Source organism: Glandiceps talaboti, chromosome 2 (assembly GCF_964340395.1).
Source record: "Glandiceps talaboti chromosome 2, keGlaTala1.1, whole genome shotgun sequence".
NCBI classification, from domain to species: Eukaryota; Metazoa; Hemichordata; class Enteropneusta; family Spengelidae; genus Glandiceps; species Glandiceps talaboti.
The window spans coordinates 12650567-12722655 of NC_135550.1; the positions used below are offsets into that span (position 1 = coordinate 12650567).

At 36.8% G+C, this 72089-nt stretch overlaps 3 protein-coding genes across 3 annotated transcripts; all 3 read right to left on the reverse strand.

The window, feature by feature from the left end:
• Nucleotides 1-22353: 22353 nt before the first annotated feature.
• Nucleotides 22354-24596, reverse strand: LOC144444379 (fatty acid binding protein 1-B.1-like). Its single transcript, XM_078133794.1, has 2 exons — nt 24402-24596; nt 22354-22563 (listed from the first exon to the last, which is right to left on the reverse strand). Exons 1-2 carry the CDS (start codon nt 24594-24596, stop codon nt 22354-22356), a joined length of 405 nt encoding a protein of 134 aa, XP_077989920.1.
• Nucleotides 24597-25663: 1067 nt separating this feature from the next.
• On the reverse strand, nt 25664-27641 carry LOC144444388 (fatty acid-binding protein, liver-like). The gene is made up of 2 exons (XM_078133805.1): nt 27444-27641; nt 25664-25873 (listed from the first exon to the last, which is right to left on the reverse strand). Exons 1-2 carry the CDS (start codon nt 27639-27641, stop codon nt 25664-25666), a joined length of 408 nt encoding a protein of 135 aa, XP_077989931.1.
• A 5422-nt stretch (nt 27642-33063) lies between these two features.
• On the reverse strand, nt 33064-36328 carry LOC144444397 (fatty acid-binding protein-like). Its single transcript, XM_078133814.1, has 3 exons — nt 36274-36328; nt 34647-34867; nt 33064-33270 (listed from the first exon to the last, which is right to left on the reverse strand). Exons 1-3 carry the CDS (start codon nt 36326-36328, stop codon nt 33064-33066), a joined length of 483 nt encoding a protein of 160 aa, XP_077989940.1.
• Between the last annotated feature and the right edge of the window lie 35761 nt (nt 36329-72089).

The window sequence follows — 72089 nt, forward strand, 5'->3', positions numbered from 1 at the left end:
AATACTGTACAGAAAAGAATATTTGAAAAACCCTTCCTGCTGTCGAACCTCAAGTCTCAAAGCCTCATGTGGCAAATGTTCTTCGCAAAAGTTTGCTGGTGGCAAAAGTATGCTACTGAAATGTGATTCATATAATTGTCAGTATTTCTATTTTCGTTTGCATGAAATATTGCAAAGGCACTGCACGGAAAAGAAATACACTTTTATAAATACATTGACTTTATGAACACACACACACGGTTGTCGTCCTGTTCATAACATTCAAATATATAATCGGTGTTTACTATTATGTCTTGCCTTTGAATACATTGAAAAGGAATTTTTATTCGTCGGATTACATCTATTTGCAATTGTTCTGACTGTCTCACAAAATCCTTATGCATTTCTTTCTACATACATACATACATACATACATACATACATACATACATACATACATACATACATACATACATACATAACAAAGTTTTCACCTGGCATTTCTCTGTCTCGCCAATTTTTCCTTTGAAAAAGAATAATTATTCGAAACGTCGGATTTAACAGCTATATATACGGACTGGTTTATTAGTTCCTTATGCATTTCTTTCTACATACATACATACTTGACAATTCGCTCTTTGTCTTTGATTGAAATGAAACGATTCCCCCTATACTCAGTTTTAACCCGTTCTTGCAAATTAGCAAGCCTTCAAACTCCATTATATAACGATATTTTCATCAAATTGTGGCTCTGGAGAGCCATTTCATAATTTTACAAGTTGAGCCTTGGTAATTGCCCTTTTTGGACAATGTGAGAGCAAAAACAATTTGCATACCAGATTCGGGAATATCTTCAGATTCTTCAACATCAGATTCTCCTGGTCTTTTAGTATGGTTACCTTTGTTTTCAGAGTTTGTTGCTACACCTGTGACGAATTAGATTGCAAGGATATTAAAACACTTGTCGACGTAATTTAGTACAACACACTTTTTAAAATAAATTCTCCAAACGGTTTGAGTATATCCAAACCTGATTGCTGATATATATTTATAATATTCTGGCTACTTTGTTAACACTGCCTGCTTTGTTGGCTGGTCCTGTCGATTTGCAAGGCAGATGTTTAAAGGCTAATTGTGCATGTTTTTTTTTTATCGAATATAGAATACTGTTTAAAATGTAGCAATTGCCCTTTTCGTTTGGACAGTGTTAGAGCAAAAACAATTTGCGTACCAGATTCGGTAATAGCCTCAGATTCTTCAACCTCAGATTTTCCTGGTCTTTAAGTATGCTTACCTTTGTTTTCAGAGTTTGTTGCTACTGCTGTGCTCTCCATTTGAGTCGTCACACCTGTGACGAATTAAAGCGTAAGGATATTAAAACACTTGTCGACATAATTTAGTACAACACACTTTTTAAAAGAGCTTTTAAAACGGTTTGTATATCCAAACCTGATTGCTGCTGATATAGCTTTATAATACTGTCAAGCTTGTTAACTGCTATGATGACTTATCGTGTCGATTTGCATGGCAGATGTTTGAAGGCGAATTTTGCATGTTTGTGTCGAAAGGAAAATCTAGTGTAAAGTAGTTGAAAGTCGTCAATTGCTTCTGTTTTTGAAGGTCTGAGACGCAAACACAATTTGCGTATCAGATTCGGGAATGTCGACAGATCCAACCCCACCCCAACCCCCGATCCGAAAGACCATGCTATAAAAATAAACGAAATAGTACATCACTATCAGGATACACTTACATAGTGCTGATGATTACCACTGCCACATTTGTTTCGGGGAAATGAAATCAAGATGATTTGATAAAATCAGGAAGTGATAATTTTTTATTGTAATTGTGAGTATCGTCAGTAGGCATCCTTACTTGATGAACCGTCAAATTTAATTTGCTCACATTGATAACCAAATCTATCAAAATGAGTGTCGAACCAATACTATCTCTAATATATCCTTATAATATATAAAACCATTGAAATTGTCTGCATATTTATTTGTTCGTGAATAATGCTCATATCAAACGTTTCGTATGTTGTATTGCTTATTTAACTCTTGACATTGTTGGCTGGTATAATACCACTTTTACATAATTATGCTCGTTTTATTCTTGGGGCATATTCTCACTTTCGAACAATCGTTAATTTGTACCACATAATTATCTTCACCTTCTCTACAAATAAAAGCTCCAACTTTTCATTTCATCTCGCATAACTTTGAATAGATTGCAATTGTCGTACAGGTGTAACTATTTATATTTTAACATGCAGTTTCGCTGCTGAATAAAAGCTATTTCATATCATGGTGGTCGTTCGTTCAATCCTGCGGTCAACCCAGACTTTGTTTGTCACGTGACAACAACAACAACAACAACAACAGTAAATCATTTCTGCCCAGTAAAGCAATTGTAAGTTAATTTATTTAGTTTTATGAAAGCATGTACTGCTTACCCAATGACAGTAAACGTGTTCGGTTCCTGAATACCCGATTTAAACAATAATGTATTTAGAAAGTAAGGATATTTATGAATATAACATGGAAGAGAAAGTAAATTATGAATAATATATTACCTTGAAAAGCAGAAAGGTTTCCAATTGTTAGTGATACAATGGTGACTTGACTGTTTGAACCATTATCCTGGATTATTACAAAGCCTTCGTTACCGATTGACAGATCAACAATTGGCAGTGAATTTAGATGTACATCATCGATGAGATTTACCCAGGATCTGTCGAGCATTTCCTTCACCATCAGATGACCCTCATCAAGACCTATGATGACACCATTCACTGTTGCCTCTACCTTTGAGCCATTGCCACTGTTAAGTAGAGGTTCGCTCCATGGCATATGTAAATCATGACGAATAACCAAATTTCTATCTGTGTCTAGTCCAATAAGTTTACCATATTCTGTAACACTGATATCAATCACACAGCAGCTATTGGGCAAAGTGTCAGACCAACCATTACCATCGAATGCGGTTTTCCTAGATAGACTATAGCCAGTCAAAACACCGAGTAAAGAACCATCAGGTAGAACTTCAATATCAATGATACAACAAGTGTCTTCGAGGGGTCCTATGTATTCATAAACACCTTTACCAACTGGTCGGCCTGTGTATAAATGGTTGTCATTTCCCACTGCAAGTACATTAAGTGAATTCATTGGACCAAACAGATATTTACTTGCTAAAACATAGTCAGGATTATTTCCACCACTTCCTGAAATAGTAAATCGGTGAAGTATGTTCACATATTATGTCAGAGTTTTCAGTGCATAGAAGAAAAGAGAGAGATATTTAAACATTACAATCAGCTTGCTATACTAGTATTATCAATGCAACGACGTCATTTACAATATATATTGAACAGATTTGGTTAGTTTATTGAACTATGAAAGTCAATACATGCCAACGGAATTTTCTTCTATTTTGACAAAGGTTTATCAGTGGTGGGTGTTTCAAATTTCTCTGACAATGCCTACTAGGGAGTATTAGTCAGAGGGAGTTTTCCTACCAATGTAAGGTGTTTTAACGTGAGTTATTCTCATCCCTGTCGTTCCAAGTGCATCGCCACTCATTGCAAACCCCACATCAAATGCCTTAAAATTGTCTGGTGGGAATGTCATATCTTGCAATTTGTCTTGGAACTGTACTCCATTACACTGCCAGAAATTTAAAGATCCGTTTTCGTTTTCAGAACATAATTCCATACGTGATACCATCAGAGCGATTAGAATGGTACCTTCAAAATTCATTGCGATTGTGACAATGCCACCACTGTTTGGTATCGGACCTTGCCATGGTGAAAAAAGGTTAGTTCTCACAAAAAGTTCATTTTCGTTACCGACACCAAATACTTCACCATCCTTCGTGGCTTCTATTGCATTCATGCAGCACGAATTGTCAAGTGGAGCCGACCACCTAAAAACACCTGCAGAGCTTATTCTTAGTTTATGGTCAACATCAAGTCCCAACAGATTACCATCGTTCATCACTGTCAGATCTATGATGAGATTTGTATCACCAATTGGACCTTCTAGAAACGGGAAACTCGGTTCATATGCAGTGTAAACGTTGTTATCATCACATACCACAAGCAATAGCGTTTCTAGATAATCAAAAGGAAATTTTAAATATGTCTACATAGTAATTAGTAGTCAATTAGAACCCATTATGATCGCAGAACTTACTCAATATAGAAATATGGTTAATTGTTTCAAACGTATAACAAATGCAAAAATCACAATAGAGAATATGTGAATGTAATAATAATTGAAAATGTAATAAAACCAGATGTAAACTGAATGCCTTCCGCCAGGTCGGAAATGTTCGTAAACTTTTGTTTTTCATACACATTGACGGAATGGATCAGAATGTCAATAAGCAATTGGCAAATATAAGCTAAATTATGAAAGCTACATCAACTAGTTTTATAGGCAAGATGTGCTTGTTATCGTTAATGTATGTACTACCAAACTACCAACCAATTTATGTGATTAGTTGTATATCACTGATCGATCTGCAGCTGATAGGTTTTTCTACCATCAGTGCCGTTCTCAAACCTGCCTATTGTCAGATTGTTTCATCAAAATATATCAGTGAAAATAAAGCTCAAAAACATTGTCTTCAAATAAAAATGAACTACTTGGGTCGAACTACATGCTGAATGAGTTTTTTAGTGTCACGCTGGTGTACGGCATTTACAATTGTCAATATTATATACTGTGGTTTATATTTGGCTCTGATGATGCATACAAGAATAAATTGAGAGACAACTAAGCTTTTGTATATCCACCATGCACTAAGAGAATGAACACAATTTACGACAATGAGAGGGGGGCTTAGATGTTTTGCTCTTTAGTTGTGATTTTTTTGGAACCAATTTAAACTTCTGGAGAAGTCGTTTACTAAGTGCACATATACAAAACATTTTGCAACTTTGCCACAGCAAAATACATATTATAGCCAGATGATATGTACTGCATAGTAAAATTGTTTTCAAATTAATATTTTTATTTTAATTTGCAATATAAGTGAAGCATTGATTGTGAAACAGCCAAGCATTTACAGGATATGTTACGTAACTAGTGTGGTAGCAGGGTAATACATGTATATGTATATGCATAGTTATGTTTGAACTAATAAGTAATATTAAAGAATTCATGTATGAAACAGGGACAATAAGAAATATTTACATATACCACATTTCAGACAAGGCTATATGCCATTGTAGAAATGGATTTTCTTCTTCCATCACAATCCAAAACACAATGCACCCCCCCCCCCCCACCAACAATTTTCAAATCAGTATGACCTTCCCCCTCCAACTGACAATTTCAAAAACCGGGTGACCCCTCTCCACCAATCCTCCCCCAGACCAAAGAAACTGATCAGTCCCTAAGTAGTAGTATATATGTCAATGAAATGTTCAGAATTTTTAAATACAGTGTTGTTTACACCATGTCTTATTCTACATATATTTAAAAACATGAAATCTACCTGTTGCTTGAATGGAACACAGCGCGAGTCTTTGAGAATAAAGACAGTGTTGATCTCATCAGTTACGATGTCTGGAATCATTTCTTATGAATTTGAATTAAAAGAACTATGGGGTGTGGGATTCTGTTATGCTTTTCTTTTCCCAGAGACATCTTCCAGAAACATCTATGCTACTCTTGCATACAGTATTAAAAGTATATTACAACGCTAAAAAAATTTAATTGCCTTCGAAACAATTTATGCAGTAGAGTCAAAATGATTGTGAAGAAAAATAAAAATAATCATAAAATGATACACAGAAATTTATATACAAAACACAAAATCATAGAAAACCAGATTCAAACTGAATGCCTTCCCTAAAGGCAAAGTCTTGTACCAAATTATATTCAATTTGAAGGGTGCATTTTGTGAAAATGATGGTAGACAGACAGACAGACAGACAGACAGACAGACAGACAGTCAGACAGACAGACACATACATATACGTACGTACGTACGTACATACATACATACATACATACATACATACATACATACATAGACAGACAGACAGACAGACAGACATACATACATACATACATACAGAAAGACAGACAGACAGACAGACAGACTATTCACCCCTCAATATAACCAAAATTTTACAGATGGTCTGAGTGGTATCAAAGCCTTACCATGATGATGTTCCACGTCATTGTTGATAGGGTTGATAGGGTTAGGTGCAGGGTAACCTAATGCCAGTGTGAGCATCCAATATAACATAATTCCCGGCTTATTGCTCTTCAAGAATGTCATCTGTTAATGGAAATGTGATACTTAATTAATTTAATAATAAACGTATTACATTCATTAGGCACTGATAATCATTCCTTTGAAGAGGAAGGCAAATTCTATTATAACTTAAGTCCTCCTTCGGCTATCTGCTATCACAATCGATATCTCTGACATGCAACAGCCGGTTTCAGTCAAACCTGGTCCAAAGGTGACATTGTAGAAGCACATGTATGTCACATATCCAAATTAGATAAAATCGCGGTCACAGTCTTTAGTCAGAAATCAATATTGACTGCATAACCAATCATTTGATACATACAACCCATATTATCAGGTGCAAGATTTCTTCTAAGTTATTTATCAAAAACCAAGCCATTTCTTGCATATCACAGCTTGTTGTAGTTATGCTTTATCCATTTCATTTAAATTGTGTCCATAAGAGAAATACACGTGGTACGTTTGGTGCTAATATAACCTTTCACTGAATAGTAGTCATAGTTCTACTCGAGCAACACTGTCTATTGTATAAATAACAACATTAATATACCCATGTGATCACTAGTCTGTAAGATTACAGACATTCGTACTATATGTCCTATAAAGTTTGTTGATGTAGCTTACAACTTTAACGAATAATTTGCATAATTAATGATTATCTGTAATCTGGGTATATCTTAAGAATAATCAAATTTCATACACTTTGGTGCATATATCAACCATAATAATGCGCACATGATGTGTGAAGTTTAGTGCTTTTACTTTTAATAAGTAATTTGAACAATTAATGATCTTCAGTAATTAAGCTATATCTGCAGAATACATACTTCAAATTCAATAACATTTGGCACATACATCAACCACGACAAAGTGTATCTTTCAAAGCCTGTTGGTATAGTTGTTAATTTGATTAATTAATGATTTTCAGTAATTAGGCTATATCTAAGTATGTACACTTCATTTAACTTGGTACATCAACCATAGCATAGCACATCCGTTTGATGGAGTTTTTTTTTAAATATAGTTTTTACCTGTAATGTGTAATTTATGCAAATAATCATTTTGATATTAGGCAATATCTTTAGAATATATACAAGCTTTACATTTCAGAAAATGATGTGCATGCATTGATGGTAAAGAAGCGCACCTGTCGTTGAAAGCTTGGAGGCGTAACTCCAAATCGTAATGCTTTATATGCATAATTAATTACTTTACGCTAATTAAGCAATATGTGAACTATACAAGGTTCAAATTTCATAATATTCTAAATTAAGTGTTAAATCATGTATAATATAATATAATATAATATAATATAATATAATATAATATAATATAATATAATATAATACTTTTATAGTCTATAGTACCTATCGTTCGAAATTTTGCATTCCAACATTGTGTGTAGGCCCACATATCTATACATTCAGATTAAATCTGGTCTTTAGAGATACGATTGACATGAAAGAACTAATTTCATAATGCAAGACACACTGTTAGGATATTCCCTTCGAAAAAACACATAAGAGAAATTGTCAGTAAGAGTGCCACTCAAACCCAATACTTACTTTCTCATTACATTTATCCTGTTCAGTCCCTTCCGTGTTGAGAATGAAATGAAGTATACAGATCTACGCAACAAGATATGTACACTAAGTGACCACACCCAATTGCTGTAAGCCGGTGTTATAATTACGTAGTACCATCTGTTAATTTCGTTATTTATATCTGTTTAAAAATTACGAGGAATTAAAGGAATAGTTATAGTAGGTTGTATATGTAGGGGATCCTCCAGAAACCTCTCCTCCCCATTAGTGATGAGCATTATCCATCTCTTAAGCTTCTCAGGTATACATGTACAGTAGATGCTGCAAAGTACTTGTTTGCGAGACATAAACAATCCATTCTCCGAGTGATCACGAAATACCTTGCATATCAATATGATATGCAGCTAGTATTGTACTTTAGAAATAAATGACGGCCATATCCTGCTTTTGGTTTTATATAAGGAGTCAGATATTTTTTATTGGCTAATACTAAAATCCATCGACCTACTTCAGGCCGGAGACATATACCAGTCCGTAAATACCTTCTGCAATTGATATATCTGACGAAAGAGTCACATTCCTCAGTATTTCCGTTATAAATTGTGTGCACAAAAAGTTAACGCCTATTGCCTTTGGGGCTGTTGACGTGTATACAACCAGCCTGCTCACATATTTATGTGTGTATTTTCTATTCTTTTTGAAATTTAAAGTGCCATTACAATTAGTTTGACGGGGATTTTGTGACAACGTTGAGGTGTCATTAACATATACAAAATTGTAAAGACGCAATTTTAGGGAAACCCGACACTCCGTAACCCATAAATGGTACACAGTGACCGTATCCAACGAATATATCAAATTAGATCGTCATATAAAGAACGAGAAATATGAATAAATGAATATTTATAAGAGATTATCGTTGCTATGCTATTCCCTTCTTCTTTGCCAATCAAATAACGACTATAATACACGTGGCAAATGTTGTAAAGGGAAACAACCTTCTCCCAGCTTTTAATAATTTCGTGAATTTATCATTTCCATTTTAAATTTTAGCAGGTAAAATTCTTCCCATCAATATTGTTGTCATGAATGTATCATTTCCATTTTAGCGGGTAAATGTCTCAATCCCATCAATATTGTTGTCATGAATCTATCATTTCCATTTTAGCGGGTAAATGTCTTCCCATCAATATTGTTGTCATGAATCTCTCATTTCCATTTTAGCGGGTAAAAGTCTTCCCATCAATATTGTTGTCATGAATCTATCATTTTCCATTTCGGGTAAAAATCATCCTATCAATAGTGACATTTACACCAATAATTTGAACATCATATATATAATAATGGGTGCGTATTTTTTCTGAATTTACTTCCCATAATTGATTCTTCATAAAACTTTCAGGAATTATATAGTTTTTCAATCACTTGCAGTATTATTTTCAGACCAGGTAACTGACTTTGCTGCGTGGGTGATGCGATTTCTAAATTTAAAAAAACAAAACACGCTGTACAGTCTATTATTACACGGGTCCTTGAAAATTACCAGAATGTATAAGGTACTAACTAGATGGATTTGTCATTGGATAGTGTACTTAAGGATTTGATAAACCCTCCGTCACATCCAAGATGGCACCTCCGCTGGGATGAAGAGAGGCTTACCACAACAAAAACATTTGCAATGTTTGGATATCTTACTTGGAATCAGACTACGTGAATACGTTAAGTTTCCGTGTTGCCAAATTTAGCTGATGATGTTAAGTCAAAAGCTTGTTCAAAAAACCTGAATCTTCGTGATTAATGTCAATATGCAATTATTTATCCATGACGTTTAGAATTTTGATTGGTTAATATATATAGCTACAACGACCCAGTGTGACCCCACTATTGGCTATGTACCAGTATGCACTATGTCACCGACCACGGTCTTGTTTTTTTGTATGATTTCTTGGTATTTTGTATGATTCAATATTGAAGTCCACCGTGAAGTCTGGTTTGTTTGGCCATAAATTCCAAGTATTTTTACTATGATATCACAAACATAGACCAGTTACAGAAAGTATAGTAACCAAAATACTGTAACACCGACATTTCGCGGATTTTAGGGACCTTGGTACTTAGATTGTTCTCAGGATTATTTTATGCTTCACGTTACGCATTACCTAGCCAGTATTATAATATACCTAGTGATAATGCTGTGCCATGATTTGCTAGAATCAGTCACGTGATAGGAAATAGAATGACTATTTCCCTAGGGAATTAGTTCCATCAACTTGTACATGGTCACGTGACCACCGCGCGTTCACAGCAGGTCGAAATGGCAGCTTCTGACGATGTTGTCTGCCACCGCTAGTTCACAGCATGAGGTATATTATAAAACACATATTGCCTGGCCTATATTCGGGCTATAGCACCCGTTCATTACTCCCTCGTGACTGTGAGTTACCAGAATCACATGCTATTTCCCTCGGCCTTTGGCCTCGGGAAATAGCATGTGATTCTGGTAACTCACAGTCCCTCGGGTGTAATAAACGGGTGCCTTTGGCCTCGGGAAATAGCATGTGATTCTCAGTGGTAACTCACAGTCCCTCGGGTGTAATAAACGGGTGCTATAGCCCGAATATAGGCCAAGCAATATGTGTTCACTATATACAAAGTAGTACACGTGTATTTTATCCCTGGAGTCTGTTTATATCGAAGTGGAATAGGTTGAAACAGTTCTTATTTGAGCACAAAAATGTTGTCTTTATGGTGTACATATAATATATAAAAAAAACTCATCAGCAACATAAATAGTATGATCATTGTTGATCGAAGTCAGCCATTTTAGATATAGGGGAGCTGCAATAATTGTAGCGTTTGTTGTGACTTTGATGTTTTTTTTCTTCTGTTTCTGTTCTTTTCTGCATATATGCGCTTCTACTTTTACTGAATTTGAGGGATTGGGGTAGCTCTTAACATTTCTAGGGTCTTGAAGGCTCCATACTGAATTAATGTCGGAGTTAGGAAATATCCAGTCTTTTGAGTTGTAAGGTCCAATTGTTTCAATGGAATGTTACGCCTGGTCCATCGTCTCACAAAGCATGTGTGTAAGCAGACTAAATAACGAACTGTTAATACTGATAATCTTTAATCATTTAGAGTATATCTAAGTTTGAACCCCCTATCACATGAACAGTTTGCTTTATCACTTATCATCTGGGAGATCATCACACTGGACAAACAGTCGATCATGCATATACTATAGGAGGGAAGAGAAAAGGGAAGAAACTCAAACCGTGGATTGAATAAACGTGATTCTGGAGTAGTTTTACAATGAACTACCAAATATTAAAGTGTTATGATAAGTTTTCCATAGGTAAGACGAGTAATACTGACGTTCGAACATATACTTTGAACTATATCACAGACTTCCGTTCGTGTGATTCAATGGTAAGATAAGACCATCACCGGAAGACGGAAGTACAACATTTGGCCTACGCAGGGGGCATTAGATTCATTTATCGTAAACATAATTATTTGCATAAAATTCCACATCTAAAATTCCAAGATCAACGGTGCTAACACGTGAGGCATCGAGGTCGAAGGTTACGAGACCATATACCGGATGTAAACACAACACGATCAGAATTTCGGATGAACTTTCAAAACATACCAATCACTATAGGATAAATGTCATGGACTATGAGTTAATAAATGTAGATCTGACGGTCGGAAAGTTTCTCGCAGAGGAAATAAAAGGGGGCAAAGTGAACAGAATTTTGGATCAACTTTCAAAACATACCAATCACGATAGAATAAATTTCATCGACTGGTTTAATGTAGATCGGAAAGTTTGTTGCAATGGAAATAAAAGGGGGCAAATTCAAATTGAACAGAATTTCAGATCAACTTTAAAAGGTACCAATCACCATATAATAAATTTAATGGGTTATAATTTAAATAAGTGTATGTCTGACAGTCGGAAAGTTTGTCGCAAGTTTCATTTTCTATATAGTTGCCTTTAATTATTAGATCGCATGGTTCTTTGAGTTATACCAATGATCGGAAATTGTGTCGCAGTGGAAACAATTTCGCATTGTTATGTGCGACAGAATTTTCGAAGAATTTTCGGACAATTTCGACGCATGCGCATATCATACAACCGCAATCTTTGGCGCACGACACTGCAGGTCGCCTAAAAACAAACAGATTCATGCATTTTAGAATTCCTATGGAGATGTTCTGGTCCGTTATCAACTCGTGAAATGTGATATGCTAGCACATGTAACAAGATAGCGTGTTGTGCAGACTGTTTTGTATTGTTGTTGTTGTTGTTGTTGTTGGTTTTTTTTTTCAGAAGTGTCGACTTGTGCATGTCTGTGTGCATGTCGGTGAATCTTGTCCTTCATTGTTTCAAGATGTACCGACATAACGATAATGGAATGAATCGTGTATGAAGTATCTTAACATCTTCTAGGCTATAGCTACAAGGATGCAAATCTATGAAAGTGTCCAGGGATATCGTTCATCTTTTCACGTGTCTGTGCGATCGTCAAGTACACGGAAAACAGAGAGATTAAGATGTCTTCACATAGCGAGAACGTTACGCGGAACACCGAACGCGTTACGTTCTCGCTAGGTGATGTACAAAAGCGATTAAGATGACAACATAACCTTTGACACGTCGCACAATTGTAAGTTGTAATAATGTATCTTATTGGCCAAGAAGTTTACCATCGTCCAATTATCGCTAGCTTTACAACATTGTTTTGTTGCGACAATGTTGGTAAAAAGGTATGTTAGTTATGAACGATACATTTTATTGTATATTTTCACAGCTGTGTTAAATTTTTATCCTTTTATTAGTCCTATGAAAATGACTACTATGAGAAAAAGCGGTCTTACCTAAAATGCAGCAAAAAACATTCATTTTACGCCCTGCGTATATATGGTCTGTACGATCGGTTCCGTACGCCTATGTGCACACTAGTATCAGCGGTACACGGCAATATCCAGTGACAACTTTTTAAATCCAAAATTATTTGTTATCTGATTTGTTCTGAATTTTGAAGCGTAATTGTCAATACAATTGTCCCTCTTACCTCCGTCCTGCAAAGAGCCAGCCGTGAAACACGGGCTTACTAAAAATGCTGGTAACTAAGGAATAAAATCGCCCAGTGGTCAAATATTAGCAATAAATCGATTATTTAGTCTGTTTACCTCATCTTGACTGCAAAATTAAATTCCATTGCGGGTTACCAAAACTCTCGAAATGGGAACTTTTCAAGTTCTATCCTAAATTGAACCACGTACAGCTCTTACGTACGTCGGCGCAAGTGTATTTGAATGTTGCAGTTCGAACTTGAAAAGGTCTGATTTCGACGCTTTTTGTGATCTAAGCAGGGAATACCATGAATACTACCATCAGAGGAATGGAAATGGCGTAGATATTCGATCGATTGCTAATATTTGATCACTGGGTGGGCAATTCTCTTGCAATTGGTGCGCATACATTTTGCTTTTGGTGTCGTAATACGCCACGTCCATTGCTCTTTGCATGACGGTGTTTAGAGTCAAGTCAGTAATATAGACTCGTGCATCATCTGTAAGCAGGACTATGTACATTACCGGTACTACATATTTGTCAATACTCTCAGACGAAGACGAAGACGTCAAGAAATCACAGACGCACTTTTAACATGGGAGGAAGATCACGATGACATCGAAATGTTTTTAATCGATACATTTTTGGATAGGAGAAATCTTAATAATTCACCAGTCGACCTTGATCTGTTTTCAAATGATGAGTGCTTTGAATACTTCAGGTAAGTACCTAAGAAGGGGGTGCATTATTTTAGTACAATTGCATAAGTCCAACTTGTCATATCAATAGAATATGTGTAGTACAGGTTGTGAAATGAAAAACAAAATTGCTTTGATAAGCCTACCAGTGTTGTCCTTTTGATGTTTTTATTCTATTTTTCATTTTTTGATATGATTTTTAATTTTTTTAAAAGGTTTTTGTATACAATGTACAGCTTACACATTCCACAAGTCTTTCATTCTGTAAATTACAGATTTGGTAAACATGACTGGACCCGGCCGGTTACATGATGCACTCTCTCTGCCAGAAAAGATAGTTGGATATAATGGAACTGCAGCAACAAGTATGGAGGCACTACTCATTCTTCTGCGTCGACTATCATATCCCAACCGTTGGTGTGATTTAGTTCAATTTTTCCAGAAGGATGAACCAGAACTGAGTATAATTTTCAATACGGAATGTCAGTTTCCTCCTCTATTGGCATAAAATGTAATAATGTGTCATTTTATGTAATTCTACATGTCAACAGTTTGTGTCAATATTGTGCTAAATCAACAATGAATGTAAAATGTTTCTGCAAGTAGAATGACCTAGAAAAGTCACCTTAGAAACAAATATACTAGTAAGTTAACCTAAAGGAGTACACTAGAATATCAAAAATATCTCACCCACTACTATCAGATACGTATTCCTTTTAAAAGCTAATAGCAATCAGTAATTGAACTTTTTTACATTTGTCAGTGTGGTTATACTTATCTCAAATTTGTGTGATTTTTGTGTGCCCTTTTATGCAGATTGTAGAATATATCCATGGGGAATTTAACCATCTTCTCACATCCTTAAATTTGGCATGGCTTGACCCAGATACATTTGCTGCAGCAATCCATAACAAGGGGGCCTCACTGCATAATTGCTGGGGATTCATTGATGGAACAACTAGATCAATTTCAAGACCACATACTGGCCAAAGGGTTGTATTTTCTGGCCACAAAAGAAAGCACTGCCTAAAATTTCAGGTAAGACAATACTAGAACACTTTCATAATTCAGGCAGAATAATATTTACACTAAAATTACAGTCTTTCAACAAAGTTTGAAAGACTTTTTCATTCGATGGATTGACGTACGTGTCATGAAGTTATTTTGGGAATACAGAATAAATATTAATGCTTAAGCTCTTAATTAATTTTAATTTTGGAGTCTTGTTTAATGTAGAGTTTCCTGTCATACTGCCTAAAGAATGTGCAAATATCAAGATTTCAGTTTGTCAACACAGTTTGTACATGTGCATTGAGTATTGTTGTTTGACAATTTAAATTCAGAGGTACTTGTTTGTCAACAACAACAATGCAGATTACAGACATACAAGCTGCACTGACAGTTGAACAGTGGACATTGCACATTGCACTAGGGAGTAGAACAACAAACGTTAGACATGAAATAGAAACACAAAAAAGTTTATCAAATAACACCTCGGCTGCAAACATCGATATGTATTTTGGTTCTCTAATACAAGTATTTCATCCAGTTTTCATTGTTTAAAAAATATTTCTTCAAATGTCTAGCATCACATTCAAGAAGCTATCTATGTGCCTTTTTGTGAGCATCTATCTTCACTCCTCCAACCCAACCCTATTTCAGTATGTTGATCCATCAATACTCTAAGAAACCATGTCACGATCCTTTTCTTTAATGGCCTCAATGTCAAACCACATTAGTCTACAATCTGATAACTCATCAAAATAGATCAAAGCATTGTCCAACATGATTTGTATTTTATTCAATTTCAGTCCCTTCAAGCACCAAATGGTCTTATAGCCCATATGTTTGGACCAATAGAAGGGAGCCGACATGATGCATATATGTTGGCAGAAAGCCAGCTACTTCCAATGTTAGAGCAAATTCAACATAATGGACAGATGATGTGTGTTTATGGTGACCCTGCTTATCCTCTTCGGCGAGAGTTAATGGGCCCATTCAAGGGGCACACTTAACCCCTCAACAGCAGACTTTCAACCGATCCATGTCAGAAGTTCGTGTATGTGTGGAGTGGGATTTTGGAAAGATTATATCTATCTTTGCATTTTTTGATTTTAAGAAAAACCAAAAGTTCTACCTACAACCTGTAGCAATGTATTTTTTGGTGGCAACAATTCTAACAAATTTCTATACTTGTCTCTATGGAAGTGAAAATTCAACCTTTTTTGATCTACAGCCACCAGCACTTGAAACTTACCTTAGAAATGAATAAACATTGTTGGCTGTTATTGATGTATTAGTTGTAGTACCAACAGACTTATCAAATGTTATTCTGCATATTACTGTTATTATGAATATACATGATTGCTACTGATATGATTGTCTGACATTGTATATTTTTGTTACATAAACAAAACAAAGTAAAAACAAAGATATCATTTATTTATTGAACACTGATTTATTTTGTCACAGTTGCCGGTAAAGTGTGGAACAGAAGATATACTGTTCTGCTTGTTACAAAATACTGACTCATCTCTTTGCTGGATGTCTACTCATACACTGACCATAAGCTCCCGAGTCATTTTCTGCTGTTGTCATTCTCTTCATGGCAGTCTCTCTGAAGGTAATGGCTTGCTGTCGTTGTTCATATTTTTTTCTTGGATGCCACCGCATCACTACTTCTACGTGGTGCCTGGCTTTCAACATATGACACAACTTCTTGGCACAGCTGTTGCAATTCAGTGTACTGCTCTTCTGTACCAGACCTTAATATATATATATATATATATATATATATATATATATATATATATATATATATATATATATATATATATATATATATATATATATATATATATAAGATGAACAATTGCCCCTGTGTAAATACTTAAAGAAGTAAAATCATCTCAAATTTTAGCAATTGAATATCAATTTCGAAATTCAAAATTCACAGTAATATTAATCAAAAGAATTTAATCACACAGAGGTTTGGATTCCATGTAACTTTGTTATCACTCACTTTTCCATAGCCTTCTTATCATTCTCCTTGAACTTCATTAGTAGCAAATCTGCGTGCTCTCTGACGGACCTTGATGTTATTTTTGGTCCGTCACCACTCGTACACCAGCCCCAATGTGACATCAGTGTGTTATCAATAGCTAACCATTCTGCCGAGGTTTCAGGCCTGTTAGCCACTACTTCCCGTAGTAGATCAACGTCCTGTTGAACGGACCAACGTATGACAGTTCGTTTCTGCACTGACATGCTTGCTCTCAGTATCTGCAATTACATCAATAGTAAAAGAACATAGTTGAAATGTATTTATGAATCCAGTCATCACAGCTGGCTACAAAAACATAATTACATAGCACCAAGCCACCATGAAGCAGTAGTGTTTACAAGCCTTGCGTACGCCTTTCTCGGTTCATACGATCTTATATGTGTCCCCAGCCTCTGTGTTTGTCTCCAAAACAAGAAATTTATATGAGGCAGTAATGTATATGAAATAATTGTAACCCGCTTGTCGTGCGATGACTTTTGTTTGGTGGCCGTTGTTACTGTTACTTCCGTATTCGGCAAGCAAGCTGGATCAACAACAACAGTGGCCACATACTTCTAGTGACAGTCCGACGCCAGTTATGACTTTTTGTCTCTTTTTTATATAAAATGTTGCAACATCAGTAATCTATGAATATAGTAACTCGTAAAGTGATAAGTATATTTTGAAAAACAATGATTCACATTGAATTTTCTGTTTAAATAAAAGCATGAAATGCTCTCGGAATTGATATACGAGAAACTTACCTGTTTCACGTAAAAATACAACTGGCAGACGACAAGCGAACGTGTGACGTAATCAAATTACGAGTAAAATAAGGGAGTGATAACGTATCCGTTCAAGTTCCGTTCACGTAAGCTATCTTAATCTCTCCAACAACATACATGATTAACCAACATACAGCTTCAGCCATTCTTTGTATGAAAATGTACCAAGATTAATATTTCTGATTAGTCAATAATGATGGAGACAGCCAAATATTTGAAAGTTATTCAATGGGCCATTGCAGGCCATAGTATCTTCTTCACGGGAAGTGCAGGAACTGGGACATCTTCATTAGTGCGGAAATTAGTCCGAGCACTTCCCAGAAGAGTAGCTGTTACTGTATCAACTGGTCTTGCAGCTAGTCAGTATGAACATGCAGATACCATTCATGTTTTCACTGGCATTGGAACTGGAAATAAACCACTTTCAGCCATCCAGAAATATATGAACTCACGACAAGAAATACAAGAAAGACTCACAACAATAGAAACATTAATTATTGATGAAATACCTATGATCCGTGCCAAGAAACTTAAACTGATCAAAGAAGTTTTGAAGAATATCCGCAAGAGCACAGCACCTTTTGGTGGAATACAGCTAATAGTGCATAGGCATTTTAGACATTTTACCACCACTAAGATCGCGACATGATGTGGCACATTACACCTTTGAGTCAGATTTGTGGAAAGAGACATTTTGAAACCATAGTGTTATATTGGATGAAGTCTTTCGTCAAGAACCAGCATTTGTAGCTATATATATTACAAGAGCTGGCCAATGGTACTTGCAGTCAACGTCACATGGAAATATTACAACAAAGAACCAAACCGTTGAACCCTGCCGACTACCCCCATTTGTCATTCATTCCATCCATATACACACATAACATAGACGCCAAACATCACAATATGACTGCTTTACTACAATATCCTGGAAAAATTTATTCCTTCAAAGCAATCGATAGTGGCAACAATAGATTACTTGATAAAGAAACCGTCTTGCAGAAAACACTCTACACCTCAAGGTTGGTGCGCTAGTAATGTTAATTTTCAACTGCACAAAAACACTGAGAAATGGCATGACAGGTACTATAGTCAACATTGATGATGGGCTGCCAGTTGGGAAAGAACTTTTAACTATCAAGCAATTTTATACGTCATTTGTACCCTTCATCTGAGACATTTCATTGATGGTTTTTTCTGTGTTTTCGTATCTTTTGTATTATTTTTTTTCATCTTAAGTTGTTAGTTTGTTGTACAAATCGCGAGACATAGTGTAGCATTTCTATAAGAATTAAATAATAATAGTAAATAATATAGCCATGTAGTTGAATGTTTTTATACCTTGATAATATCAATGATTGATAACTCCATCTCTTCCGGTTCTTTCTATACGGTCTTCAAAACTACCACGTGTAACACCATTCTTTAAACAAAATGCATCTGTTGAAATGAACTTAACAATTACCGCCCTGTTTCAAACCTACCCTTTCTTTTTAAGATCATTGAACGAACTTTTCTTTCAGAGCTAATCAATCACATGTGGGTTCGTCTCAGAAGTCCTCTATTAATACCTTGCATACAATGCAGCTGTGCTTTGCTTACTTTCTTGATCGTTATGGAATTAGCATGTAATTGGTAGCGTCACAAACAGAAAACAATTTGCATGCTCAGAGATCGTCAAGTACAAGTTTTTTTTTTATAAACAAGTTGCGTCACGTGATGTTTACAGTAACAAATGAGTACGCAGGGATAATTGAACATTGTTTATGACCAACAGATGAGTTATTTTGCATTTTCAGTATCAATTTTAATTGCATGATTACCAAGAGACATAAAATAAGTTAACACCGAAAATATAAATAAAACATATGTAAACAATTCAAAAACAAATGGAGCAACACAGTCGTGATTTTACCGTCACAGGTGACACATACTCTCATAAGTTGAACAGAAAACCACTGTCAGAATGTAACAGTATAGGAAACAAGAAATCCTGTAAACATCGCCTTCAATTTCTTTTTTGCAGGCTCGCTTTCGAAAAAAAATTGAAGTATTAATAAATGTCATAGCACGATGGCTGCTAAGCCACACACAACAGTGTGGATACTTGGCTATCTAAATACAATCAGTCAAAGATTTAATTCTATAGGAGAATGTACAAGTAACAGAATTGAAACTTGACAGTACATTTATCTCTGTTCAATATGTGGATTGATTCAAATGCATTGACGAAAAATTATATGTGATTCTGATAGTGTCGTTATCGTTTATTTGAAAAAGTCACTTTACACATGCACTTTTTTGCAGGAAATTATGAAGGTAGCACTAAGTGCCAAGGAACATGATGGAAGGGAAAGCAAATTGGTCAGCTGGACTCACGAAAAATTCTGCCAATGGCGAGAGGAAGAGAGGAGGAAGGTACATGCACTATTAAATAGTCAATTTATTTTACACCAAAATAAAAAAAAAAAAAAAAAAAAAACATGTGATAAAATGCTGTCAGACTTGAAAAAGACACGAGTTTCAGAATCAAAAGTAAGGACTTATCCCACCACTGAAATCAGTGTAAAAAAGCCTATGAGATATATTAATAGTCGAATTAGGTGTTTTTTTGACGATCGCCACTTCAACAGGTTTGGTTGTTGTTCCACCTTGGACACCCGGTAATTTGAATAAACCATGCCACAGACCGTTATGTTGGTGGCGGGTTTTTAAATAAACATATGATCCATTAATTGTACAACTTGTGCTTAAAACAACACTATACGCCCATGAACCCTCCAGCAACTGAGGGTCTACGGCAAGACCAATGTTGAAAAAATGAATGTCAAATTCAACAAGGTACAGTCACATATGTAATAATACACGTAAGCTATACCTATTTATTACCCTTCAAATGACAATTCCCTATATTGTTTATATTGGCATTAAGGCAGTTATAAAGTCCGCTATTTCCATGTTTAATATTGCTAATCTCCCGTTGTCTGTTGTGTACATCAAACACGATGGATGCAGCTATTATACGCTCTGTTTTATGTCACGTTTGGGAATGTTTCATAAACGGCTTTGATTTTATTAAATAGAGAAAAGTACGACTTTGATTTATAAGCCCTTGAAGATTGTCAGGCTGTTCAAAGCACAAAGTACAAAGATGTATATGATGAAAAGAGAAAGCAAAAAAAAATAAATACCTTTCTAAAAACTAATCTCTTCAGAATTCTCACCACCTTATAACTTTTTGAATGTAAAAAATGTTTAAATTCAAACAGAAATAGAAGTAAATTCTCGCCATTTTATCTTGTGTGTAAAGAAATCAGTGCTAAGGGTCGACGGGTTAACATGTTAAGCTAGGGTCGGTTAGGTTATCAAAAATTCACAGTTTGTTTTGTTTGGCCTAAAGACATATTGTTCATTCTTTTAATGGACTTGTCTCAGATACACTTCGATACTATCTAATGTGATGCATACCTTTGAGTGTACTTTATACTTTACCTAATGATAATATGACACTGCATGGCATGACATGATACATATGATATCTGATATGCCATTGTGAGATGTGATGTATGATAATAATCACAATTGTACAGCCCAGTGTCTGATTAAACAGTGACTAATAGTCTTTGTTACTGTTTTGACCCAATAAGATAGTTACCACTCTTGTCATCAGTTTGTTTCATGTCTGTTTGACAACAACCCGTAAAGACCGTTGAGTTATCTCGTGCAAGAATGTGTAGAGAAGAACGATGTGTTTACTTCGAGCGGCATTGCATGCAAACCTGTGAATGTCTGAAACGTAGACATCGATTTAATGTTGGTTTCTTATATAGCGCTTTCCCACTCCGTGCTCAAAGCGCTTTACAATTACTACCCCTGGCTCGGATCAGAACAGCACAACGGCCCTTTAGTCTTCCTCAACTCCCCGGGGAGCATACAATCCATTGCAGCCATTTAAGCGCATAGGATTAAAGCCTTCACATTGCAACCTACATCCTACCAGGTCCCCAGTTATACAGCTGGGTTGACTGAGGCACAGTCGTGGTTCAAATCTTGCCCAAGGACTTTAGCCACTCAGAAACAAACAGCAGGCAGCGACGGGGCTCGAACCTGCAACCTGTAGATTCCAAGCCGGTCACGCTAACCATTCACCCATCATGACTCCACAAACAGACAGACAGACAGACAGACAGACAGACAGACAGACAGACATCTGTATCACTCATGGTCAGGGAACTTTAATCTTAAACACTGTAGCCAAGTAACTCGACGTTGGCTTTCAAATGTGGTGATCATTTCCAAGTAGAGGATTACTAGATTTGAAAGCCGACGACAAGCCTCTGCTGATAAGACTGCTACCTCCTTCACTGTTACAGTCAATCATTCTTCACATAATTATCCAATTCATATTTGCTTTGAAATCAATCACTGTCTATGCTCACATGTAGCAACTATTATAATGGCAAGTAGCCTATATAATTATGCAATGTTGTGATCCTGAATGACTTCTTGGAGCTGTATGTCTGTATCAGTTATTTTGACATTGCCCTGTTGTACATGTACAATATACATACTTTGAACATTTACAATCAATGGAACATGATTTTGTAGACATACGGCAAGCGTAAAAGTAAGCGGCAACTCGACAAGGGTACATTTACAATTCACACCCTTAGCCATAGTCAATGAAGAACGAGACAGTCACTTTCTGATGGGGGAATGAGATGTTTGTATGTCGACAACAACGTTCTATGTCAACCAACATTGATAACTTTTATTGTCATCCGCATGGTCTAAAATTACACAACTTTAAATTACAGTTTTACTTCGGAAAAGTTGATATGATACGGCCGATCACAACAAGGACAAACGATATGGTTCGTCACCTCTTGTTTCACTCGCATATTAAAATATGAACACCGAGTCACTTCCCACAGTGGAAGAGCTTTGTCTATGCCTTCACATAGAAATGCTTACTAGCCACTCCATTTTTGGCTATCACGGTAATTACATATTTACCGTCAATCACCTCGCTCACAGAAGACACTGATTTAGGGGTATCCAGCACGTCTTTAATCACCAACTTGTTGCCCTCCATTTTTGCGATAGCCTTCGATTTCTCTCCAGTCATGTGGTTAGTAGTTTCGAACTCCTCTCCCAACTGTAGGAATAGATATCACAGTTTATTAACCGAATTACTCCCCCCCCCCTCTCTCTCTCTCTCTCTCTCTCTCTCTCTCTCTCTCTCTCTCTCTCTCTCTCTCTCTCTCTCTCTCTCTCTCTCTCTCTCTCTCTCTCTCTCTCTCTCTCTCATTTCATTTCATACCATACATATTTGTATATTTAATCCAACAAAATGACAGAAGCAAGTCATTCTAAACAGTTAAGAAAAATGTATGTATGTATGTATGTATGTATGTATGTATCTATGTATGTATGTATGTATGTATGTATGTATGTAGAAAGAAATGCATAAGGAACTAATAAACCAGTCCGTATACATAGCTGTTAAATCCGACGTTTCGAATAAATGTTCTTTTTCAAAGGAAAAATTGGCGAGACACAGAAATGCCAGGTCAAAACCCGAACATTTCTAAATATAATGGAACAAAACCGCGCGTGATATATATAAACGGTTATATATACGTGGGATAAGTTCTTAAATTCGCACGCACCAAATAGAACCCAATAGAATACGCCTGAAATTTAAAAAATTTATGTATGTATGTATGTATGTATGTATGTATGTATGTATGCATGTATGTATGTATGTATGTATGTATGTAAGTATGTATGTATGTATGTATGTATGTATGTATGTATGTATGTATGTGTACAATACGTAAATGTATACTATGTGTGCATGCCTCTCTCCATAGACAATCTGTGGTGTGGTTACTATATTCGTCACCCTAGGTCTGCCGTTCATGTACTTTTAATATTTTTCAATATGATTTCAACTCAAAATGACGAGTTAATTTGTTAAAGTCCGAACTTTTGCTACTATAAAATCACTTCCGCGTTATGCTGTTGAGCGTAGTATCATGCACCTCTCTGATAACTGCAATGTGGTTGTTTACATGTCAGCCTTAACTTTATCATCCAATCAGAGTGCGCGTTTGCTCAGTAGTATGACGTAATGTTTACTATTTGCATATCACTCAATGATATATTCAAACTTATAACCATCAGCTGAAAAATGAGTGCGTCTTTGTTTTGCGTACTGCATACCATTAAATGTACATAAATGTTCGTGATATATTTTGTTGTTCTAGTTAAGCAAAAATTACACCCTCTGTGGTGGTAATTTTCATATCCTTCATAAATTTAGGAATTCATGTTTACGATCGCGTGATGACCGTGCGTTCGCCGTCACTGGACTTTCACGGTTGTGTGTGGAATTTTTGACTATTTCCCTGTGACATGAAAAGTACAGTTCAAAGACTTGTTACAATGTATACAACGGTGATATTTTGTTCGATTGACAACAAATTTGGCATTGGAAATGTTGGTTATAGCTCGATCTCTAGTTGTCTGCTAGATTTGTTTACAAGGGGACGTGCAGTGATCACGTGATACAACAAGCAAAAATACGGCTGTTGGTGAAAAATACGCCTGTGTATCTGCAGGGCTCTCGACCAATCAGAATGCGAGATTGGTGACAGGTGACGTATAAATATATATATATATATACTAGACATCTCTAGGACAACACGTCTTGTTTGGCGAAGTATTGTGTACATGCACTATTCGTTCATGCTGTTGAAATAAGTCATAGTGGCAAAGCATTTTCCTGTTCCATCAATAGGTTTCTTCAACATTTTCATAATGAACTGATTTGTTAAACAAACACACGCGCGCGCGCGCACATACATACATACATACATACATACATACATACATACATACATACATACATACATACATACATACATTACAGTGGTTATTCATAAGAATTCTTTTTTAGTGCGAAACCGATAAATGAAAATCAATACTAACTGGCACTTTATGTTGGTACTTCATAGAATCCACTTCTACGTCAAATATAAAAGTGTTGCCCGTTTTCGTAATCACCGTTGTAGGTTTCATGGCTAGGAACTTTTCCTTGATATCCTCGGGGGCGTCCATACCCTTGACGAGTTCTTCGGCACCCTCTTGTTTCTCTAGTTTCCAAGATCCGACGAACTGCGCCATTGTTTTTAAAGCTAAGTGATTAGTGCTGTCTCCGACGTTCTGTACAGTGCACAGTTTTTAAAGTGAATAAGATCAGTCACACCCTACCTTATATAGCAGGCTTCAGTTTGTTTGAAGTGAGTCATCATCTCATCAGATATATTATATTACGTCAACATTATGAGGTGAGGTGAGGTGAGGTGAGGTGAGGGGATGGACGACATATATATTTCATTAGTATACATGACTTTTGTTATTTCTTTAAACTAAACTAAACTAAACTATATTGTTTCGAAAAGCATGTTTCTGCACTGCTAGCTTTATATATATTTCGAAATTCAAAATCTATTTTGTGCAGATTTGGACAAAACTACCCTAATTCTTCTTCTTCACATACACCTACTTCCCAATATATAATCGATTCGTCCATCATAGTATGCTGACTCATTCTAGTTTGATCACGTTTGTAGCCATTTTTGTTTTTGATTTATTCAATACAAACAAATGAAAAGCAAATAAAAAATAAACTGTTTTTAGTCTGAATTGGATTTCTGTGGTTTACTGGTTCTCGGAAGTTTTCGGAAAGGGATATCTTGGCTTTTTTAAACAGTTTTCATAGTATTCGGATCAAGTGAACGGTCCGGACCCGTCGCAACTGAGCTGTGGTGGTGACATGTCGGAGGTCATCAGTAAAGATAACGTGATCGATAATCGGTTATTGGTAGATAAACCGTGATACCAGTGAACCATGTCTGTTTGCTGGTTACGTATTTGATAGAGTGCAGAGTACGGGGTATTAATTTGGAAAATATAATTTTATTCAAAGTAATTCAGTTTATATTATCAGTTTCATTTTTTTAAAATCACAAATAACATTCGTTATACATGTCCATGATCATGTTACAGTTCATCGTTACACATTCTGAAGACACACCGCATGCGATATACGATGTTAATTGGCTTACATTGGCAATCCGCGGGAATATCAGCGGGAACAGTATTATGCAGCTTTGTATGCAAACTGACTAATAAGTTGAAAAAAAATGATCATGAATTCGAAAGAATGGTAGTTCTGGAGTTGGGCTGATTTAAGCCTTTACGAAGGTCTGTGTGCAAGTTATACCATTGGCTGTTGTCATCTTCACAACCAAATTGCCGCTAATGATTTCATCAGACGTTACGAACGATTTGGGGGTCTCCTTGACGGGTTTGACAACCATTTTGTTGCCTTCCATATGTGCAATGGCCATGCTTTTTTCACCGGTAAAGGCATTGGTTGTTTCAAACTCTTTATCCAACTACAGAAACAGAGAAGTGCAAAACGAAAATAATTATGTACACAAATATAATCATCTACAATAGCTCGATAACAGAACACAAACACATATACCAACAAACAAACAATGTCCAATATTTTTTTCCCGAGAAATCGGATGCATAAAATGAGGTATAAAGTTGTAAGTTATTTTCTACAGCGCCGTTTCTATTGTTCAATTTTCAAGAACACTGCATATGCAATATATAACACGCAAATACAACAAAAGACAAAGAAACAAAAACAAATAAAGGTAAAAACCAACACACTAACAATTGGGAGTTGAATGATACTTTTTACGACAATTGAAAGATATTAAAGATATTTGAGGACAGACGTTCTTTGGATGCGCACACAAAAAAAGTATCTTTGTTTCCGAACACTCCGAGTGTTCGTGGCACGCTTCTTGCAACGGAATACAAGTCACACCATTGGCCATGGTTGCTCGTGGGAAGGTATATACATATATACCATGATTTCACACCCCCTCGATATGTGTAGACTTTCAACACTTGTGATTGTTTAAGCATTATGTAGAGGTTTGATTGTTGCCGTTTTTTTAAATTACCCAGACCTTTGGACAACGTAGTCTCCAAGTTTCGCATTTTAAAATTTCTTCTAGAATTTTCACTCCTATTTTCCATCTTTTGGTCTGTGTAGCGCTTATCCTTGTCATTAGAATCCACCAGGGTATACATGTGTCCCTGCAGTACCCAACGAAGTTTACCCCCCCCCCCCCTCCGTCACACATATTGTGAGGTATTTAAACATTTATCGGGCATAATTGCTCTATTTATATCCACAGAATTGGCTGTCTGACTTGGAAACGTCGTTCACCAGTGTGTAGAGTTACTTAGTTATCAAGTCTCGAGGTCAGTGACTCGGAAGCTAGAAACTGGTGACACAATAGTTGCTATCAGTCCATGCAAGGCAATACGTATTGAAGGTAATATTAAATTCGTAAACTTGTCTTAATTCTAAACGTTTCTAATTATTAGGATTCATTAAAACCAATACTATAGTCAATACTTTTGCCAGTATAGTAGTAACCTTGTTTTTAGATGAAATCACAACCAAAATTAGATAACCGTATTGCGTAAGAACGATTAGATGATATACAATTACTCCCTGGATCATTCTTTATCGTACTTAGGGTTCAAACGACGACAAAAGATAAGATTTTGAAGATTCTGTACAAAATGTCGGACAGACTTTCTGGAAATACTTCGTAATATGCGTTTGAACTGTCTTTTACACGATGTTCGACTTCACCAGTATATGAATGAAGCGTTGAAAGAATTGAACTTTTGTCAACTTCGCCATTTGTGGTGCTGTTCGCAGTCCAGTGTGCGTCACCCGACAAAGAGCGAGAGTCGTCGTAGTTTCATGTCAGAGGTTCAAGCTCCAATTTGATAAACAGAATCAGACTAGAATAAATAGCTTGCCACATCAGAGGCAACAATTTGATGAGAGTAGAACAAAACTCTGTTCATACAACCTGCTGTTGGACAACACACCAGAATGATCATAAACAGTCATGCACAGTAACTTACTGTCACTTCGTGTTCTACGGCCATTGTATCGGTGATTTTCACTTTGAAGACGAAGGTGTTGCCAGTTTTACTGACGTCAATAACAGGCCTCATTGCTAAAAACTGTTGTGTGCTTTCTTCGGGGAGTTCCAAAAATGTAGCCAGTTTCTCGGCGCCGTCTTGTTTTTCCATCTTCCAAGATCCAACAAAGTGTGCCATGATGGTGGTATGTGAGTGTTTAATACAGTAGTACTAAGAAGAGACCGGTGAGGAGCTGTGTCATACACCAGAGAGAATGCAGTAGCGACAAGTTAAGGAGACAAATTTGTTTATTTTTTAGTTTTCATTAACTATTTCATCACTGATAGTAGTCACAACCGTGAGTCTTCTATGAAAATTGTGGAGCAGGGTTCTGCTTTCTAAGACAAATCGTTGAACTACCATCATGATTTTGAAATAAAGCAATATAGAGCTGTATGCCAAACTATTAGTTTAAGTATTGGAGAGATGCATGTGCACATTTTGACCCCTTCCCCTGCCTGACATGCCTAAGGTGTCGACAAAACCTGTCCAATGACGAAACCATTTTATTCTAGGATACACAATACAAGTCGTGATTTCTAATAAGGATTTACAATCTACATGTACTACTTAATAGTATCGGTAAAATCTTAGACGTTGCACGTGATGCAACAGTTGAGGGAACCATCGTAGATTGCGGCTGACTGGAAACACCTTGAATCACAGTCCGTGACGGGGACTGTCATGGGAGGTGTGCACAACTTGAATAGCCTCGCCATATACAGTCCCAACCGCAATGACACACTCAGATTGGGTGTGGGGTGGGGTGACTCATGCATGAGCACAAGGTGGATGATTTGTGTCCAGACATATTTACAGAAATGAATTGAGATTCAACGTTGTATAAGGGAACAACCTGATAATCTGACTGTGCAATATTTAATCTGATGGACCTGTATATTTTGAGACTCAGACTCATCTATAAACTAAGATAAACTGGCCATATATATATATATATATATATATATATATATATATATATATATATATATATATATATATATATATATATATATATATATATAAATCGTCATTTTCGTCGTTCAAGACGGAAAGCTCGTAATCCCAAACATCAACGCGAGATGCGCAAACTGAGCTCACTTTCAGTCAACAATAATAACATTCTGAACTTAAGTAATCGCTCTTTGTCTCCACATGAAACTTCTCTTCTTCAGCTACCATTATCATTCTGTCCTACACCGCCAGGATATAAGAATGCACGTGAATTGGCAGATGTCAGTAATTATATTAGGCCCATTCGAATTCGTTGGAAAGAGTTCTTTTTCGACCAAACTTCTGAATCAGCAATGAGCCTCCCCCCGTCACTCTACATTCATTCCAACCGTAACCCACCACTAAATCGTAACGATGCACTTAAGTGTTATCATAACAACGTATATCGCACGATCAGAAATCATGAGGAGCCAGATATTAGGAGTAATCTTAATGTACAACAACGCAGAGCTCTCACATCTTTGAAAGATGATAATTCTATTGTGATCGGCCGGGCAGACAAGGGAGGAGCCACAGTGATATGGGCTGCCGCAGACTACGAGAAGGAATGCGTCTCCCAACTATCGAACACATCTGTGTATAAAAGCGTAGCATCTAGCATCTGACCAATCAACGAACGTCTATAGCCAACTCTCCGACTTGATACCATCTTTTAATTTGTCAGACAAGGAAACTGAAGCTATTGTAAACTGGCCTAATCGTAAAGGTGCCTACTTCTACATCCTCGGTAAAATCCATAAGATCAAAGCTCCAAGTGATTTACCTCCAGGACGACCAATATGCAGCCAGGTGGGAGCCCCTACACTCGCAGCCTCTCTTTGGGTCGATTGGAAACTTTCACCCGTTTGTCAACTGTATTGCACAGAACTAGTAAAAGACACCACAAGCTTCCTTAATCATATTGAACAACTTAATAAAATGGTCCCAGTCCCTTTCAAACACATATTAGCTATGGATGTAGTGGCACTCTACCTCAATATTGATATCGATGAAGGCATCGCAGCAGTAGAAGACGCCTTGCGCACATGTTCAGATATCAATCAGCAAGACATCAAAAACATAGCGTTATTAGCCAGATTCATTTTAGAGAACAACTTCTTCACATTCAATAGTAAATACTTCACAGGCAGGTCTCAGGTACAGCTATGGGAACACCATTTGCAGTTTCGTATGAAAATACATACATGAGTTGGTGGATGAGAAAATATTACTTTACCATACCAAATCATCCAGAAGTAACGAATCGGTTCATGGATGATCTCGCTGCCTTCTCAACAGCTACCGAGAAAGACCTACATGTTTTTCTAAACCAACTCAACAACCGCCACCCGAAAATTAAATTCACCGCAGAAATAAGCTCAACCTACGTTGCATTCCTCGACGTCAATATACACCTAGACAACAATAAATTAGAAACTGATCTCTACAGTAAACCCATCGCTTCCCATCGTTATCTGCCGCCTACAAGTTGTCATCCACGGCATACCTTTAAATCCATCGTCTACTCACTGACAGGTGCTCTCAGAATCCGTCGCATTTGTAGCAAACCAGAATGGTGCGATAAACGACTTTCAGAATTTCACATCTTCCTCAAGAACAGTGGTTTTTTCTGAAAAATGCATCAACTCACAGTTTGCTCGTGCCTCCATCCCTAATCGCACCAAGTTGCTACAATACCAACAGAAAACTCCAACGAATATAGTGCCCTGGGTTACAACGTACGACCCTCGCCAACCAGATCTTCAGAAAATTAGTGCCGAAAATCAAACTATACTACAGTCTTCAACTCGTATGCAACAAGTCATGCCGGAACCACCAGTCATTGCCTACAGAAAACCAGTAACAATTGGCGACATTCTTCATGATCAAAACCGGTTAAAACACGCAAAGTCAGAGCAAGTTACTTGGGGTTGCAAACCATGCAAAACATCAAGATGCGCCTGCTGTTCTATAATTCAAGACACCAAAGTTTTCACATCGACAGTCACGGGAAATAGCTATGACATCAAGGATGACGTCAATTGTAAGTCATGTAATGTAATATATGCCATAACCTGCCGTACCTGCAACATACAATACATCGGTCAAACTACTCAATATTTCCACAAACGAATCAATGGACACCGCTCAAACATAAGAACTAATAGAAAAGACAGAAGTTGTTATGTTATACTTCATTTCCGGATGCCGGGACACACTATATCCGACAACGCGTTTACATCTACAATTATTTGCCATATACCAAAACCAGACATTAATATAATGAAACAAACGGAAAACATCTGGATACACAGAGCAAGATCGATATACCCACAAGGACTTAATGATTACGAACCAACAGGAATTCCAGACTAGTCTATACCAGTATTATACAATTGCACTGCACCCTCTTTTAGTCACGTGTTTATTATTGCAAGTTCTCTTTTGTTTACAACATACATGCGCAGTTACTCTAGGTTTGTCATGTAGTTATTGTAACAGCTGAGCCTGATGAAGGTGTGCAAGTCACATCGAAACGTTGCTCATCGCTTCACATCCTGGGATTTGAAGTAAGGCCGACTTTTGAACTGTTTCATCTCTTCTAGTCATTATTTTGGTATATATATATATATATATATATATATATATATATATATATATATATATATATATATATATATATATATCGTCAGAGTTGTCTGACGATCGCACTATGCGTGAAACTCCGAGTTACAACCAAGAAAGAGTTCCAGTACTACCAAAACTATATATCTATATATATATATATATATATATATATATATATATATATATATATATATATATATATATATATATATATATATATATATATATATAGTTTTGGTAGTACTGGAACTCTTTCTTGGTTGTAACTTGGAGTTTCACGCATGGTGCGATCATCAGATATTGTCTGATGATCGCACAATGCGTGAAACTCCGAGTTACGACCAAGAAAGAGTTCCAGTACTACCAAAACTATTACGCTCTGCCACTGCGGTATAGAGCACTGTCTTAGCAGATTGATACTCACCGAGATATATATATATATATATATATATATATATATATATATATATATATATATATATATATATATATATATTCACACTGTGTACATATGCTAATTGGCAGACTGACGAGAAAGTAGTTAAAGGTCTAAGGCCTAACGTTTCTCTTATATCACTGTATATTGACTGGATGTGGGCTATGGCATCATGCTTGTTGGCCAACCAAATTGTGTTTCATCATCAGTCACACCTCTCTGTCTTATTCAACAAAACGAGTTCAGTATATGAGTATGGATTAGAGTAGCGCCACCAACGACGATACACTTCTCTCATGACCGTTGGCAAACGTTCAAACATGATGAAGTTTGACGTCAGGATGGATAATGTCGATTTCCAGGCCACAATGCAAATATTTAGTCATCGGAAAAGCAAATTTGGTAAGTGAATGGTGACAAACAGAGATTACGCCAAGCCGTAATTTGCGATATGTTGGAAAAGGGTCGATTATGACCTGACAACGGGTGGTCGGAAGCCTTGCAATGGACGAGTTTAAGTCAATTTCCATACGTTTATCAATCTCTGGCCTGCTGCTAATGTAAAATGATTTTAGAAGTCGGGGCATCGAGTCTTGCAATAAAATGACAATGACTTAAACCGTAGTTCTTTGATGACAATGTGGTAATTTGTGTCATTGCGAAAAAATTTAGAGTCTTTCTATTACACTGGTGATATGACAACGTCGTAATTGCATGTGAATTAATTAAAACAAGAATAAATAAAATCGCACAAATTTGACAAGTAGGCGAAAATATGTTTTGCAATACAATACCTTGAAAGTTGAACCAGTATTACCATATTAATAACATAGGTCATAGTTCAAAACTGACGAATAATATTGTGACACTTTGCTCACTTGGAATGATGTATGAAGAGACAACTTGAAGATCAGTATAGCCAAGGGTCAAATCGTGTAGAGATTTTGGCTATCGTTGGGGGGGGGGGGGTGCGAGACAATAGTCAAAATTTCCAAACGTCTTGACTCCTAGACTCTCTCACAGTCCTGGGAGCTTCGCATTACTAAAATTAAAGCTAAGCGAATTATTTGGTATATGTACCGATATCATCTACACAACCGTGTTCGACTATCCTTGTACTGTGCGCCCTCATAGGATAGTCGAGCACGGTCGTCTAGATGGTATCGGTACATGCCAAATAATTCGTTTAGCTTTAATTTTAGTAATGCGAAGCTCCAAGGACTGTGAGAGTCTACTTGACTCCAGGCTAGCAACAACATGACGTACACTCCAATACTATATATATATATCCATCCATGCAATACAGACACACTGGCTGAACCCACTTGCTATCAAATGTACAAAGAAGTGTGCACAAACAAACATCAGTTCAATAACTATAATCAACAGAGTTTATTAATATCGAGTACTTTCCAATCATAGGTAATTTAAATTGTCACAGTTACATATAAAAAAATAGTGTCGAGATTTAGTTCTGCCTAATGTTGTTTGAACTGTCCCTCTTTAAGCGCTGGCGAAGGTACGCTTGGCACAGACACTGCCAACACTCAAAGTGACGACCAACATGCCACCGACGACTTCGTAGCTGGACGATGGTTCCTTAGGGTATTCAGCACCGGGCTTGATCACCAACTTGTTTCCTTCCAAACTGGCAATACCCTTCTTGACTCCACCGGTTACTTGGTTGACAATGTCAAATGATTCACCAACCTTGAAGAAAAAAAAAACGAAAGTGAAAATATATACATCGTTTGAAGTGATGGCGTTATATGTGGCTATTCTGTCTGGTGTAGTTAATATAGATATCAAAATCAATATTTCAAATTGGTCGACTTCGTCCCTGTCCTTTCCAATTTCACTGCTTCATCCCTTCTCTCGTTTTCTCGGAAAGAATATCCCATCCCGATATTGGTGGAGGGGTGGGGCAAAGGGTAAAAGGGGCACAGGATTAATTTCGCTTCAACATGTCAAAGTTTCCAAAAAAAAGATAACAATAGGCGCTCAATGTGAAAACAGGTTGAAGTATATAACATTTATATCACTATCAGACACCAGTAATGTAGTATGTGAAATATTGTCAATGGGACTCAATTGTCAATTTATACGTATATTCATCACTCAGATTTCCAACACTTCTGTTCATAAAATTTAGATTTGTTGTCGATACAATTTAATGGTCTTCTTTTCACTTGAATTTTCAGTGATGAAGTATGCACGATTTGAAACTTGAAATGATAGTGAGCACACCTACGTAAATTAATGTATATTGCCCAAAGTGAGGCCATCGAGAAAGGCTGAATATATTCATATTTGAGATGTTTTTTTTTACAACGTTATAAAATAAGTGCTACGTAGATGGGAGATCACCTATACCACTTTCAAAATGTATGAGGTTCATCTGATGGGTTTAATTTAATCTACCTCCTTTGACAAACAAACACTTTAAAAGCTTTAAAAGAGAATGCAAATACAATTTATCTAAATGCAAACATGGCACAAGAGGGGTGATCACTAAATATAAAATCCGTGCCTACATTGGCTTTCCATATATAATCTCAAATGTTTTCGAAACACGTCTACAAAATTACCAAACGGACACTTTTAGGACTAGTACCTTGTCCTGCTTACAGACGGGGTAAGTCGGGACTCAATTCTGGCATTGCCCGTTGAAAGGGACAGCAGAATCCAGTCCCGATTTACATCCCCGTCTGTAAGCAGTACTAGCCGCTACACCTAGTCCCATAGGCACTCGAATCAATGATTTTTTTTTTAAATGTACAGTGAAATTCACTATACATTTTTTTTAAAATCATACACATTGATTCGAGTGCCTGTGCCCAGTCCAGCTTGAAGACAGAATAAGTCCGGGGTAGATTCTGACGATACTCTCTTTAGGGACAGTGTCAGAATCGAGCTCCGCACTCTGCACACATGACTACCCTCTACCATGCCTATGCTGCTATGAAAGTTTACAAACGTTGAGTATTTAGAAAAGTTTCATTTTTATTGTTCAATGGTGTTCCTACCGTTGAACAAGAATCTAATGATAAGATAACACTTGAGAATCAAAATATTACTATACTTACTGGTACGGCCTGCTCCTGTGTACGCTCAGGACCAATAACTTTAAAGTGGAAACCGCTACCAGCTTTTGAAATCTCCATGGTGGGCTGGACACTCAGAGCCTTGGCCTTTGCTGGGGCTGGTGCTTCCATAGCATCAAGGAAAGCCTCGAAGTTCTCGCTGTTCTCCAACTTCCATGTTCCTACAAGATTTGTCATGGCGATGAAGAGTAGAAGTTCTACGTCTAGTAACGAGGAAAAGGTTTTTTTCTTTGGTGGACTCTGGCGAGTATCAGTGAGAGCTGTGTGGAAAAGTTAGTCTTTCGTTGGCTTTAAATAGCCATGGCAGTGGCAGTACCCATAATGAAATGGGTAGATCCTCCTGTCATCATAAATGTGTTAAAATACCATTTACGATTTGCACCACTTGTGTGATATGTATAGACTCTCTTCGGAGTTACTGAGAACAAAGGAGTGAACTTTAGCACACCCGATCCTTGCGAAAACGGCGACATATTTGTTCCAAAAAAAACATTATCGATATCGCATTTGCTCCTTTCTAAGAATTTCTACCCTTTCTCAGAAGTGGTTCTACCTTACTTGCTTGTCTAATCGCAGTTCCTGTTGACTCTTCGAATAGTGTTGCGGGCTTTCCTTTCAAAATAAACGTTGATTCTATATGTTGAATGTTTTACGATGTAAGTTCAAATAGCCCTGGTAGAGCTATTGATTCAGTTATTCAATAAAGTCCATATACTTGTTTAGTACAGTTTGAACAAGCTTTTACCTACAGATTGTGTATGTAAACTGTCATCTTATCTGTAAACATTTAATGAATTTCCCGTTCTGCAAACATACTTGCGGTGTGCAGGTAATCGGAGTGAATGGATGGCGTTTTGAAATTCACATCTAGCACATCGAGTGATAGCCCCAAGACTTGGCTATCCGGTTAGCGTCACAATCAAACCAAGTAAGATAGCAAAGATTATTGAATAAGTATGTGTGTGTGGGAGGTGGGGGTTAGTGTTTTGTTGAATTTCATTTCATTAAAAATTTACAATCCTTATAAGTTATAGTGAACGTAAAAGCGAGTAACAAAAAATCAAAATACACTTTACAGTTACCACTGAGTGAACGCAAATCAAACAGGTCTTCAGGAACGAAAGAAATCATTGGTGGGGACATCATATGGAAAACATTCTACAGGTTTATTTATGGGTGTCTTTTTTCTATCAACGGGATTACTGTATGTGATATTTATAAACGATCAATATTTGACAAGAATTAACTGTGCCAGGATACACTTGTTGACACCGTACGATGAAGACAAACAAAGAATAGCGTCCCAGAAAGTAAACTGAGGTAACGGATACCAGTGATGACGTCATATTTATAGGGCGGGCTATATTATCTTCGCATGGACCCCATCCCAAGTAGGACTTTCGTTTAAGCCACCATGTGGCTGTTTCCTAGTATCTATAGCCAAATACGTGCTTTTATAGAAACATCACGATTTGGGCAAATACTTGAATAATTGTGACGTACTATGTCTTCTTATTACATGACGACAGCATGGGATAAAATCTAATAGCGTTGGTTCAGTATTTGTCAGGTTTCTAGATCTCACGTTTATTCGTGCTGTTAAACTTACAGTAGTAGTTGCTCAAACAGGATGCTGGGTTTACCAATTTTGGAAGATCGCCCATGTCTCTAATAAACAGAGAATATCGTACGTGTGGCATTAATGATGTCGTGGGTTTGAGACATCACACAACTTCGTTTGGTATTTCTCTGGCACTGTTCTCACAACTTGTCATATTTTACAATAGCTTGACAAAGTGGATTCACGCCTTGAACGGCATATGTCAACAGTGCTGATGAAAATTTAAGATTGTAATAGGTTGAGATTAATTAACATATACATTGTGAATGACACTTTTGCTGATTGTAAATAGGTCAACATGTCTTGACCTATGTACAGACGTAATAAACGACAGACAAGGGAACGCGAGGACCGGGCTGTTCAAGGATGGACGTAGTCTTGCTGCTAGACGTTCGGGCTTTCTTCCCTACCATAAATCAAAAGCGACCTTCTGTCGCTTGTATTGTATCGGAAGAACACCCGAGGTCTGTAGTTGCTAGACTAGGATGGACCTACATGCACTTGTTTCCCGAGATACATGTATGTATCAGAATATACGTTTCTATCAGAATACAATAAAATATCCATTACCCCATTCATAAATAATTGGCCAAACACATCAATACTATCGATATTATATTGAATATGTTATTACAAGTGCCCACAAGTGACTGTGGGAACGAACACCCAACATTACTTGTACAGGGTGCTATAGCCACTCTCAATCTCGTTGCTAGTATTCGCTATGGACCCTGGATGTTCAGCCTTTTGATCAACAGGTGGTTTCCGTTACCACAAGTGGTGAGTTGGATGTCAAAGGTCGAGAACTAGTTGAACTTTTACCCCGAGTCAAACAGACTTAAATCCCCGCTGATGTCACGAATAAAGTACATAAAATTATACTCATGATACTAGAGAATTAAATTAGGGAAAACATTTCGGACACTCAATTTTTTAAACAAGATAAACCAGAAATAACTGTTTTGCCTACCAAAAAGCTAGAAGCTAAAGCAATTTTTTTTAAATATGGAAATATATGTTTTTAAATTTTATCATTCTCCACGTGTGCGCTGAACTGGTTACTGAACTCCATGTGTGCGCTGAACTGGTTACTGACAACCCGAGACCAATGTCTATTGATCAACATGATTTTTATTACTTTGATGGCTGTACATACACACACACTCGATCGATAGGCGCTAATAAAAGTATCAGGGCGTGGAGAGGGTGAGTGGGGCAAAAGTTATAAATGATCATGACCAGTAGTGCGCATGCGTAGCTGGAGTTTATGGATTTATTATCATAGCTATTCCAAGCTTTTTGATTCATGTGTATCCCCTATACTTGATTACTGTTCAGCGGTTTGGGGTTTTGGAAAACATGAAAGATGTGATACGATACAAAACCGAGCCTTGCGACATGTTCTCGGTGTTAATAGGTTTACCCCAATACATGCATTGACTGGCGATACTGGTTGGAATTCGTGTAGAGTTCGAAGACACATTTCGATTAGATACTGGAATCACTTACTTCAACTTGATGAAAATAGGCTGACCAAGAAAATATTTTTGTGGGATTTTAGTCTCGGAAATTCTAACTGGTCTTCACAATTAGGCACTATATTTGATGATTTAAATATAGATACTGAAACTGATTTTCTGTTGCCAATTGATCTAAAAAATGTAGAACGTAAACTAAGAATTAATTTAGAGCAAGCTTGGTCAGAAACGGTGCATCATAAACCAAAATTAAGAACATATAGAATTTTCAAAACTAGTTACGGTGTTGAACCGTATGTGTCCATGAATTCATCACGATGTCAACGTTCTTTCATGGCTCACTTCAGATCAGGCGTATTGCCCCTTCGTATAGAAACTGGACGATTCAGAGGGGAACCGATATCTGAAAGAGTTTGCACCCTCTGCCATGACGATGTCGTTGAAAATGAAGTTCATTTTCTTTTGCACTGTAGTTTTTACAATGACCTTCGGGTTTCCTTTTTTGATTTTGGAGATGAGTACACTGACTTACCTGAAAACGAAAGACTAAGGTACTTGGTAGCAAGAACAGTGCGGAAAATGACCAGATTTATTGAGAAAGCATTTTTAAGGAGAAGGGACAACTTGTACATTAATTCATAACTCTTATTTTTGCCTTGTAAATAATATTTTCATTATTGTAAAAAAAGCTCCTCAATCTGTTCCAATTATGTTTTATTTCACTTTAGGTGACATATAAGCCTATTTGGCTGGGAGGTTGTGTAATGTAAATTGTTTTTTCCGGTAGTCTGTTTACCTCATGTCACTATAATAAATGATTCTACTACTACTACTACTACTACTACTACTACTATCATAGAAAGCTAGCACGATATGACAGGTGTAGGTCTGGAGTAATTCATAACTGGAATATTCGCATTGCCTGTTGCTGCCATTTCAAAACTACTATCCTGTTTAATCATTAGTCCAATATATTTCCATGGGCAGTCGTGCGAGATACAGCAGGTCTGAAGGTATCTCTCACTATGTTTAAAAGTGAGCATTGGTCAATTCTGTATGGTTATACTCTTTCTCTTCGACAATTCAGTTTATGTGCAAAAGTTACGTTTTGCAATAATGTTGGGGCTTGGTTGTGAATTTGCGACATTTTTTGATGTTTGTCTGCTTTCGTAGTAGAATGACTTCGACATTAATTTGACTTTGCGTCTCTCTCAGAAAATACGTTTTCAAGACTAACGATACTTCGCGTCGTATGGCGCTGACCTCAACGGCCAGTGAAAGAGGTTACCCGATGCATGAGGGCGCCCTGTCACGGAGTACTTTACAGATCATTCTTACAGACTATATACAGTTTTGCAAGTGATATTCGTGCAGCAGTCTTAGATACATTGACGTACTCTTCGATATCTCTTTCCACTTCCAGGTAAATTCAGTCAATGATTTTAGACGTGGCAGTTTCGTTTTTCCTAAAATTTGAAATAAAAAAGTGTGGTACCATGCAAATATTTTCCAATGCTGTTAAAACTTGATTCTGACTACTGGAAAGCCAGTGATTTCTGTGAACTGGAGTGGCTTGCTATGGAAACGACGGTGGTGGCCATGGTAATCACCATGTAAACTATACAATCTAAAAGGTACAAAATTAATGTTCGACATATTCCAAATAACCATTTCTACTTTTCCTTCTATAACAAACTTTCGGCTGCTGTTAGGTTTAGGGGCATCAAGGACTCTATGTAACCTGGATGTGGTCTCCGCATAACCTGCAACGGTCTCTCGGTAACTTGTGTGTGGTTTCCGGGTAACTTACACTTTTTGTCATAAAACCTTAGTATTGGGGTGTTTGAGACACACACAATCCTTGTTTGAGACACACTGAATCCTGGTCATAAGAGCTTAGCATTTGACGTTTTATGCTACAATTTACTCTAACACAGAACACATCAAAAGATGCGTAGTCGGAGGTGACTTCTTCAAAGCATCCTGCTTTACACACTGTTACAATTTCGTGTGGTGTCTAAGACACACTAACTTCTGGTCTGTCCGGCGAACAGAGTAAATTGTTGACATTAACTCTCAAATGCTAAGCATTTATGACCATCAAAAGATGCCGCTTTCAACGTTGAAGAGAGCGCTCGAGCAATCATAGTAGACGTCTACGCGATGTCCAGTGTTTTCGGTGACCATCCCGCTTTCCACTGATGTTTCTCGTGTCTTCTTTTCCACCCCTCTCTCGCTGTGTCTTTTCGTAAAGTACGTACGTCCAGTTTCCACGTCAAATTTTAAAAAGTTGTGTATGATACGCTCAAACTTCAATGATTCTTCATCCAAATTAGATGGTACTCTGCCGTGATAGTAAGTCGTTCCTTGAGCGAAACGCGTACACCGTCTGCGAGCATGACTACCGTGAAAGTGACTCTTCAGAATCGCAATATCACAATTTACGACCTGTTTTCTTGGTCGCGGTCCAATGGATGACGGTTTCGCATCTCGTCGGCCATCTAGGTCCGTGGAATCGTAAATAGGGGGTACTTTAAAATTTTCTGAGATCACCCTCCGAGAATATGGGTACGATGGCCCATTTCTCTCTCTCTCTCTCTCTCCCCCCTCCCTCCCTCTGATTTTCTCCCAGATTCACTATATAAAAAGGGGGGTTCTTTTTCATTGAAATATTAACTGGAAACAGGGTACATATGAAATTTCGCTAACAAGCCGGGGTACCCACCCATCCATGATCGAGCGACTGCCACCGCTGGGGCGTCAGAGAGTCAGAATTGTACGGGGTGTTGGTCACCAAAAACACCCGTCGTGTAGACTACCGGAACTGTCAATCCGTGTTGACGGCCCTTTGATGTGTGTTGTTTTAGAGTAAATTGTTGCAGAAAATGCCCAAATGCTAAGCTCTTATGACCAAGATTCAGTGTGTTTCGAACACCTCAATTCTGGTCATAAGACCTTAGCATTTGGTTGTTTTCTGCAACAATTTACTCTAAAACAGAAGACATCAAGGGTTCCGTCACTGAGAGTTGATGCAGACACAAGTTTGTATGGTTTCGACTGGAGTGTTTGTTTTGTCGCCTGGAACTGACGCATCTTTTGATATGTGTCCTGTTTTAGAGTAAATTGTTGCACAAAACAGCAAATGCTAAGGTCTTATGACCAGGATTGTGTGTGTTTCGAACAAAAATTGTATGTCTCAAACACCTAAATGCTAAGGTTTTATGACAAAAAGTGTATGTGGTCTCTGTGTAACTTAGTGTGGTCTCTATGTAACTTATTGAAAACTAACTTTTTAAACCCATTTTTGGGAAACATATCCCCAAAACAGTGGTTAGGATATGAAGGTTAACATCCTTCTAAACCTTTCAAATGTTAGACTATGTTTATGTTATTGAAGACCTTTTAGAACTATTTTTTTAAAAGTTTTTCACTATTTTTACCAAAAATTGCATTTTTAGACCCAAAAGTCGGAAAAAGTTATGTTGACCTTTGACCCCCAAAATTTGCAGGTTGAATAAGTGTCTTGTAAAGAATATATTCTGCAAATATGGTTTTGAAATTCCATCAAGAACACCTATTTTTGGCTGTTTCAATTCATAAAAAACGACAGTATTTTTCTAACCCTAACAATGGGGCACTGTATATGATTTTGAATTTGGGGTAATTTTGGACCCAATTTTGTACACTTTCTCATTTGTGTACAGCGAGTTTCAGCATTCTATGGTCGCCTAGAGCAAATTGAGAAAAGTTTTTAATTTAATTTAAAAAAAATATGCTTTCTTGGGATTATTTTTTTGCTACTGATATGTTACACTGCTCTCTCAGATATATTTGGCGGTTAATGTTTATGCATGTTTTGAGTGATAACTTGTGAAGAAAGACCCCAAAACAAATAAATTATTTGGGGAAACCTATATTTGGTTAGGGTCTGACTGGTCTCCATGTAACCTGAAATAAAATGAAAACAAAAACATATTTCTAATAAATATGGAGACATGTCATTTGTCCCATTAGTCAAGCATATTAACACGAGTAGTTCAAGCCCAAAAAAAATCCAATGAATGTATGTAGATAAGTGCCTATAAAAGTTAGAAATACTTTTCCCCATAGAAATTAGCAACTGTGGCCCAGGAGCATGGTTTTGAGAACACGGCGTTAAAAAGAATGTCCAAATAATGTTCAATTAATGTCTGAGCAAGTGTCAAAAAGATTCAAGCTGATGAGCGTTCTGCAGAATCATGACATAAAAAAGTAATAGTTTCATGTTTGATTAATGACATTTTATTTATTAGTGAGCATTATTGTCTCAAATTTTATAATTATTTCGTTATGAATATGGTATTTTATCTCATGATTATTTGAACTTTATTTGAACATTATTTCATTCTTTTTATCTGTTTTCTCAAAACCATGGTCCAGGGCCCTCTCCACAGGGTTCAAAACTTCAAAACTTCCTCTTTTACATTCAGACACATTTTACTATTATACATCAAATATCAGACTGTACTACCGTCATGTTTTTTGGACAAAATAAAAGGTGTACATCGTATTACCCGTGTTTTATCTCTGCACTCTTTTTTGGCCGTGGACGTACACTGAGTCACCACTTGCGTTACAAACAGTCAGCCCTGATCCCACTGGATTCAGATTCTAAACATACCCTTTTATATTCCAACACATTTAACGATTATACATTGAATATACTGTATTATGGTTGCACTAAAAGGTGTACATTGTGTTACTAATTTTCTCCATGGAAGTACACTGTATGAGTAAACAGGCCTTGCATTGCGTTATAAACAATACAGAGCCTTTATCAGCAGTTACATGTAAGTAGCGTTGTATACATCCTAAAAGCCAGAGGCCAAGGTAAAAGCCAGCTCCGCTCTACAGCTACATCGTGTAAAGCCGGTTTGTCTCTGTAATATATCATCATAAATACATTCAATTACAAGTTTTAATGCAAGTTTTAATGCAAGGTCCCTTTTTTTTGTTTTTCAGGTTAAAACAGTAATGACTGAGGCGAGTTTAAAGGAGGACGATTGGATCGTCACAGTCTACGACGAGTTGTGCATCGGTAAAATAATAAAGTGAACTGGAAAAACAGCTTATGTACATTTTTAGAACGAACCGGTGTACAAAAAACAAAATTCAGTAAAAATGACAAACAAAAAGTTAAAGAAAAATTCACCACATTTGGGGTTAAAGTAGATTCTGATAGGGAGGGATATTTCGAAATAGAAACTTTGTCGTGGGAAGGGGCTAAAAAACTAGGAGCATTGTATGTAAAGAAATATAACAATTATGTGCTTTTATTACGTTGGCTGCTACACTGAGCAATATACAATGTTATAATAATACACACACACTTCAACATACCTATCGTACTATTTCATCAAGCTAATACTTTCCGCCTTCTCCCACTCCTCTCGGTTCCCATTATTGTTGGATAATTTTGTATCTGTCACATATTTTTTTTATTTTAAATCTGTATTTGAATTTGTGATATTTTGCAATTGCACGAAAAACCAATATAATGGATGCATTTCCATTTATGAAAAATAAATAAATAAATAAATAAATAAATAAATGTATGCACTTCTTTTTAGCCCTGCTAAAAGTTGTTACCTCAAATTATCAAGATATGTCCTTTTGGGGTGCACTGGGTTGATTTTCAAATTGTTCAGTTTGACCGAGAACATCATTAAGAACAAAATAATTGTGCAAATGTAAATATTTCATCCAACAAAATATCTGTTTGTTTAAGAGGCTACAGTCATATCCTGTCTGTTGCACGTATACACTGGCATGCAATATTTTCGTATGTTTAATTCAAACAACTGCCAACCCCTTATGACATTACTTAGTTTAACTAAAAGAAAGAAAATAAAATATCTTATTAAAAGTAACACTATACTACCATTTTCTTGTATCTTTCTGCGGGCCTATGCATACAAACATAATCTATTTGGAAAAGTAGGCACGCAGAAGAGAATTTCAAGAATTTTATGAAAGTTGTATGCCTGCTACAAGAGAAGACAAGTGGGAGTACTAGGTTGGTTATAGGGATAAAAGAGGTCAAGCATAGGAGTAAAATGTATAGTAGTGTAAGACCCACTGCGGTCCAATGGTAAAGTTAGTACAAATTTATTATGGTGCAAGTCCAGCTGGCATCCAATAGTTACGTTAGTACAAAAGTATTGTAGTGTTAAGTCCCACTGGGCATTTGATAGTTAAGTCAGTACAAATTTATTAATGTGTAAGTCCCATTGGACATCCAATAGATAAGTTAGTATAAATGCATTGTAGTGAATATTGTAAGTCCCAGTGGGCATCCAGTAGTTAAGTCAGTACAAATTTATTACAGTGCAAGTTTAGCTGGGGATCCAGTAGTTAAGTCAGTACAAAGTTATTACAGTGCAAGTCCAACTGGGGATCAAAAAGTTAAGTCAGTACAAATTTATTAGTAACAGTGCAAGTCCAACTGGGGATCCAATAGTTAAGTCAGTACAAATTTCTTACAGTGCAAGTCCAACTGGGGATCCAATAGTTAAGTCAGTACAAATTTATTATAGTGCAAGTCCAACTGGGGATCCAATAGTTAAGGTGTTAGACTATAAAGATTGGGAAAAATCATTGATTTTTTTCTTTTTTTGCATTAAAATGACGTTTACCCATATACCTTCAAACTGTATACTTGCCGTTTTGATAACCCATGTGAAATGGCTTCAAAACGGGGCGAAAGTAAACCACAGTGAAAACCATGTGTAGTTTACCTGTCCATCCGGGAGTTTTTATAAACCATCGCGTTTCAGGTTTGAGTGACAGGTCATTTGCATATCAAACGTCCACGTGGTGACAAAATTTCTACTGAATTAGCATATCATTATCACTTCCACCCAATCGCAATTCATGGCATGGGTTATGCAAACATTAGACAGTTCAGCAACACATTTCCAGCAAAACGACACTATTCTCACATAAACTCGAAATTGATCACCTTACAATAATACAATCTGTCAACATATCCGTAAACCGTTTGAAACACTTTAAATCTAAAAGAAAACCAATGTCACCATTTTGGAAAGAGCATCTGAAGAAGTCAAGCAGAGGGTCTTACTACAACCAGCCGACAGAGTGTGTAGACTGTGTCGATGTCAAGGATGAAACGTGTATCTCGGCCAAGAAACTCGGCATCAATAAAAGTCACCCACCAACGTCATCAACATCACTACGTCTAATCGACATCGAAATCCTCTCTGACGCACTATCGAAAGTTGCAATATGCCGGTATTGCGGGGGTGCACTTGCATTGCAAGAAGATAGTGAGAGTCGGAGAGGATGGGGGTGCCATTTCCATCTCGTATGTATGAAATGCCAGGAACCAAGTGAAGCATTTCCCTCGCCAAAAATAAAGGGGAAATACTTTGAAGTGAACCAGAAGTCTGTGATTGTGTCCCGTGCCATCGGGAAAGGGTGTCGAGCTCTAGCTCGGTTTTCAAGTTTTGTTGGTTTACCAGCGCCAATTCGAAGGACGCCCTATCTCCTATACAAATTTATTATAGTGCAAGTCCAACTGGTGATCCAATAGTTGAGTCAGTACAAATTTATTACAATGCAAGTCCAACTGGGGATCCAATAGTTAAGTCAGTACAAATTTATTACAATGCAAGTCCAACTGTGGATCCAATAGTTAAGTCAGTACAAATTTATTACAATGCAAATCCAACTGGGGATCCAATAGTTAAGTCAGTACAAATTTATTACAGTGCAAGTCCAACTGGGGATCCAATAGTTAAGTCAGTACAAAGTTATTACAGTGCAAGTCCAACTGGGGATCAAAAAGTTAAGCCAGTACAAAGTTATTACAGTGTAAGTCCCACTGGTCCATTTTTATTATATTTATTTTATTGTTCTTGTTTTTCTTTTTAGTTGTAGTTCTTGCATGGATATCGATGTGAATTTCCCACGTTCAAACAAACTCTATCAATTTTGACTAGCACACATTAACTAATTTATTTATGTTTATTATTTATTTAATTATTTATTTATTTGTTTTTTAACATTAAAGGGCATGCAGCAAAGTGCCAGTGAAATATCTACAATATCAGACGCTTTCAACCACATCGATGATTCGTTTGTGAAGAATCTCGCTCACAATCCGGTGCCCGACCGTGTGGATGCAGTGCACGACCATGTCAACACCGCCATCCCTTGTCGGATGAAATGCATGGATGGACGGTTCACTATTTGCAGCCCATGGGAAGTCTGGCATCTGCTTGAAGTTCAAATCCACAACCACAACCTGAGTTACATGACCGAAGATCAACGAACTGACAAGTCAAGATATTTGAAAATAAATCCAGAAAAAGAAAGTTTGTTTGTGCCCTCAGAACAGCACACCCATACCTCACTTCTTACATAAGGATTCGTCCGGACTACCGGTGGCTGAAATTTCCAGTGTGGCACAACAAAACGGAAGGCATTACATGGCATTGCAGTTGGGTATAGTGGTACTGTAACTGTTTAGGTACAACAACAGTGATTTCTTGACTGTTAGCCAGCAGGTGAATTTCAAGGCCAAGATGTATCGCCTGCTACACAACGGAAATGTTTATTTCGGTCGGTGTGGTATTCTGGTTCAAAATCCAGAAACAGTTAGATAAACAACCATACGATTTCAAAGTCGCACCTGACAAAAGGAATTTATCCGCGGCCTTGAGTCATAATTATCAGTCATTATCAGAGTCGACAGTACTAAGTAAAGGTAGAGTGCTTTTCATCAACAAGAGGGCCAGCAGAAAGTTTATCTGCACATTCGATATGGCCAGTGACGCTGTCGACGGTGGTGTTTCCATTTTCATTAAAACAAAACCTCGAAACGTTAAAAATTCGGTTTTTCAGTCATTGGAAACTACCTGAAGCCAAAACAAGGACAACTAACAGAATTCACTAATAGTCTCTTTCCGATGCTATATCTGAAGGAGACTGGTGAGGAGCTCCGATCCCCAGCTGGTGAGGCAAGTAATGATTACAACATGAAGCCAAGATGAAGCTCTCGGATGTTGATTCAGTCAGTGAGTACAAATAAACAAGAAAACATATTTTCATTTGGACATCAGCCAGCACCAAACACTGCACAAACTTTATTGAAATATTTACACTTCAACATTTAATTTAGTGAAGAGTAGTCTATGCAAAATCATTCTATTCGGGGTATTGGAATGATACAGAGAAAACTTTCCAACATTACCAGTATTTCCAAAACTTCATATGCTACAATGTCATGTAATGAGGCAAATAAGAGCAACTATACTGGGGGTTGGGTTTTGTTGGAATAGTGTTAAGTTTGATTTTTAGCAATGTTTGAACAAATAAGGGGTTCAGTAGAGCTATTATAATAGTGTCAAGTTTGATTTTTACCACAACTGATCCAATAAGGTTTCAGTACAGCTATAGTTGTGTTAAGTGTTTTTTAGCACAGCTGAACCAATGAGGTTTCGGTAGAGCTACAATAGTATCACATTTGCTTTCTAGCACACAGCTGAACCAATGATTTTAAGGAGATATACACATTTATGTGTAATGGCTGAGCACCATGTAAAAACCCATCGAGAAAATACTGCAGCAGTAAAACAAAGTGAATTATGTAAAATAGTATATGGACTAGGCACATATATGTTACAAAATACTATAAAAAAAAATAATTTAAAAAAAGACTGGTAAAGTTTAGGATAGTCAAATAAAAATCCACAAATATACGTCACAGAGTTTTATACTTTGGTTGCAGTATTCAAGTTAATGTTACAAATATCAAGGTTTCACTTACAAGTATGTTGCTTGGTGAGTACGATACGAGAAGGGGGATACGGTTATTCTTTATTGGTTGGCCCAAGTACATTTTATCTCAACAATATTTTATTTTTCCCAGAAAATGGAGTGCCTCCTTCTCAATCTGCTTGTTCTAACTGTTGCTAGAGCACAAATATATGATATTCTGGCAATGGGAGAGGAAGATAACCTAAATAAGGCAAATAGGGATGCTGCCTACCAGCAGTTCATCGCCTGGAAGCATGGGCACCTTGGTGCAGGCAACAGACGTGTAATACCAAGCTGCTGCATATGGAAGATTAGAAACCAATATCCTGACCCATTTAAAGGTTTTCAGGATGCCCACCTTGGATAAAGGTTGTCCTGTATGTCACATAATGTTGGCCAACACGTGTTGCCTCAATGGTTTTACCTAGAATCAGTATTGTTAGGCTTAGGGTAGGTTTAGTAAAAAGTAAAAACAAACCAATCTATGATGGTGAACCCTTCCCTTGCAGAAACAAAAATTAAACCTATCTTGGATGGGTTGAGGGCAAAGAAGAAATTAATTTATGTTGCTCAGGGTACCAAAAGTTTGCACCCCAAAATTGTACATAGTTTATTATTTATTACGGTAAACACATTATTTGATTATAAAGAGATGGCCCTTTGCTAGAATCGGTTTAATTCACTTTCAGGTTTTCTTCTAGTTTGCCTTTTTATTAATAGAAGTCAGGGATTGATTTATTTACGGTTGTCTTATTTATCTTTAATTTAGCTCAGGAGGGAGTTGTCTAAGTTTCACTACTGGCCCACAAAGAAAAGAAAGTCGAGGTGTCTCATCCCCTTTACCATGTCATCATCAAGTTCGTTCCAGTTGTTGGCATGCCTCACTATGGAAGGCGGGAACTCCAGTAATGCCAACACCAGTGAACCAACCAAAGAACCCCGTCAAGACAACAACGACCCCAGTGAAGAACCTTGTCACCCCCGCAATACCTATGCCAATCTAGACAAAGCCAACCCCAGTGACATCAACGAAGTTCAAGCCCAACACTTCCGCAAATGACCTTACTGCCTTCAAACCACGATTAATACCATTAGACATCTGACCCAAGACTGTCCATATATGAACATCACCGCCAAAATACAGCCATTAGATTTCCTTTGGGCATTACTATGGATTTCTACTAGAGGTAATTCTGCTTGATGAAATCAAAGATTTAATTTTGCCACTTGTACCTGATAATATTGACAATGAATATAACGTTGAAGTGATACAACAATGAGTAGGAGTACGAGTAGAAATGATTCACAAAAAGTTCACCAAAATATGACGGCGTATTGACGGTTCCACAAAAACTTCAGCCTCCTCCCGTGTTCATCACATCTTCCAATGCCCAGAATGTAACCAGATTTCAAAACAATCTATGGATTTTGATGACATGTAAGAACACAACACAACTGGCACAACCTCAAATTGTATATTTTCACTTCACATGACACATTAACATGATGACCCATTGCCATTTTGCTCCTGGTCACATATTTCAATCTCTAAAAATCTAAGTCTGTAATTGAACTTGATATTACTTTTCCTAAATAATGTTATTTTATGACCAAGGTCAATGTTATTTTATTATCTTGATATGGACAAATTTGAGATCAAAAAGGCAATCGTGATGTTGATGACTAAACTATAATAAGGTGAATGACCTATTAATGCCCATCAATCTGAACAATAGCACGAAATTGATGAGGCAGTGAAATTATTTCTGAACATACCACATGAGATATGTGAGACTAACAAACTACATTTGATTATCGTGGCATAATAAGTCAGTCCACAACCCTGTCATAGGTATATGTGGTTGTTACAGGGATGTTGAACATCCCCTGTGTAAAACAATATACCAAGGTTTCAGCTATTCATGTTTACCATTTAAACTGGAAATCCAAAACATTCTTGTTCTGTTCATCATGTTTTACTCTTCTACACTTTTTCATATTACAGGAATATGCTATGGCTTCCAAGTTATGAAAAATCCAGTCACTCAATCTTCCTTTTACGTTAATGAAGACCAAGTTTCAAAAAGGTAAAATCTTAATCTAGTTATGATTTACTGACAAGTAATAATTGGCCTTCCTCTCAGCATATAGTGTGAAGAGGTGCTTAAGGTGAAAGTCTTTTCATCCAACGAGCATTATTTCAGCAAGGTGTAGATGAAGTAAGTGAATATTTGACTTAAAAACTAAGAAATCTGTATTACTAACAATAGAGGGCATGGGTTCAGTAATGTCTACTGTTTGTACGTGTAATGGCAGTAAATTAGAGAAACACATGTGAAGACTTATGTTACCAGGAAAATATGTTTCAAGCTAACAGAGAAGATGCACAAACTCTACAAAGATGGAGTGGTAAAAGCTCAAGAGTTTAAAATGAGTCTCTCATACTAAATCCGGGATACTACAACTGTAATAAGCACTCACAGAGCTCAAAGAAGAAAAGCAATATCACATCTTTCATAAAATTGCACTGTTCTATCAATATCTTATATATCTCTTTCATAGAAATGAACCACACTGTAGCCAAAGGCATGAAGAACTACATATATGTGCAGGAATGTTTTATTAAAAGAGTTGGAGAAAGAAGCTGAACTATGGTATTTAAGTGAAAAGAAAGCATGAAAAATGCTATTAATATGTTCAATACATTCCAAATCAATTCCAAACCTGCAAGACATCAAACAGGAGGTCAAAAACCTGATTTAACTATTTAGCCCGAACTTTATAACATGTTAATAATGTAAACTGCAAATGTATAAAAATAGTTGCAAGGGTTTTGAAGACAGAAAAATACTGGTGGTGTATCCATTTACAAATAAAATGCAAGTGGATATGTGACTTAAAAATAAAAAATGAAGAGCTATTCATTGTGTACATTTATTTCTGATTACATCATTCAGAATTTATTAGTTTTATGAACTCCTTCTTCGAGAAGTTAATAGATGTAATGGCGAGGAAAGACAAACCTTGCTCCTGCAACTGCCGATGCACACTACAACAAACCCAGAATACATCCGAGACTGCCATGGCCAGAGACGAATCTCCACATCAAACTGAACCGGACACTCCAGATCTTTACTTATCAAATGCCGAACTTGCCAAAATCAAACAGGATGCCGTATCAGTCAGCAACTTTGCTGCTATATTGAATTGCCGGCTTTTTCTTGAGGATAGGAAAACAAAAAATGCAACAGCCAGCGGGGGAAAGGGGCAATTAGATGAACATTTTTTACTTTATATCAAGAAACAGACATCGAATATATGGTATTCCAAGTGGAGAACAAAAAGGGGTATGGAAAATTTGCATCAATGCCACACATGAAATGAACCGTTGTGACATCAGAAAAAGGTGAAACAAACGAAAGAAAGAAGAATTTTTTTCCTTAACATTCAGATATATTCAGGTGTTTACGTAATGTCTTGCCTTTCAATACCTTGAAAAAGAATTTTTATTCGAAACGTCAGATTACATCTCTTTATTCTGACTGTCTCACAAGTTCCTTATGTATTTCTATGTATGTATGTATTTCTATGTATATATGTATGTATGTATGTGTGTCTAAAAAGTCGAAAGTGTAATCAAGCATATGAGATGGAAGGCTTTCTACTACCTGAAGGGAGAGGAAAACGACGATCATGAACCTAAAGATGAAAAGTTCGGATTCAAAACTAGAAAATGCCCACCCCAGATTGAAGCAATGAAACCCTTTGAAGATGACATGCTCAGGATGATAGAAAACATCAAATTGAAAAGTGTGAACGACAGTTTCCAGAATAAGCTCAGACTCGACATCATGGAAATCAAGAGCTTGAAGAAAATACTTATCCCAAATATTCGACAAAGTAAAGAGGAAAAATAGATGAAGCAATACCATCTGGTTTAATCCACCTTATAGTAAAACGGTAAAATCAAACATCGGTAACCAATTCCTCCACTTAATTGACAAGCACTTCCCTAGAGGTTCTAAACTGCACAAAATATTTCATAGAGGCAATGTCAAAGTGAGCTATAGCTGCATGGGGAACATGGCATCCATTGTTAAAGCACACAATAAAAAGATAATGGAACCGGAGAAGAAAGCAGTGAGTGTAGCCTGTAACTGTCGAGTTAAGGATATGTGCCCCCTTGGAGGAAAATGATCGCAACAAGCAATACACTGGTTTAACGGATAACAGTTTCAAACTCCGACATGCAAACCACAAACAACCCATCACCTCTGTCTGACAGAAAAGCTATGGATCATCTACGCTGACAACTCCAATTTATTAAAGAAACAATCTGAATTAATATCAAAGTGCCGACATCAACAAATAGATATGTACTGACCAACTTCCACTGTGGCGCCCATATCATGTGAAATGGAACCTTACAATTTTTGATCTTTAATAGTAGAACATCACTAACTGTATCGTTAGTTGTCTGATGATTGCGAAAGCATGAAACACTGTGTAACGGCTCCTGTGTACTTGATACTGTACTATTATTAGTAGGTGTGTGTATATATATATACACACCTTGAATAGAAGGATTTTGTTCAAAAGCAACAAGGAGTGCTTCCAAACTGAGAATAAAAAGTGCAGGCGAACCAGAAGGCTCTTGTCAGAGAAAAAGATTATGGGCATTTGATGACACCTGTGTCATCGAAGAAAGTAAAACCTGAATGCAGTCAGGTGGAGGTAGCTGTAGCCACTGAGATGTAATCTCCGATCCATCTACATATACTGTATTTGATATATATATATATATATATATATATATATATATATATATATATATATATATATATGTGTGTGAACGAGGGTTGGTCAAGAAACATTTGTCGGGAGTATATATAGGCAGCTGTTGGTGATTATGAAACCCTGGCATCATTTCCAGTTTAAAGAAGTAGCAAGCAATGATGGCACATTGGTGGATTAACAATCTGATAATATCTTTAAAGCTAATTAGCTTAGTTATCTCTCTCTCTCTCTCTCTCTCTCTCTCTCTCTCTCTCTCTCTCTCTCTCTCTCTCTCTCTCTCTCTCTCTCTCTCTCTCTCTCTCTCTCTCTCTCTCTCTCTCTCTCTCTCTCTCTCTCTCTCTCTCTCTCTCTCTCTCTCTCTCTCTCTCTCTCTCTCTCTCTCTCTCTCTCTCTCTCTCTCTCTCTCTCTCTCTCTCTCTCATGCAAATACAAGACAAACCTTGTTTCCGATTCTGTGCGTGAATGAACCAAAAGTTCTAGAGTCAAACGAGGGCCTAACATGCCATCAATAAATGAACTTATAAATTACGGTATCCACGAATTAATTTGGAGAAAGTCATTTTATGCGCCAAATATCTTGGTCATCAACCTTTCATCTAAAGCAGACATTACCTTATCTTATAAGTAGAAAAAATAATAAGCCTGATAGAGTCGAAAGTTGTGACAAGTATAGGTCTAATAATGATTCAATTTCTTGAAAGTAGGTAACGTAGATGGGTAAAATTGATCACTCAATGTGACATTCACGCTCATCAGAACAAACATTACTGCCAAGATAGCCCTGTTTGCAGAGGGTGCAGGGGTCTACGTTGCTCAACTCATACGAAGGGACGAACACTGTACGCAAACGGGCCTACTGCTTAGAGAACTTAATATCTCCCCTAATTGTTTTTATCAGTTTGACATAGTTATCGTAATCCAAAACTCATTATGAGTATGTTTGATGTCAATTGAACTTTGTTCAATATTACAGGTATTATTAAAGGAAATCAACCCAAACTGGATTACAGTTTGCATCCACGCCTATTTCTGGTAATGCTAGTGTTTGCAATGTCCCAGCACCTAGTGTGTCAGATATTGAATCTGAAAAAGGGTAGGTAGCACAGCTCCCATAAAATTTTTTAAAAAATATGATGAATCATATAAATGGTACTTCATGACTAAATTTATGTCATGAAACTTGTGAACAATACATGCATGTGCCAATATGTTTTGCTGTTTATGAAATAATTAATTTTAGGATGTTGCCATTCTTGCTTCAGCCTTGTTATTTTTGTTGCCATTTCTGGAAAAATAAAAACAAAATGTATACATGTAGATGATGAACATGTTCAAACCATCCTCTGGCCTTGTGAAATAATTATTTGTAGTTGTAATATTGATGCCCATAACATTTCAAAGGCAGACTTGATTATAACACTTCTGAATACAGCCTGCATACTAAATTGTACCTTCCTTATGTTTAGAGGCAGTAGTGCTACCGGTTCATGCATGTCAGGTTTTGAAAATATTGGAAGTGATACCTTGTCAGCTGTTGAGGGTGAACATGTAACAACAAAGTAAGTATCAATGGTCATTCCAACGTCACTCGGTAATAATTACTTCACCTTGCAAGAGACTTGCTCTTATTTAAAAGATGCAGACAAATTTGCCTGCCAATATATACATTGTAGATACAGACAGACATTACCCAAGCGTATCACTTGGTAAAAGTGTGTTTCCAATGGGGAAATTGCAAACCCGCCATGTTGAATGCTGCATCATGGGAAATGTGATAATACATACTAATCAATGAGCATTGTAAACAATATTGTTACATTGTTTATAACCAGGAATGATCAACTCATAGTCACCCTGATCTTTGTGGGAGGTTAATTTTATTAGTAGCTCCAGATTAGGCATTACGATAACCACAGATAATCCCATAGTCCTTTGCGTCTGAACATGCTCAATTTGGATTGCAAACTCCCTATTGCAGGAGACTTGCTCATTCTCTCTAGTAGGGATAAAAAATTTCCCCTGACTATACAATACACAGACAATCCTGTCTGTCAGTTGGTAATTGTGTTTCCCCTATTAAACAAGCTTAAGAGATGTGCCCATTCTCTCCAACACAGAAAATGACAGATAATTTCACCAGCCTGTCACTTGGTAAAATTCCTTCCCCTTGCAAGAGACTTACTCATAATTTCATAGATGGAGACAAATTTGCCTGCCAATATAGATAAGGACAGACATTCCCCTGCACATCAGTTGGTAAAATTGTTTCCCCTTGCAGTACATTTGCATAATTCGCTACACAGATATTCCCCAGCCTAATAGTTGGTAAAATCATGTTTACCCTTTCAAGAGACTTACTAATTCCCCCACACACAGATAGACAATTTCCCCAGCCTATAGAAATACAGACAGACATCACCCCAGCCTATTGGTTGGTAAAAGTGTTTTCAATTGCAAGAGGCTTGCTCATTCTCTCCTGTAGGGTCTGTAGGGATAAACAATTTCCCCTGACTATACAATACACACACAATCCCCTGCCTGTCAGTAGGTAACATTTTTCAAATAGAGATAAACAGACTTCTTTGGTGAAACTACGTTTCCCCTTTCATGCTTGCAAATACAGATAGAAATTCCTCTTGCTTATACAGATACACACACAGGCCTTCCCCCTGCCTATCAGTTGGTAAATGTTTCTTCTTGGAGAACTGCTCATTCTCTAGAAACATAGTTACCAACTGACTTTCCCCTGCCTATACAGATACAGAGAATGAAGATAGACATTCCCATGCCTATCAGTTGGTAAAATTGTTTCCCTTTGCAGGAGACTTGCTATATTCTTAAGACTCAATTTCCCCTGCCCATACAGATAACAGACAAACATTCCCCCTGCCTATCAGTTGGTAAATTGTTTCCCTTTGCAGGAGACTTGCTATATTCTTAAGACACAATTTCCCCTGCCCAAACAGATAATAGACAGACATTCCCCTTGCCTATCAGTTGGTAAAATTGCTTCCCTTTGCAGGAGACTTGCTGCAATCTCAAAGACTCAATTTCCACTGCCCATACAGATAACAGACAAACATTCCCCCTGCCTATCAGTTGGTAAAATTGTTTCCTTTGCAGGAGACTTGCTATATTCTTAAGACACAATTTCCTCTGCCCAAACAGATAACAGACAGACATTCCCCTTGCCTATCAGTTGGTAAAATTGTTTCCCTGTGCAGACTTGCTATATTCGTAAGATTCAAGTTCCCCTGCCCAAACAGATAACAGACAGACAGACAGACAGACAGACATTCCCCTTGCCTATCAGTTGGTAAAATTGTTTCCCTTTGCAGGAGACTTGCTGCACTCTCAAAGACTCAATTTCCACTGCCCATACAGATAACAAACAAACATTCCCCTTGCCTATCAGTTGGTAAAATTGTTTCCCTTTGCAGGAGACTTGCTGCACTCTCAAAGACTCAATTTCCACTGCCCATACAGATAACAAACAGACATTCCCCTTGCCTATCAGTTGGTAAAATTGTTTCCCTTTGCAGGAGACTTGCTGCACTCTCAAAGACTCAATTTCCACTGCCCATACAGATAACAGACAGACATTCCCCCTGTCTATCAGCTGGTAAAATTGTTTCCATTTAGGGAATGGGTGACCAATTTCATCATAGAACTTCCAACATGACAATTCTTGAGGATGCCATAGAATTTAGAAAGAAAATGACTTGTTCGCATCTTATTATTACACAAATAGATTGTTATGTAGAATATAGATGTATGTAGGTGTGTTCTGTCAGTAGCACCTTTGCCCAGTTACTCAGTAGCTAGGCTTTGAGCATAGATGTAGTAGTGTTTGAGTTGATCAAGATGAAGCCTGGCAAATATCCATGATATTGTCTGTACAGAAATTGCAGTGATCAACATATAGTAATGATTAAGTGCTAGGTAGTAATTGGATGAGATGACACTGCTCTTCAGTTTAACTCAGTATTTAAAATGACACCCGTACAATCGACTGATGTATATAATTATAAATGTACCAGTTTTACTACATGTAGTGTTGAAAGTATTGCCGTATTCTTAATTTGTAGTGCTGACGCGGCAATAATTTTCTTCAATGTTACTTGTTAGTATTAGTAATGCTCATATTTGTAGAACTACAACATGTATTGTATATTATTCAGAACTGGTGTCAGCCTCATCATTTCAAAGTTTCATTTGGTACATGATGTATAAACGTTAATGTTACTCATCAGGTTGACAGGGTAAATATTCTTACAGTTCCATGGTAACAATATTTTAGTTTCCTTCAAGTTCACCCCACAAACAATACTGTGCGTTACAGTGATCACAAGTCTAAATAATATGTATTCAATTCAATTTCAATTCGATGCAAGTTGATGCCAGGTTGCACAGAACCGCATGGAATCTAAGTCTTTCTAAATAAACTTGACACATAAGTTCAGCTTCAATATATACTGCCGTTTAGTACAAAATAATGTCACCAAGAGGCGGTCTTTTTTACGGTTTCAATTTTCAATTTTTGGAAACAGTTCAAAATTCTTGTCACTGCTTCACGAAGTCCACTCCAGCTCGAGCACATACTTCACAAATTCCAGTTCGAGCATAATCACATATCTTCAGTTACACTGTACATGCATAACGTAAACGATGAAATTCGCCCAAATCGTAGAGTAACATGCTCGCAATTATCTCCAGTAATGTATTTCACACAGTGAAATGTATACGATACATGTGTACCTTCATTTCTGGCTGGCAAGAAGATGGAAGTTGATCGGTTGAGGTCGGCAGTAAGTCATGAATTTGACCTCGTCATCGCCGCTAGCAGTGATTCCTATCATGTGTCCCCCTCTTCTCTGTAATTATTGGTTCTAAAACAGCCGTGAAATATATGGATTTTGCTGCTACGTCTGGACAACAATGGCGGCAACTTCTCTCTTGCTGCGGTAAAAACTGACGCGGGAACTAGATTGATCAATGTCATATAATAAGCGCGATTTGATTGGTCTATTTGCTTATCGTGGTAATAAGTCACGTAGTATGATTAACCAATAACACTGATTGTACCATTTCTCATCGTAAGTCAATATCATTTTAGGGATCAGTCAGATAGTTTAGCTAAGGGAGGGGGATCACCCTTGTTTTTGAAATTCGAAGGGGGTCATCTAGTGTAGAAGCCCCCTTGGGCAAGATTCCGTGATTGAATAACAAAGACACGGTATGTTACTGATACTGGTTGGCTTCGTTTCAATATTTGAAAGGCCACCCCTGCTCCTCCAGTTTGAAAATGGTGAAGGAGACGGTTACTGTGTTTTGGATTGTGATGGATTACTACTAAAATGGCATACGCAAGACATAAGGCTTAGTCATGTGATATCTTACTCATGATTTGCTCAGCATGAGAAAGATCTATCATATCATATCATCATATCATATCATATTATGTACAGCTTTGAAGGCTAAAAGCCTATGAGCCGATCAAAGGTAAAAAAAAAATCAAATGTTCAACAGTCCATAGTCCAAAGTTCCACGAATAGTAACATGTATATAACTCAAACACTATCCAAGTTTATGTTAATGATGTATTTGTATTCAGCCCAGTGACTGTCTAGAGTGTTTTTGAAAGAGTTGATAGTATTCGCTGTAACAATTTTTGTTGGCAGTTTATTCCATGCATTGATGATCCGGTTTGGAAAAAAGTTGGCGCGAGTTGACTTCTGACACAAAGACTTCCGAAGTTTCAGTGGGTGGCCTCTCGTGGCACTATGTGTTTCGCATTGGAAAAAATGCTGGTTCGCAGAGTATTTACCATGAAGATACTTCCATACTTCTATCATATCGCCCCGCATCCTTCTGTACGACATACTGGGAATATCTAAGCGTGTCAAACGTTCACTGTAGCTCAGGTCTCTCATTCCTCCATCTGTGATGGTGGGAGAGCGCTCATGTTTTAGAAATAAGTGTTGAGGTTCATCCTGATCCTGTTTCGAGTCTCTACCGACACACACCCACCCCCTGTTGAAGAAATTGAGCAGTCCCTGTAGTTCAACTACTCGTGCATTAACGGGTGCCCCGTTCGTCAATATTTTACTATTGGCAATCAGTAGACATGCATCAATAAATTTATATTTTGAATTGATTTGTATTTATATTGGTTTTGATACTCATGGTCTTCTACAGAATGTGATCAAAGTTTGATTAACATGATAAATAGACCCGGGATTAACAGCAGCCCATTCTACATCTGCTTTAGTCTGTCTATCCAGCGTTCCGAGCGCGCGCGATGTCCTACAGTCTTACAAGCATCACCATGCATGAATAATTTGACTACTTGTTTTTTTACTTGACAGTGTGTTTAACTTCAGACCACTACTTACAGCTCTGAGGTTTAACAATGGAAAGGTTTTTTTACCATTTTTTTGTGTCTAACAATGTTTTTACACATTTGATTTATTTATTTTTCGCAATGTACTGAGTTATAAAAAATACGGACGTACTTGGTCTTAGATTATGTTGTTTAACGTTGTTTTTCTAAGTAGGAAAACACAACAAAGTTGCTTTAATAACCAAAAATCATAATAAATACCCAATTTCTCATCCATATGACATCCGTAAACCCAATACATGATGTAAAGAAATTTGATACATATAAAATATAAAACTTCGCAATTTTTTCTCGTTCGGAAAAAAAACATGAAGAGCGCCACCAACGATATGATATGCAAATGGTCGAAGCGATAATCGATGTATGGTAGTGTCGACTGCAAGTTTTGTAGGTTATATGTGATTATTAAGTCTATTCACAATGTCATAAAGTGCATGCTCCCTTTCTTTGTTATTATTCACGGGGATGTCCACTAACACATCATAGACGGATATAATGACACATCTATTTAAAATTCTCGGATGAATATTTATTTTTGTGAAAGAAAGAATTGTGTATGTCTCCAAACGCAATCCCCAGTGTCTGTGTCACAGACAAGGAAGTCTGTGATCCCGTTAGCGAAAATATAGAAGTACCATTCAGACATATACGGTAAAAATACTAGATAAAACTTGAAGTTGTGACTCATTTCACTCCCAAAAAACTTGTTAACTCTGTACACTTTCTTTTCAATTATTAAACGAGACCCCCAACAAAGAACCAGAAAACCATTTTCCCATTTGTGTCATATGTTATGCAGCACATACATCCTTGTCCGTATAAAAACACACACTACAACACAGTCACGTGAGTACACATACCAATCGGCAGACGAACACGCATGTCAATAAAAGAGATTTGTTCATGTATTATACGAACTTTTAATAGCAACTCTTGCGTGTTTGATTACAAAACTACTTTGCAATATGCTATCCATCACAATGATACACATAACAGTATTTAATGACTGACGGAAACATACCAATAATATCTCCATGTTACAGCTACAGTCAGTGTATAGTCCAACTTTCATTCAAGAAAGGTTGTTATTTTAATGTATGTATATAAACCTATTTTGCATACATTTACGTCACCTTTTTGTTTCCTGTATGGCCTTAGTACAATTACAACTATATATGTTGTATATTAATCAATATTTTAGCTTTTAGAATATTAATATACATGACATGTTGCCCCAGTGAATTAGTATATCAGGTCCATCTCTGACTATAATCGTTAACACTACAGCTGAAGTTAGATTGGAGTGGCACTACAGGAAATAACGGTTTATTCATGAACGTAGGGTTCCGGGGAATCATTTCATGATATTCCATCACGTACACCATCTACTATGAATATCAGTACCTTCAGGGACATTCCATTAATATGCATTGCTCATATATTGCATAAATGCATTTCTGTAGACTCACATGAAGCAATGAAGCCCACACCAAAAATGAGAGAGAGACACAAGTTCAACTTGATGTTTCACTGAAATCGCACATTTATGTAATTGATGTAAAAATCATAAAATGACTCCCTAACCCGAAGTTTTTGAAAATGCCTTTATTTCCCGGAGTGGCATTTAATGTATATCGTACATTTAAGCTAAGAACTCACACTACCTATGAATTCGTTACAGTCTTGTAAACGTTTGTGTACAAAAATTACAATTTATGTAAAAACAAATGTTCGTAAATATGGCATGACAGAGGTTGTTAGATATGCAAATAGAGGCATGGTAGCGCAGTGCCTAAGGTACCCAGTTTATTGGTATCCATTAAAGGGGCACAGTGTGAGTTTATATGTTCTCAAAGTATTCTACTACTACGATGTATAAGTACCCATCACTTGAAATTGACTGAACCCAAACAAGATATTAGGATATAACTTATAAAATATCCGATGACGTAATTTATTATATGCATAATACAATGTACGAGACTCCCTACTATGTAGCGAACCGTTCTAACCATACCAGAACACAAATTGTAATGTCATGCATTAACATTATATTAGAATTTGTAAGCATTTTCACCCGAGTACAAATCTTATAAATTCAGCTTGTGCCACTTTAAAAGTATGAATACCCTATTTCCGTAAAATTTAACGCAAAGATATTCAAACTTTACCACACGAAGGCTTGTTCCTGGACCTTTTGAACTGACAGAGAGAAAAAAAGTGGGGATAAATTTGTTTTTATTTTCCCACTATAGAGTTAATGCAGTATTTGGCGGCCATTTTGGATTCTACCACGGATTATCATCTTGATCTTCATTTCAAATATTGTTGTTCTTCTTGTAGAATGCCGTAAAAGATGGATGTAGTTTTAGGACGATCCATTATGTAGCCTAGCTGAATACCGGGTAAGTGCTCAACTAATTGCATAAAGGCATGGTGAATTCAAGTGGTAGTTGGTCAAACATATAAGAATGTTTCGAACTGGTGTCATGTTTAAGGTATAAGCTTAACCAATCGTTTAATGAAAACCACAGTAGATAAGCAACAAAAATATTCCTTATATAGCAAACAGTTTTTTTTTTTTTTTTGTTTTTTTAAACCACAGCGAGTTGTGTATGTGTTCTATAGTATTAGTACTTTTCACATATACACTAGTTTGTCAAATGACATGTTTTATAGTGCGCAATAATTTTTATCGTCATAATATTTCTCAAGCACCAAAAGAGGAGATGAAATGAATCACAATCGTCAGCTGTACATGTGTTAGTGTGAGAGGTTATAAATCATGTGTTTTATAGTTGGTACCAAGCTTTGCTTTGTTGCGTCAAAGTTTACCTACAGATGTCGATAGTTTTACCATTTTCACGCCTTGCGTTTATTGAATTGCGAAGATCGTTTGACAATTGTATATACCAAATCTACATACGAAGCAGACATCTTTTGGAATGTGTCTAGTTCGTCATTACTTCATATTCGACTTAAAACTACTGACAGATCTAGACGCATACGATATAGATTATTCATGGACTGCATATACAGTATGTTTACAGTGCCATTGGCAGAAACTCTATACATTCATATTCTAGATGAACTTATTCGTAAGCAGATGTTAACAGAATGCCTTCTGATCAGTAAGGGCAAAGGCTTTACATCAGTCTTTGTTCATACACGCAGTAATTGTTGGAATGCAAAATTCTGATCTAGAGCTATCATACATAATATACCCCTTAAGTGACAAATGAATAACACCAAAATGTATGAAATTTGAAGTTTGTATACTTCAGATGTAGCCTAATTACTGAAAACAAATTTTTAGGCAAATGAATCATTAAGATTATAATTAAGCCTCTATATGACATATGCACTTTGTTAATACAATTACCAAATTACATGAAATTTAAGGCTTGTATTTTCAAGATATATACATTTCCGAATTATCAAAAATCATTAAGTATTGCATTGCCAAGTAATTACTCATTACATTCAAAACTACACCAACAAAGTCCATTAAATACGTGCGTTTTGTCACCAATTCGTTTACCAAAGTATATGAAATTTGAAGTGTGCATTATTTAGGCACTTAATAGCCTATTTAACGAAAATATTTGATTATGCAAATGACTCATTAAAACTAAAAGCTAAGTCAGCAAGTTTATAGGACATTGGCCATTGTAATGGTTGATGCTTTGTAGCATGTTATATGAAATTTAAAATTTGCATTATTTATGCAAATTAGTCACTGATATTCATACGATGTTTACCGACATTACTATAAGGAAGATGTGTAGCAAGCTAGTAGTTTTTTACTTATCGTATTCACAGTTATGCCGGTCGACAGACAGACAGACAGACAGACAGACAGACAGACAGACAGCGGACAGATAAAAGCATAATATAACCTTCCCTTACTAAGGTAAAAATGTTATATCTAAAGAGCTATAGGAAATGGAAGGAAAGTAATAATAATAGTTTCCGATAGAAACATCTTGAAGTTTATAACACAACTTCTGACTGAGTACATCAGTGTATATAGTTCAAATAGAAGTCACAGGGAAAATTCTTAATATAAATATGCAAACACTTCACAACGCCTACAACAGTACAGGTCCACTATCAATAAACGACTAATACTGGCCAACATATGAGTCTGAAAATGCGGGCAAACATATTAGAGTAAAACTTTTTTTGTTGGTTTAAATCACAAAATAGACTGTGTACCACGATGTAGTACGGTAATATACCAATCTTCCTTTATCAGCCGCTGCTAGTTCACTATCAAATGTTTGTAACAATCTCTCCAAGCATTGCAAAGATTTAGTCGGGCTTTAATTTTATGGGAAACCACGCGCGATTCAATGACGAAATAAGCATAATCCACGATATTTACGGTAAAACAATGACGTCATTCGTGTATATTTTGTTGTAGCACAATGATTGAATATTTTTATAAGTTTTTTACACGAATCTTTATATAAAAGAACAAATATACCCGGAAAGTCTTGACCTTTCTCGTGCTATTGAAACTTTATCTTTTTTCCTATCCAACCCCATCCACCACGACATTTGCTTTGATTCAAAGTCAACGTATTTTGAGATATGAGTACAAAAATATCACACATTGTCAAATGAGTGATGTAAATATGTGCCCCAGTATGACGATATAATGTATTTGTTTTGATTTTAAGTCGGACTACAAACTATTTTATTTACACATTTGTTATGTACACAATAGGTGGGAGGCATGCATCCTGTCCAGCATTTTCTAAATTTCGAACCTTCCACACTGAAGACGGATCAATTTCAGATTCAGAGTCATTTGAATCAAAAGCCAATACGTCATTTGGATCTCTGCTCAACAAATCATTTCCATGGTAATAAAAATCGTCTGTTGTATCACGTGGTACATGATATATAGCGCCTGTTGAGTCAGCACTGTTTTGGATTTCACCATGGCTACTGCCGTTCAAATGCATATGTGCACTGAACCTGTCCACCTGTCTATAATTTGCCATGTTGCTGTGGCAGCCATAAATGCTTGTCGGCAGCGCTTCATGTCCGATATGTGAACCATGGCAAGTAAAAGTTGGTAACATCGTGGATGACGTCATGGGGTCATCAAGTTCATCCGTTGGGCTCGACAGATCATCCTCAACAATTTCACAAACGCAAGAACCACTAGCATGAAATTTCTTGCATGCAAATTTACTGAGCTTGTCTTCATTATTATAGCAGAGGTCATCTTTATCTGCTATCAGTGACAGACAAACATAGTTTGCATCTTCGGGGTTGTCTAGGGCTGTCATGATGTGTGCATCTCTAGGGGATTCAATCCTTGGATCCATAATTGGTAGTGGCAGAGACTTATCTTCGAGAGTATTATCATCCTGCTGGATGTTGTCTCCTTCCTGAATGTCTTTCAAAGACTGACTTTCCTTTTCCGCGTCAGAGCCGTTTTCGCGATGATCTGTGTCGACACATTCGATATTAATCTGTGGTGTAACTTTGTTTGCTGATGACAGTGCTTTGCGTTCATTAACCACGATTGCCGGGCTGTAGTTACACTGGTGACGACTGTCTCCATAGTGAACTACCGGCACAAATATACGAGATGGTGCTTGCAATTGTTTTAAATGTTTATTCTGCTGTCTATAATACAAGCCGCAACTTCCCGCCGTCGAGTGCCCAAAAGTCGAAAAATTGTCACTAGTTGTTGGGTTGTTAGAACTATTGTTCTGTCGAAGCTTTCGTGGAGAGCTGGAGAGCTTTCTTAAAACAACATCGTTATTCCTTTCGTTTGCGTCTGCGCCAAATGTATGTGTCTGTTTTCCACTCTTTTCACAGGATGCAGACGGCTTTACTTTTTTCACATTTTGAGTTTGTACTTTTCCTCTTCCAGGTGGATCTATATGTACTCTAACATTTAAATGGTGTCTTTTATGATGCAATAAACTGGCACTGGAGTTTGTCCTTCCAGATGATTCACCTCCAAAAGCTCCCGACGACTCCTGTGGGCTGTGGTCGTCTTTGTCCACGCTCGATCTTCCGGACGACATGAAGGTTGTGTTACGTGCAAGTCGATGTATGTACGTTGATGATGTATGCTGACGACATGTGAACACTAATATACCAATGTGTTTGAATCCTTCGCGAAATTTCTCCGACATGATCGCATATATGATGGGATTCATGGAAGAATTAGCAAATCCGAAGAGAAAGTACAGCACCTGTGCGAACATAAAGTTCCTATTTTGAAAAACCACTGGCTTGAATATCGTCACCATACTGCTGATGAAACATGGCGCCCAACATGTACAGAATACTATTACAACCACGATCACCATCTTGGCTAACTGAAAATAAGAAAGAAATTGAAGCATGTATTACTTTACATAGCACCAAACACAATATGACTATGCAGCGAGAGCTGTTAATAGTGGTATTTCGGGAAGTTCAGTATAAAGTTACTACAGAATATGACAGAAACTTGTGTAGTTGAGTAGTTTAATTGCAGGTGTACTTGCATAGGCCTGTCGTCGGCTCCAAGATGCGTCTCCCCATATACGACCCAATGTATGATTCTGTAAGCGAAGGGGAAGGGAGGGGGGTTCTCTCCTGACCGTACCCTGGGTTTACTAGTAAAATCGTTCTCTTGTCATAGATCGTACGCTTATAGTTTTTTTTCCCTATAAAATCACCCACAATTTAAAATGTTATTTCAAATGTAATTAAGACAAAACGAGCCTTAACGTATCAACATCAGCAATGTCATCGACACGTCACAGATCTTGGAACCAGAGAATCAACTACTAATCACCTCGTAAAAAGATGCTACAGATTTAGTAGGAACACTTATAAGACTTCATCATCATCATCAGATGGGAAGAGAGATAGCTAGACAGATGGATGCATGGATGGGTGGATGGATTAGTTACAAAGATAGATGGATTGATGGATGAATGGATTGATTAGATAGATAGATAGATAGATAGATAGATAGATAGATAGATAGATAGATAGATAGATAGATAGATAGATAGATAGATAGATAGATAGATAGATAGATAGATAGATAGATAGATAGATAGATAGATAGATAGATAGATTTATAATACCAGGCCAAAGATTTTAACAAATACACTTTATCCGTCACTGCTAATTGCAATCTATCTCTGTCAATGTCTGCCTATTAGGCCCTGTAGATCTGTCTGGCGTTTTGTTATGCGTTCTGACAAACATAAAAAACAAACATAAACGGCTATTTACATGGCTGGCTGACCGTCTGTTTGTTCAGTCTGTCTGTCTTTCTGTCTGTCTGTCTGTCAACTGCAGAACATTCAATACGTAAAGCATGTTTAATATAGGGTTTTAATATATTCTATTCTAAAACTGTGCGTATTTAGCTTATTCAAGCTAACGATAGTGGTTGAATGTTTTAACTTATATTGACTGTGCTGTATAAACATAGCATATACATATGCCTGTTAGCATAGTAATGCTCGCCTATCAGCATCAATGGGTAAATAATTGAAATCTAATAAAGTTCGACCATTTGTATTAGACTAAGCTTGAAAAGCAGGATTTAAACATTTGAAATATTTAGAACCACAAACATTTTGAATGTCTGTATAAGACTGACCCTCGGCTAGTAAAGATAACACCCTGGTTCGAAAACAACAAATCTAAGTTTATAGTTTCCCCGTAACAATGTTTGTCACAACTATCTAAATTACTTTGCCATTGAGTCGATTTGCTGTGAAAAAATGATAATTTCGTTAATTTTGCGAGGTAGGCATGGACAGTGATAACTAGAAGACTTGAGTTACAGAGAGGTATTTGAAACAAATCTTAGAATGTCTTGGCCATAAGTACTTAAGTCTTCAACTTTAATTTCTTCGGCTGTTGCCCTTTTCATCGCAGAATCCTAAACTCAACCGACATTGAATAATATTACCTTTTAATCAACTCATTTGCATAAAGCGTGTGTTCATGTAGATGATACATCACCCTCTTATCACTGTCAACCACACATTGTGATACTGTGAATGATATTGAAATCTGACATAAACGTTTCAATGCACGCCACTTAAACATATATTAAGCTTCAGCAGTTTTAGATATGTGAAGAAAGAAAGAAAAAAAAGCCCATCATACATTATTTAGGCCTTCCTGTAAATATTGAAAAGCTTACACGTTTTGCGGTGGCGCTTCAATAACCCCACTATCAAGCAATGACACTTCTAGCATCAAAGTTCATGCCTGTTTTTTAGTCTGTGCTAGTAACTCCTCACACGGAATAAAAGCAATATTGAAATCTCACACCATTGGTAACTGGCAAGTAAATTGAATGCCTTCAGTAAGGATTGTTATTCTATATTCCTTTTTGTCATCAACGTAATACCTAATTATATGGAATTTGAAGTGTGCATTGTTAAGAATTTAGAGGACACATACATGTACGTTGACATTGTCAGTTTATGCATCACGTTATGTGAAATTTGAAGTCTACATTGAGATGTTGCCTAATTACTAAAAATTACAAATAATGCAAAAGACTCGCTGAAATTAAAACTACATTATCAAACGATATCGGACACGAGTGCTTTGTCATCATCGATGTATGTTCTAAGTTAAAGACAATTTGAAGCTCGTATTCTTAAGGTGTTGCCTAATTACCCAAAATCATTCATTATGCAAAATAGTCATTGCAAATGAAAGCTACAACATCAAGTGTTATCGGACATTGGTGCTACAACAAGAGACTGTATTCGACACAAGTGTCATGTCTTTAGTAGTTGTGTATACCAAATTACCTCAAATTTGAAGCTTGCACTTCTGATATAGTTTATTACCGGAAATAATTAATTATGCAAACGATTTCATTAAAACGTAAAGCTTCATTAAAAAAACTTTATAGCATACTTGCACCTTGTTACTACTGATGTATACCAACTTATACTGAATTCGAAGTTTGCATTCTTAAGATATATTGCAATTACTGAAAATCATTCATAACAAAAATGATACATTAATATTTATCGAACGTTTGCCAAAGCCTAATCAATTCGTGCTAATACCATACGGTACATGTATATGTCTATAACAAGTTTCATTAGGATTGATGTAGTAGTTTTTTATATATCATGTTAACCGACAGACAGATAGACAAACAGACACGCACGCATACATACATACATACATACATACATACATACATACATACATACATACATACATACATACATAGTAGGTATTATTTGCGTTTCACGTCCACCGGCCCAAATGCAAAGGTGAATGCATCAGGAAAAAAAGTGGTATTAACAAAAACAAATGAAAAGATAAATACAATGTGAAAGACTGAAAATACAATCGTTCTGAGAGAAATTCACTGAAAATCGATATATACAATCAAATGATAATGGAAGCAATCACGTCAAACATACCTTATCTCTAAGCCGGGTTGCTTTATGTACAAAATTGCAGAGTTTAAGCAAAATATTTGAATCGGTTGATCTCATAAACCTAGTAAACTTAAAGTAATTTGGTTCTAAAAACATATCACATGGCAAGTATTGGATTCTTAAATTATTATAAAGTGGGCATATTACGTATTTGTGTTACATATTTTGCAAAACCTTTCTGTTGGAGGGATGTTGCGTCTCCTCCCGTTTTCTATTTCAAGAGGAAGTACTGATAATCGTAAACATACAAGTGCCCGAATAACTTGTCGGTTACAGTTAAGATAAAGATATTTTTCAGATTCCAGTAGATTCTTGAAGTGAATATATGTGCGAAGTTTGGGTTTCAATTCCAAGTTTTCCTTCCATTGTTGTTTAAGTACGTCTTTAACTCTGAGTTCAAAAGTGGAAAGAAAAAGTTGTTTGTCACCAACTTCCTGGGCAATCCAGGCAAAACCAAAACCAAAAGAATATATGATACATACATACATACATACATACATACATACATACATCGGACATACAGACATACATACATACATACATACATACATACATACATACATACATACATACATACATACATATACATACTTACATACATTTCTTACGGAAGTTGATAATGAAAAACTTGCAATACGTAAGCTTTAGGAGACGTAAGAACTAAATTGCATCTGTACAACACTTAACATGAGTCCTGTGTGACTACTGATACCTTCCAGCTCGATGTATACGAGCAGTATGGTGTAACTTAGTCTCATAAGCTTAGAGCACTAATTTTCTTTTCAATCAAGACAAACTCTCTATGTGCAGAGGTTTATGAAACTCTCAACGGCATGCATTTTAGACATTAAGCATAGCTCACCCAATGAGGGTAATGCAACTATTTTGACATTTCTAATTTTATCAATATTTTGAATATATATGGTAAATGATAGGGATGAATATTACGGTTGTACCCCCAGAGTCTTTGCTCTCCCTTGATTGATATTATGTGACTTCGATCAATGCCGTCTTGAGATTCATTATACTTGTAAACTGATATTGTTACATGTATGTTACTATTCATAGTTATTAGGGCTCAGGGTACCAATTACTTTAATGATGTGACTGTACTAGCTAGTGCTAGTGCCGAGGAAAATAGCTGTTAGCTCACCGTCACAAATTGACACCTGGCATACGAATACGGCCATGGAATGGTAACCTACTCTATTAAAGTTATAGGAATTTTCAATTAAAAGTTATAGGAATTTTCAGAGACACTATTTATTTGATTTTGTACAAGACTTGTTTCGTGTACTCCGAAAATGTTGGACATGCATCTTTAATTTTACTGTAGAAAATCGGGCTTTCTTGCATCTTCAATCTTACAATACAATGCTGCCCAAAGTCAGGGGCGTCCTCGGTATGCAGTCGACAGGGCGACCATCATGACGTAGTGCAGTGTGAACTAACACCATCACCAGGCACTAGCTACATTGCACTGTTAAAATTAGTGGGCTATGACGTCATATCATAACACTTGTAGGTAACTATGGCGATGTTGTCCTTCCGTGCCCCCCCCCCCCACCACACACACGGGACTTATTTTAAACCATCGAACAGGTTGGAGTGGAAAATATATTACTAGACTAAGTTAGTATATGTCCTTATACGCTGGCCTGGCTAACAAAATATGTTGTCTTAGGAAAACTAATCTGAAAGGGTATCAAAATCTCTGACTAGGTTTCTTCCCTTGTGAGAAACAGAGTATTTGACGAAGGTCAGTAAAGTACAGAATAACAAGTTGTAGACATCACACATGAGCAGAAATTATACCTAATTTTATGAACGCATTTAGCATTTAGACTAGGCTTAACATCTCATCTGAAGTCAATGTTACTTAATCCCATGATGTTAAACATTTCAGATACACCTTGAAGTGTTGAAATTTTAGCCATCAATCAATGCAGTAGATTAGAATAATGCCACATCCCTTCAATTGATACAGTGCTCGCGTGTAAAGCATCGTTTTATTCCGCTGATCTGCTGACTTTGGCGGAAATTTAAATTTAAAAGATGACGATAAGTCGGGGTAAAATTAAAAAGTCTGAAGACAAACGCACATATTTCAGTTCCGATCAAAGGGTGGATTTATATTTTCGTCTGTATATGAAATATAAAAGTGTGAAATATTTGTGTGTATAAATCACACGTCTACAATAAGAATGCCACTAATGGCGTTGAAGTAATCAAACCCATGTTGTTGCTATGCAATATTATGGATACTAAACATTTATCAATTGCATTTTGTAACAGTATGAAAATAAATGAAATTTCTATGGAATGTGCACTGGTTTGGTTTTAGTGCTTAGTTGTAAATGATGGAGTTCTCCAGATGATAGGGGTGTTGTCTTAGATGCAACAGACGCGACATGGTGTCATTCTCTGCCAGCCAAACACTGTGGACATTTTCGTGGAACATTCTTTAAGTTGGTGCCATAGCCATAACATTGTCATGGCTCCTCGATAATATCAGTTAATGGTCTGCAATTTCCCGATGTTATAGGACAGAATTGCGGTTGCGATGAGCGTTGCCACGATTGCTGGAAGAGTTGTCTCGTTTCTAAGGTATTTCTTTGGTTTCTATATGTTACATATCCCCTGTGGTTACAGTTGTTAGGCTTTTTCAGTATCATTACTGTTACATTTGCCTTAGGAAATATTCTAATTACGCGATTGATTTTAGTGAATACATGGTATTCCTCAGTTGATGTGTGTGACCATGGTTCCAACGATCGCAATAGTACGAAACTGAGAAAATGTCTATTGGATTATTTGATCACAGTGACTTGGACAAAAACCTACACTTCATCTGGACACTGGAGACTCCTAGAAATATCCATGCATATATCTTTGACTACTAAGTAACTTCTAAACTATTTGGCATTGAATTGTGTACACTATTGAACTTTTTGAATTCTCAGTACCTGCGATAGCATTTTACCTCATGCTAGAGGGTCAAAATAGAACAAGAAGGTTGACTTATTCTCACACGCGCCTATAGTAATTGTGAAGCGCGTTAAGTGAAAGTTATGGTGTCGACCAAGAAATCGAATGTTCGTTATCTTTATGATGCGGCAGTAATATTCTACTTCATGTACCAAGAATTGGAAAGAGATATAACCATAAACAATCGGATTAAGAGAACTTTCACATCTTCCATCACATCCGTTTGAAATAATTTGGGCCATATAATACAACTGGACACCAGTATTAACGTTCTCTCTCCTGCTTTTATATTTCAATGGAATTGTTATTATATTATTCAACTATTGATCATTCTAGATCTTTCCAATCCTTGATTTTCATTTTTATTCACATGTGGTTAAGAGTTCACGTAGAAAGCAAATGCAGAAGTATATATTAAATTATATATGATATAGTGTATTATTCTGTGTTTTCTCTGTCTTGATGGTAATTTTTTATTCGGTTTTGGCGTGTCTTGCTGCGCCGTAACCATTACATTGTCGTTTATCACCCATCGCCAGTAACACTATCTTGTAAAACGACACCTTATAAAGATTGATATAGGCTGTTAACCTACTATATATCTGATATCTCAACATAGACTAATTTATCATGAAATGCACTATCTGTGTTTGACACATTTACTGCTTTGTTAAATTAATTGAATCAGATGCTATACGATTAGGCGGTAAGCTGGCTCTGACCTGTTTATACAGGCTTTAACTAATAAAAAACTAGACTTGTGCTAGGTTCTTTAGCAATTATTCAAGATATCTAAGACAAATCCAAATTAGGTACGCTCCACAATACTTCCATAAATTATAAATTATAATTTGTATATCT

Bases quoted from the DNA above. Each gene is read 5' to 3' on its own strand.
- LOC144444379 (XM_078133794.1), bottom strand. From the start codon at position 24,596: ATGGCGCAGTTCGTCGGATCTTGGAAACTAGAGAAACAAGAGGGTGCC. The intron at 22,564-24,401 runs GTTAGTATTGAT...CTATTCCTACAG, and splicing joins AGTACCAACATAAAGTGCCA to TTGGGAGAGGAGTTCGAAAC.
- LOC144444388 (XM_078133805.1), bottom strand. From the start codon at position 27,641: ATGGCACACTTTGTTGGATCTTGGAAGATGGAAAAACAAGACGGCGCC. The intron at 25,874-27,443 runs GTAAGTTACTGT...CTGTTTCTGTAG, and splicing joins CCGTAGAACACGAAGTGACA to TTGGATAAAGAGTTTGAAAC.
- LOC144444397 (XM_078133814.1), bottom strand. From the start codon at position 36,328: ATGGGCGATCTTCCAAAATTGGTAAACCCAGCATCCTGTTTGAGCAAC. The intron at 34,868-36,273 runs GTAAGTTTAACA...CCTCGTTACTAG, and splicing joins CTGTTTGAGCAACTACTACT to ACGTAGAACTTCTACTCTTC. The intron at 33,271-34,646 runs GTAAGTATAGTA...TTTTTCTTCAAG, and splicing joins CACAGGAGCAGGCCGTACCA to GTTGGTGAATCATTTGACAT.